Genomic DNA, 60948 nt, shown 5'->3' on the forward strand with positions numbered 1-60948 from the left:
TATCACTATGTATCTGTCAGGAGGTAGAGAGGACAGAGCAATGTTCTGCAGATCTCCAGAGAGGTCAGTGGTGTAATAATCTGCAGAATATAGAATATATCACTATGTATCTGTCAGGAGGTAGAGGAGCAATGTTCTGCAGATCTCCAGAGAGGTCAGTGGTGTAATAATCTGCAGAATATATCACTATGTATCTGTCAGGAGGTAGAGGAGCAATGTTCTGCAGATCTCCAGAGAGGTCAGTGGTGTAATATTCTGCAGATTACATCACTATGTATCTGGCAGGAGGTAGAGAGGAGAGAGGAATGTTCTGCAGATCTTTAGAGAGGTCAGTGGTGTAATAATCTGCAGAATATATCACTATTTATCTGTCAGGAGGTAGAGAGGACAGAGCAATGTTCTGCAGATCTCCAGAGAGGTCAGTGGTGTAATAATCTGCAGAATATATCACTATATATCTGTCAGGAGGTAGAGAGGACAGAGCAATGTTCTGCAGATCTCCAGAGAGGTCAGTGGTGTAATATTCTGCAGAATACATAACTATGTATCTGTCAGGAGGTAGAGGAGCAATGTTCTGCAGATCTCCAGAGAAGTCAGTGGTGTAATAATCTGCAGAATATATCACTATGTATCTGGGAGGAGGTAGAGAGGAGAGAGGAATGTTCTGCAGATCTTTAGAGAGATCAGTGGTGTAATAATCTGCAGAATATATCACTATATATCTGGAAGGAGGTAGAGAGGAGAGAGGAATGTTCTGCAGATTTCTAGAGAAGTCAGTGGTGTAATAATCTGCAGAATATATCACTATGTATCTGTCAGGAGCTAGAGGAGCAATGTTCTGCAGATCTCCGGAGGGGTCAGTGGTGTAATAATCTGCAGAATATATCAATATGTATCTGTCAGGAGGTAGAGGAACAATGTTCTGCAGATCTCTAGAGAGGTCGGTGGTGTAATAATCTGCAGAATATATCACTATGTATCTGTCAACAGGTAGAGAGGACAGCGCAATGTTCTGCAGATGTCTAGGGAGGTCAGTGGTGTAATAATCTGCAGAATATATCACTATGTATCTATCAACAGGTAGAGAGGACAGAGCAATATTCTGCAGATCTCTAGAGAGGTCAGTGGTGTAATAATCCGCAGAATATATCACTATGTATCTGTCAGGAGGTAGAGGAGCAATGTTCTGCAGATCTCCAGAGAGGTCAGTGGTGTAATAATCTGCAGAATATAGCACTATGTATCTGTCAACAGGAGGTAGAGGAGCAATGTTCTGCAGATCTCTAGAGAGGTCAGTGGTGTCATATTCTGCAGAATATATCACTGTGTATCTGTCAGTAGGTAGAGAGGACAGAGCAAAGTTCTGCAGATCTTCAGAGAGGTCTGTGGTGTAATAATCTGCAGAATATATCACTATGTATCTGTCAGGTTGTAGAGGAGCAATGTTCTGCAGATCTCCAGAGATGTCAGTGGTTTAATAATCTGCAGAATATATCACTATGTATCTGTCAGGAGGTAGAGGAGCAATGTTCTGCAGATCTCTAGAGATGTCAGTGGTGTAATAATCTGCAGAATATATCACTATGTATCTGTCAGGAGGTAGAGAGGACAGAGCAATGTTCTGCAGATCTCCAGAGAGGTCAGTGGTGTAATAATCTGCAGAATATAGAATATATCACTATGTATCTGTCAGGAGGTAGAGGAGCAATGTTCTGCAGATCTCCAGAGAGGTCAGTGGTGTAATAATCTGCAGAATATATCACTATGTATCTGTCAGGAGGTAGAGGAGCAATGTTCTGCAGATCTCCAGAGAGGTCAGTGGTGTAATATTCTGCAGATTACATCACTATGTATCTGGCAGGAGGTAGAGAGGAGAGAGGAATGTTCTGCAGATCTTTAGAGAGGTCAGTGGTGTAATAATCTGCAGAATATATCACTATTTATCTGTCAGGAGGTAGAGAGGACAGAGCAATGTTCTGCAGATCTCCAGAGAGGTCAGTGGTGTAATAATCTGCAGAATATATCACTATATATCTGTCAGGAGGTAGAGAGGACAGAGCAATGTTCTGCAGATCTCCAGAGAGGTCAGTGGTGTAATATTCTGCAGAATACATAACTATGTATCTGTCAGGAGGTAGAGAGGAGAGAGGAATGTTCTGCAGATCTTTAGAGAGATCAGTGGTGTAATAATCTGCAGAATATATCACTATATATCTGGAAGGAGGTAGAGAGGAGAGAGGAATGTTCTGCAGATTTCTAGAGAAGTCAGTGGTGTAATAATCTGCAGAATATATCACTATGTATCTGTCAGGAGCTAGAGGAGCAATGTTCTGCAGATCTCCGGAGGGGTCAGTGGTGTAATAATCTGCAGAATATATCAATATGTATCTGTCAGGAGGTAGAGGAACAATGTTCTGCAGATCTCTAGAGAGGTCGGTGGTGTAATAATCTGCAGAATATATCACTATGTATCTGTCAACAGGTAGAGAGGACAGCGCAATGTTCTGCAGATGTCTAGGGAGGTCAGTGGTGTAATAATCTGCAGAATATATCACTATGTATCTATCAACAGGTAGAGAGGACAGAGCAATATTCTGCAGATCTCTAGAGAGGTCAGTGGTGTAATAATCCGCAGAATATATCACTATGTATCTGTCAGGAGGTAGAGGAGCAATGTTCTGCAGATCTCCAGAGAGGTCAGTGGTGTAATAATCTGCAGAATATAGCACTATGTATCTGTCAACAGGAGGTAGAGGAGCAATGCTCTGCAGATCTCTAGATAGGTCAGTGGTGTAATAATCTACAGAATATATCACTATGTATCTGTTAGGAGGTAGAGGAGCAATGTTCTGCAGATCTCCAGAGAGGTCAGTGGTGTAATAATCTGCAGAATATATCACCATATATCTGTCAGGAGGTAGAGGAGCAATGTTCTGCAGATCTCTAGAGAGGTCAGTGGTGTAATAATCTGCAGCATATATCACTATGTATCTGTCAGGAGGTAGAGAGAGCAATGTTCTTCAGATCTCTAGAGAGGTCATTGGTGTAATAATCTGCAGAATATATCACTATGTATCTGTCAGGAGGTAGAGAGGAGAGAGCAATGTTCTTCAGATCTCTAGAGAGGTCAGTGGTGTAATAATCTGCAGAATATATCACTATGTATCTATCAACAGGTAGAGAGGACAGAGCAATGTTCTGCAGATCTCCAGAGAGGTCAGTGGTGTAATCTGCAGAATATATCACTATGTATCTGTCAGGAGGTAGAGGAGCAATGTTCTGCAGATCTCCAGAGAGGTCAGTGGTGTAAAAATCTTCAGAATATAGCACTATGTATCTGTCAGGAGGTAGAGGAGCAATGTTCTGCAGATCTCTAGAGAGGTTGGTGGTGTAATAATCTGCAGAATATATCACTATGTATCTATCAACAGGTAGAGAGGACAGAGCAATGTTCTGCTGATCTCCAGAGAGGTCAGTGGTGTAATAATCTGCAGAATATATCACTATGTATCTGTCAGGAGGTAGAGAGGACAGAGCAATGTTCTGCAGATCTCTAGAGAGGTCAGTGGTGTAATAATCTGCAGAATATATCACTATGTATCGATCAACAGGTAGAGAGGACAGAGCAATGTTCTGCAGATCTCTAGAGAGGTCACTGGTGTAATAATCTTCAGAATATATCACTATGTATCTATCAACAGGTAGAGAGGACAAAGCAATGTTCTGCAGATTTTTTAGAGAGGTCAGTGGTGTAATAATCTGCAGAATATATCACTATGTATCTGTCAGGAGGTAGAGGAACAATGTTCTGCAGATCTCTAGAGAGGTTATTGGTGTAATAATCTGCAGAATACATAACTATGTATCTGTCAGGAGGTCGAGAGGACAGAGCAATGTTCTGCAGCTCTCCAGAGAGGTCAGTGGTGTAATAATCTGCAGAATACATCACTATGTGTGGTAACGCGGGCGCCGAGTCGCGGTGGGCGGGGCTCTCTGAGCTGAAGTTGGTATTCACGCCCTTTGGTCACGGTGGCGCACTTTCTCTCTCCTGCTCCTCGGGCCGCAGAACCAGTGAAATAAGTGGTGCTTGTGGGATACACTGTTCTCTGTCCCCTGGGATGTTATGTGGTGTACCCCGAAATAAGGATGTTCCAAGAGACAGGGTTCAATAAACTTTCACAGTAGTTTTACTGGGCACAATATGCTTGGTGGTTACTTTTGTTACAGAGGCAATGTCTTTAAGTAGTATAAACATATCACAGGGTATTGCAAATGGTGGTACCTGCTTCACCTCCCTGACTCTGTCTGTAATTCCTCCAAGTGTGCTCTGAGTTCTGCTCCTCTTTCTAACCTATACTGTGCTGGAAGGTGCGCTGCTGACTGTCCCAATCCAGTTGCACTATCACAGAGGACTGGTGTCCCTTGGGGATTCTAGGCTGTGTGCAAGCTCCTTGCTTTGCTCTAGGCACTCTCAGTAGTGTCCAAGCTCCTTGTCTGGCTTCTGTACCACATGCAACACACACTGACCTGCACTCCTTTCACTTCCACATGGCTGCTGCTGATCCTCTCACAGAATTCCTCTCAGTTCCACATGGCTGCTGCAGCATCTCACTGAATACAACTTCAGACACTGACTTGTCTGCTCTCCTCTGCCTGCACGCTGCTGCACACTTCTCCTCAATTCTGCACTCCTCTGCTCCACACTGCTGCACTCCTCTGCTCCACACTGCTGCGCTCGGTGAAGTTCGTTCCTCTGTCTCAGCTAGCTACACCCCTCCCCTCTCTCTGGAGAATACATCTTAAGGTGAAACAGCCCATTTATGTTTCTGCTGAGTCATATAGGGAAGTAAATTCAGTACCAACCATGATTACAGAATAAAGCATATTAAAACCTGCATACTAAAGCAACAGTACAATGACAGTAAATAAACAGCAATTTTCCTGGGTATCACATACGTCCCCGGTAAAATCTGGGTCGTCCCCGACACTGTCTCTCCTGCAACGAAAATGGGACAAAAATATGCAATATAACATATTCACATATCAAAGGTAAACTGTGCATCATAACGGCAAATGTCCGTAGTGCATTCCTGAAAGGCAAAAATATTAAGGCAATACTGTAAAACGAGTGTCTCTCAATATATCCGGCAACAACGTCCATATGGCAAGACATCTTCTGCCGCCATTTGCAAGGCGCATGGTACAGCCGACAATCCTTGCGCTGCACTTCAATAGACTCAATAGAGATGTGGCGCAACGTGCGCAACTTGGGTTTCAAAATAAAGTCCAGGACAGTCTCTGGGTCTCAAAAATTAAATCAAGGTTGCATCAGCCAACCGGGGGGTCAAATGTAACTATAGGGCTCCATAGAAATAGTCTGTAGCATAGACATGTCTATTCAATCACAGTATCGTACAGGCATTTTACCTTTGGTGGCTCTCTCCGACCTTCTAGGAGGATCACAAGTAGTAGGGGGCTGAGAGTCAATTAGTTCACAGCAGCTCGGAACAACTTCTGGGTGGGACTCAATCAGCACACTTTGGCTAGGGACAACTTGTGGGACACCTAGTTGCATCCAAGGACCGAAAAGCCAGCCAAACGGGAACAAGTTACCTGCATTTTCCATGGGGGACTCCAGTCTTCCCTCAGAGAGTGTCTCATCTGGAATGGTTTCCTCTCTAGAATCCTTCAACAGGCAAAGTTTCAGCTGATTACGGTGTACCACCTTGGTACTCTCTACGTTTTCTTTTCCAATCTCGTAGATTTCTATTTCTGGATGAGGAATTGCTTTCACAGTGTACGGCCTTGGTTCCCAATAGTCATCTAGCTTGCTGGTTCTGTGGTTCTTCTTTAACCAGACTCGATCCCCAACTTTCAAAGGTTCGGCGTTGGCATTGCAATTATAGTCCTCCTCTTGTCTCTGACGTACGACTTTCATCCGGTTCTCAACCATTTCAATGGCTTCATTCAGGCGACGCTGATGGTCTGCTACCCAGTCTGTTTGTGGTAGTGGATTGATGGTATCGCTGACTTGAACTTCCATAGCTATATCAGACGGTAGTTTGCCTTGACGACCAAACATCAGGCAGTATGGAGTGTATCCGGTGGAACAATGGACAGTTTTGTTGTACAAATAAGTTAGCTCTGGAATCAGAATGGGCCAATCCGCTCTTCGATGAGTAGGCACAGTTTTCAGCATTCCTATCAGTGACTTGTTCATTCTTTCGCAGAGTCCATTGCATTGTGGATGGTACGCAGTTGTTCTTAACTTCTTACAGCCATAGAGGCTGCACAACTCTTGAAGTAATTGTGACTCAAACGCAGACCCTTGGTCCGTCAAAATCTGTTTAGGATATCCACAATGTAGAGCAAAGGTTTTCCAGAAGACTTCAGCTGTGGTATTGGCTGTCAAATCCCTCACGGGCATTGCTACAACAAACTTTGTGTAATGGTCAATGATGGTCAGAGCATGGGTGAACCCAGTTCTGCTTGGCTCCAGCTTCACATGGTCAAGTGCAACTAATTCCAGCGGCTTATGACTCACAATAGGATGTAGTGGCGCTTTCTGGCCAGATTGCTCTCGTCAGCTCACTGCACAAGAAGTACATTCTCGACAGCATTTTTCAATGTCCTCTCTCATTCCAATCCAGAAGAACCGTCTTCTTATAGTGGCTTCAGTCTTTTGACACCCAAAATGACCAGACTGGTCGTGGTAAGCTTCGAGGACTATGCTGGCGTCCTGCCGGGGCACCACAATCTGATTCACACGATCATAAGTGATTGGATCTAGAGTGCGTCTGTATAGCTGACCCTTCCCTATGAATAGCCGTTTTCTCTGCCTTAACAGCTTGACCAACTCTGGATCGGCATTGATACGCTGACTCCTGCTGAGTTTTCTGCCAGATTCAAGAAGGGTTTTTAAACTTTCCAAGACTCTGCTTTCTTTCTGGACCTGAGCCCAATGTACTTTCTCTGTTTGCAGATTAGGAGGCACTTGTTTAGATGGGGGCTGGGTTCCTCTCCTTGTTGTCATGGCATTTTGGTTGGCAAATTGTGCATAGAAAGTAGGCATTTCCACCTCTTCCCAATTCTTCTCATCTCTGTCCACTTCTTCTACTGTAGGCAGCCGGGACAGTGCATCTGCATTCACATTCGATTTTCCTGTTCTGTATTTGATGGTGAATTTGAAGTTGGCTAGTCGGGATGCCCATCTTTGCTCCAAAGCTCCCAGCCGAGCTGTGTTTAAATGAGCCAGGGGGTTGTTGTCGGTAAAGACTACAAATGAAGTGGCAGTTAGGCCCACACGAGTGCAAGGAATTCCAACTTAAACGAGCTGTAGTTATCATCGTTTCTTTCTGTACTTCTAAGGGCTTGACTTCCATAAGCTATCACCCTTTCTTTCTCATCCTGTACTTGGGAAAGCACAGCACCCAATCCTTTCTTGCTGGCATCTGTGTACAAATGGAAAGGACGGCTGTAGTCTGGGTAAGCCAACACGGGGGTTTCAATTAGCATCTGTTTGAGTTTAATAAAGGAGACCTCTTGAGCTTCAGACCAGAGTATAGGCACATTCTTCTGTAGCTTATGATTGGGTTGGCCTCGTAACAACTTCTGTAAGGGTGCTGCAATTTGGGCAAAGTACTTTATAAAGCGGTGGTAGTACCCCACAAATCCAAGGAAACTTCTTACCTCCTGAATGGTAGTAGGGGTCGGCCAATCTTTCACTGCAGCCACTTTGTCTGGATCTGGGATGACTCCTTCAGCGCTGACAACATGTCCCAGGTAATGCACCTTTGGCTTCAGCAAATGGCACTTTGACGGCTTGACTTTTAAACCGTACTTGATGAGGACATCCAACACTTCTCCCAGGTGCTTCAAATGCTCTTCATATGTCTTAGAGTAAACAATGACGTCATCTAGATAGAACAGGACCGTTTCAAAATTCTTATGGCCTAAACAGTACTCCATCAGTCCTTGAAATGTTCCTGGGACATTGCCCAGCCCAAAATGGCATACTGTTGAATTCGAACAAGCCCATTGATGTGGTAAAAGCTATCTTTTCTCGATCTTCAGGGGCCATTGGTACTTGCCAGTATCCACTTGTCAGGTCCAATGTGGAAAAGAATGCGGCTGACCCTAGCGCTGTCAGTGACTCTTCGATTCTTGGTAAAGGGTAGGCATCCTTGTGGGTGATATTATTTAGCTTCCTATAATCAACACAGAAGCGAACGTTGCCGTCTTTCTTTCTAACCAACACCAGGGACTGTGACTATCCCGTATGACATTTGAATCTTTCTTGAATCAACTTCTTCACTGGTTGGTATAGAGACGGAGGTACTGGACGGTATCTTTCCCTTATTGGTGGGTGTGAACTAGTTGGGATGGTATGCTAGATGACATCCACTCTTCCAAAGTCTATAGGGTGCTTGCTAAATGCTTGGTGATGTTCTTTGGCAATTTTCATGGCTCCATCTTTCCATTCATCTGAAGTGTCTTTGTCGCCAATATGTATTTCTTCCCACCATGGAGTATCAGGGATTTTATCAGGACAGACTTCTGTTTGGGTGGTATGTTGCGTGGTGGTGACCTCTAGGTTCAAGACGTCTTGAAAGGTAATTCTTGATAGCTTGGGGGAGATTCACATTTAAATGCTGACATTCTCGCTCAATGTGACCACTTCTCCTACACTGCCTGCAAATGGGTCTTCCTTGGGAATCAAACTGGTAAGTGGGCCTTCTCCCAAAATTTCTATAACTGTCCCCACCGGGGCTGTAATGTTGCCTACCTCTCGGAGACCAGCGATCTGCATCTTGTCGGCGTTGCTGTTTAAGTTCTCTCAGCTCTCGGCACATTTCTGTCAGACCTTTAGCCAGTTCTGCAACCTGCACTTGCAACTCCTTTGCCACATCCCGCACCTGTGTCTGAGCACACTGCGTGACAATTTCCTTGACGCCAGACATTGGCGCTGCACCGCTGGGGTACTGTTCAGGGCGGGTTTGGACTTGGTTGGACTCTGATTCGGTCCCTAGGACTCTGATGGCCATCTCTTTAAAGTCTAGGAACGAGCTATCAGGGTTCTGCAGTGCCAAGGTTCTCAATTGCTTCTTTGTAGCTTCTTTCCTTGCTCCTTTAACGAATTGATCCCTCAGGGTTCTGTCTGTATACAGCACTTCATGTGGATCCACTTGTTTAATAGCATGCAATGCTTCCTGCAAACTGACGGCAAAATTACGTAACGACTCACCAGGCTTTTTGCTTCGTGCCAAAGAACCGCAACTTTAGTTCAGAGATAGTCCGGGTATCAAAGGTAGTGCTCAGCCTCTCAAAAATCCATTCCACCGTCCGTTTTTCGGTGTGAGGCCAGGACTTCACCTCCCTCAAGGCTGCTCCTCCTAACTGACCGATCAGCATTTCCACTTTTTGCTCTGCGGTAACCGGGTACAGCCGGAACATGGCTTGCATCTTCTCCTTGAAGTCTCTCAGGCTGTTTGCATCTCCATTATAGTTGGGGAGCCAGGGCGCTCCAAAATAATACGGCATCGTTATCGGCGTTGCGTGCGCTGTGCTGGGGGTCCCACTGCTGCCAGGCAGTTCACGATCTCCCTCCATTGACATCTTATCAGAGACCTTCCGGTCGTGCTGTCTTTACTTAACAACAGTGTGTCCCTGCAGATAATACGCAGCAAGAAAACAGTGCAGTCATCCACTTACTGTCACACACACAGAGCGATCTCACAGTCCTGCACTCTCCAAGCGAATCGCGGCTTACTTTACAAGATGGCTGCCGCAGGACCTCCTGTTTAAGGCCCACACCTCTTGGTACATCCTGTTCGTGACGCCAATTTGTGGTAACGCGGGCGCCGAGTCACGGTGGGCGGGGCTCTCTGAGCTGAAGTTGGTATTCACGCCCTTTGGTCACGGTGGCGCACTTTCTCTCTCCTGCTCCTCGGGCCGCAGAACCAGTGAAATAAGTGGTGCTTGTGGGATACACTGTTCTCTGTCCCCTGGGATGTTATGTGGTGTACCCCAAAATAAGGATGTTCCAAGAGACAGGGTTCAATAAACTTTCACAGTAGTTTTACTGGGCACAATATGCTTGGTGGTTACTTTTGTTACAGAGTCAATGTCTTTAAGTAGTATAAACATATCACAGGGTATTGCAAATGGTGGTACCTGCTTCACCTCCCTGACTCTGTCTGTAATTCCTCCAAGTTTGCTCTGAGTTCTGCTCCACTTTCTTCTCTATACTGTGCTGGAAGTTGCGCTGCTGACTGTCCCAATCCAGTTGCACTATCACAGAGGAATGGTGTCCCTTCGGGATTCTAGGCTGTGTGCAAGCTCCTTGCTTTGCTCTAGGAATGCTCAGTAGTGTCCAAGCTCCTTGTCTGGCTTCTGTACCACATGCAACACACACTGACCTGCACTCCTTTCACTTCCACATGGCTGCTGCTGATCCTCTCACAGAATTCCTCTCAGTTCCACATGGCTGCTGCAGCATCTCACTGAATGCAACTTCAGACACCGACTTGTCTGCTCTCCTCTGCCTGCACGCTGCTACACACTTCTCCACACTTCTGCACAACTCTGCTCCACACTGCTGCACTCCTCTGCTCCACACTGCTGCACTCCTCTGCTCCACACTGCTGCACTCCTCTGCTCCACACTGCTGCACTCCTCTGCTCCACACTGCTGCACTCCTCTGCTCCACACGGCTGCACTCCTCTGCTCCACACTGCTGCACTCCTCTGCTCCACACGGCTGCACTCCTCTGCTCCACATGGCTGCACTCCTCTGCTCCACACTGCTGCAGTCCTCTGCTCCACACTGCTGCACTCCTCTGCTGCACACTGCTGCAATCAGTGAGGTTCGTTCCTGTGTCCCAGCTAGCTACACCCCTCCCCTCTTTCTGGAGAATGCATCTTAAGGTGAAACAGCCCATTTATGTTTCTGCTGAGTCATATAGGGAAGTGAATTCAGTACCAACCATGATTACAGAAGAAAGCACATTAAAACCTGCATACTAAAGCAACAGTAGAATGACCGTAAATAAACAGCAATTTTCCTGGGTATCACAATAGCTCCAAGGACTTCTCCTAGTCTATGTGTTAATATTTGTTTGTCAGTGGTGTCTGACGTGTTTGGGTTATAATTTATGGTTCGTGCATTATTGATTTATTATTGTTTTTGTTAATAAATAATATGGATATTATTTCATTATGGTTAATTGAGTTAACTAACTTTTATATTTATTTCTTAATAAAATGGCTGCTGTGGCCACTTTATCCAAACCCTCGGAGTCGAGTCTTCTTGAGAGAAAGGTGTGGGTTATGAATGGGGAACAGATATATAGGTAAGTGTAATTTGCATACACATACATCACTCGACTTACCCCAAGTCATGAAAAATAAAGACACAAAACATTATAATTGGGTGTTAAATGGTCAAAACTTTTATTATATTATATGACCAAACCCAAAATGGCAAACCTTCGACTCACGAAGAGTCACCCTCCAGCACGCAGGAAAGGAAAAACCCCCTGTGGGGGGAAACCTCTAGGGAAACCATGGCTGGAGGATTGCCCTTCCTCTGGGCTTAGAAGGTGCCAAAATAGAATTTGTAACAGAATTTGTACATTTTCTCAGATTTTCAAGGAAAGACATTACAATGAACGAACGAACGAACGAACGAACGAACGAACGAACGAACGAACGAACGAACGAACGAACGAACGAACGACATAAAACACATAAATCGGCTGATCTGGTTGGCTAGGCGGTTGTCTGTCTTCCTGGGCACCCATTAAAATGAATGGGTGATGCTCGGTTGAGACGGGTCCTCCAGAGGGGTCCTCCAGATGCCTCCTTGTAGCACCTGTCTCCGCTCTGGCTAATAGGGGGGGATCTCCTGCTGGAAAACCCCCTCTATTACAGACAACCCGTATGAAGAGGATGGCATCACTGTGATGAAGAAGTGGTCTGGGGTGAAGGGTTTCCCTGCTAGAACCTACAAATTACATCAGGTCGGCATTGGTGGGGAAGTCAAGCTCAAGGTCCTCAGTCCCATCCAATATGGCGCTGAATGTGGCAGTAAAACCTTCTAATGTGGAATCTTCTTTATGTCATAAACATTTGTGTTTATGACATCAGCACATTCATCATCATTACTACAGGAGTTTCCTACCACTGCCGCCTCGTTCATTGTGACGTCACCCACAGTGGTCTGAAGTGTTAACCCTTTAATGACTGGCAGTGTACTTACCACAGAGGCCATAAAGCTGAATAGAACATATCAATGGCCATAAAGGAAAAGGGATAATGCAGGGAGCATCTCCGCACAAGAACAATCCATGACAAAGAGTACTCCAGGATAAGATAACTTGCCTGCTTTCTCCAAAAACCAGCACCACTCCTGTCCATAGGTTGTGTGTGGTATTACATCTCATTACCATTCACTTCAATGGAGCAAACCTGTAATACCAAATACAACCTGTGGATAGGTGTGGTGCTATTTTTGGAAGAAAGCAGCCATATTTTTCTAATCCTGCACAGCCCCTGTTAGAAATAGTAAAAAAAAAGGGGGAGAGAAGAAATTAAAAAAAGGGAAAAAGAGGAACTCTGAGGTAAAATAAATCAAACTAGACTGAAAGGAGTCTGCTGGAGGTGCCAGATGGAAAGACATATTTCTGCCATGGGGACCAGATTAGTTGAAAAACTATGCAGTTCATCTTCGAATGCAGCGTCACAAAAACAAATTATTTTGTAAAAAAATTAACCCCTTAAGGACGCAGCCTAGTTTGGGCCTTAAGGCTCAGAGCCCATTTTTCAAATCTGACATATTTCACTTTATGTGGTAATAACGTCGGAATGCTTAAAGCTACCCAAGCGATTCTGAGATTGTTTTCTCGTGACACATTGGGCTTCATGTTCGTGGTAAAATTTGGTCGATATATTCAGTGTTTATTGGTGAAAAATTGCAAAATGTAGAGAAAATTTTGAAAAAATTGCATTTTTCTAAATTTAAATGCATCTGCTTGTAAAACAGACGGTTATACCACCCAAAATAGTTACTAGTTCACATTTCCCATATGTCTACTTTAGATTGGCATCGTTTTTTGAACATTATTTTATTTTTCTTGGACGTTACAAGGCTTAGAACATAAACAGCAATTTCTCATATTTTCAAGAAAATTTCAAAAGCCTTTTTTTTAAGGTACCTCTTGAGTTCTGAAGTGGCTTTGTGGGGCCTATGTATTAGAAACCCTGATAAAACACCCCATTTTAAAAACTAGACCCCTCAAAGTATTCAAAACAGCATTTAGAAAGTTTTTTAACCCTTCAGGCATTTCACAGGAATTAAAGCAAAGTGGAGGTGAAATTTGCAAATTTCATTTTTCTTGCTGAATTTCAATTTTATTCATTTTTTTTCTGTAACACAGAAGGTTTTACTAGAGAAACACTACTAAATATGTATTGTCCAGATTCTGCAGTTTTTAGAAATGTCCCACATGTGGCCCTACTGCGCTCGTGGACTAAAACACAAGCCCTAGAAGCAAAGAAGCACCTAGTGCATTTTGAGTCCTCTTTTTTATTAGAATATATTTTAGGCAGCATGCCAGGTTTGAAGAGGTGTTGAGATGTCAAAACAGTAGGAATCCCCCAATAGTGACCCCATTTTGGAAACTACACCCCTCAAGGAATTCATTTAGGGTTGTTGTTACCATTTTGACCGCACAGTTTTTTCACAGCACGTATTTGAATTGGGCTCTGAAATGAAAAAAAATTCATTTTTTCCAATAAAATGTCATTTGTGATCAAAATTTCTTATTTTCACAGGGAACAAAATACCCCATTTTGTTGCCCAATTTGTCCTTAGTGTGGCAATACCCAATTTGTGGTGATAAACTGCCGTTTGGGCCCATGGGAGGGCTCAGAAGGAAAGGAGCGCTATATGTTTGTTGGAGTCCAGATTTTGTTGGATTGGTTTTCGGGTGCCATGTCGCATTTGCAGAGCCTCAGAGGTATCAAAGTAATGGAAACCCACCAAAAGTGACCCCATTTTGGAAACTACACCCCTCAAGGAATTCATTTATGGTTGTTGTTAGCATTTTGACCACACAGTTTTTTCACAGCACCTATTTCAATTGGGCTGTGACATTAAAAAAATGAAATTTTTTCCAATAAGATGTAATTTTTTACCAAAATTTCTTATTTTCACAGGGAACAAAATACTCAATTTTGTTGCCCAATTTCTCCTGAGTGCATCAATACCCCATTTGTGGCAATAAACTGCCGTTTGGGCCCATGGGAGGCCTCAGAAGGGAAGGAGCGCTGTGTGTTCTTTGGAGTACAGATTTTGCTGGTTTGGTTTTCGGGTGCCATGTCGCATTTGCAGAGCCCCAGAGGTATCAAAGCAATGGAAACCCACCAGAAGTGACCCCATTTTGGAAACTACACCCCTCAAGGAATTCATTTATGGGTAATGTGACCATTTAGACTCCATAGTTTCTTCACAGAACTTATTTGAATTGGGCTGGGAATTAAAAAAATATATATTTTTTCCAATAATATGTCATTTTAGCTCAAAAAATCTTATTTTGACAAGAAATAAAATACTCCATTTTGTTGCCCAATTTGTCCTGAGTGCGGCAATACCCCATTTGTGGTGATAAACTGCCGTTTGGGCCCATGGGAGGGCTCAGAAGGAAAGGACCACCATTTGGCCTACTGGGGATTTTCTAGTGCGAAGTCATGTATGCAGAAGCCCCTGAGGTACCAGTACAGTTGAAACCCGCAAGAAGTGACCCCGTTTTAAAAACTACACCCTTAAGGCATTCATCTAGAGGTGTAGTGAGCATTTTGACCGGAGACCTACACCCCATAAACTGTAATGTGGGTTCTCCCGGGTATGGCAATACCCTACATGTGGCTGTTATCAGCTGCCTGGACACACAGCAGGGCCCAGAGGGGAAAGACGAGGGGGGATAAGCTGTGCGGAGTGCATCAGGGTAAGTAAAATTGGGGTAAATTATAAACCAAGGGATGTATGATAAATTTTAAAACACTTTCATACAGAGCTCTGGTTATTCGGGACACGTGTCACATTGATATATTGTGTCATCAATTATCGCCCTCTTATAGCAGACTTTGCACCTCTTTTGACTTTTTCCCTTCTTGCCAGTTTGGGGAACTTCCCCTGGAAAGTGTTGCCGTCCTGATACGATGCGTGTGGCCCCGCTTCCAGAAGTACTGGGTGCCCCCCCCTTCTTGGTCCCTAAAGATTAGGTTCTTGATAATCACCTCTTGAAATTCCAGGAAAGTTCCCGTCTGGCCTGCACATCGACGTAGCACGTACACATTGTACAAAGCCATCTGTATGATGTGCACGGCCAGCTTCTTATACCACACCGCATGGCGCTGTAGGGCTTCAGGGCTTGATCTTACAAGTCCATCCCTCCCATGTACCTATTGTAGTCCAGGATGCAGTCTGGTTTGGGGGTGGCCTTTCCTTCATATATCCTAAACCTGTAGGTATACCCTGAAGCACTCTCACAGCTTATACATCTTCACGCCATACCTTGCCCTCTTACCCGGCAGGTACTCGCGGAATTGAACCCTCCCTTTAAAATGTACCAGGGACTCATCAATAGAAATACACTTCTCGGGGGTGTATGCTTGGAACGGTCTAATAGGGGTCTCCGTTTATACAAACGGTCAAAACTGGGGTAATCTCGGGGTGGGCACGGCTCATTATCAGTATAATGTAAGAAGCTAAGTATTGCCTCATTTATTTATTTTTTTAGGTTCCAGTTCAGTTCTGAAGTTGCTTTGAGGGGCCCATATATTAGAAACCCCTATCAAATACCCCATTTTAGAAACTAGACCCCTCAAAGTATTCACAACAGCATTTAGAAAGTTTATGAACCCTTAGGTGTTTCACAAAAATTTAGAGCAAAGTAGAGGTGAAATTTACATTTTTTTTTTGTCAGAAAATCCTCTTTATACCATTTTTTTTATAACACAATTGGATTTATCAGTGAAACGCAACTTAATACGTATTGCCCAGATTCTGCAGTTTTGAGAAATATCCCACATGTGGCCCTAGTGCGGTAATGGACTGAAGCACCGGCCTCCGAAGCAAAGGAGCAACTAGTGGATTTTGAAGCCTCTTTTTTATTAGGCACCATGTCCGGTTTGAAGAGGTCTTGTGGTGCCAAAACATTGGGAACCCCCAAAAGTGACCCCAATTTGGAAACTAGACCCCTTGAGGAATCCATTGTAGTTTTCTTGGGGTGCATGCAGCTTTTTGATCAGTTTTTATTCTATTTTTAGGTGGCGTGGTGACTAATAAACAGCAATTGTACTATTGTTTTTTTTTTCGTTTTTTTTTACAGCGTTCACCGTGCGCTATAAATGACATATTCACTTTATTCTGCGGGGCGATACGATTACGGCGATACCAGATGTTTATAGGTTTTTTTATGTCTTATGGCGTTTGCACAATAAAATACGTTTTGTAAACAATCATTCACTTTTTGTGTTACCTTATTCTAAGAGCCAGAACGTTTTTATTTTTCAATCAATAAAGCCGTGCGAGGACTTATTTTTTGCGTAACGAACTGTAGTTTCGATCAGGACCATTTTTAGGTACATGCGACTTTTTGATCTCTTTTTATTCCATTTTTTGGGAGGTGAAGTGACCAAAGAATTGTGATTGTGGTACGGTTTATTATTATTTTATTTTCCGGCGTTCACCGTGCGGGATAAATAATGAAATCGTTTTGTAGTTCAGGCCGTTACGGACGCGGCGATACCAATTATGTATAGTTTATTTATTTTTTTATATATTTTTATTAATAATAAAGGACTGATAAGGGAAAAAGGGGGATTTTTACTTTTAATACTTTTAAATCTTTTATTTTCTTATTTTTACACATCTTTTTTTAACTTTTTTTTTACTTTATTACTTTGTCCCACTAGGGGACATGAGGGCAGGAGGCCCTGATCGCTATTCTAATACACTGCACTACATGCGTAGTGCAGTGTATTAGAACTGTCAGCTACTCACTGACAGCAAGCATAGTGGGTCCTGACGTTGTCAGGACCCACTAGGGTTCCGTCTATGGCATAGCCGGACGCCATTGTTTGGTGTCCGGTTGCCATAGTCACCATCGCCGGCCGCTATCGCGTAGCAGGCCGGCGATGGCAGCTTAACCCCTAAAAAGCCGCGATCTCTATAGAACGCGGCTTTTAAGGGGTTAATCAGCGGGGACACAGCGATCGGTCCCCGCTGCAGGAGCTGTGACAGCTGCTGAACAAGACAGCAGCTGTCACAGCTCCTGTATGTGTCGGGAGGACGGCCGAAACGGCCGTTACTCCCGAGACGTACTATTACGGCATGGAGCGCGAACGATACAGCTGCCATGACGTAATAGTACGTCAAGGAGCGGGAAGGGGTTAAAGTGTTTTTATTGTGCAAAACTAGAAAAACTTTTACATACATGTTGGTTCAGGAGTCCTGGGGGTCCTCCATGGGCTTTACCCATGGAGTGTTTGGAGACATGTTGGAGCTGTGGGGGAATGGTAGGTACGCTTACTGACATCTGATGGGATTGTTGGCACATCGCACCATTTTGGTTGGCAATAAATTCTCTCTTCGAACATGCCCTCTCCGCTCTATTCTCTCCAGATCTATTTCTTTCCAGAAGAAGGTTCTCCTCCATTTATTCAGACTAGGTTGTGCCTAGACATTGGAAGTCTACAATTCCCCGGTACAAATCTAAATGTTTGGCCACATTCACTGATATTCAGAATCCAGCAACTCTGCCGATTGTTGAAGTAAAATCTCAGGCATTTTCTGAGTAGTTGACCGCTAACTCCCTCCACTCTGCTACCTCGCTGTAGTGCCCGACCATTCAAATTGTTTTCTTCTCTCTCTGTAATTGTCGTCTGTCTATTGCTTGTTGTTTTAACCTTTCTCATTGATAAAAGTACAGATTTGGTAAAGACGACGCTTACATTGTTTCCTAATTGTCTTTTGGTGAGCTGCATTTTTTTACATTTTGTACTGCTTTATGGTTTTAATAAAGATTGAGCAGAGTTACTGCAGTTAAGCGGTGATAAATATTCTTCTACGTTGTCACGGCGCAAGATGTGGACCCACAGGGCCGTACCGCGTAGTGGGGTAGCAGCTGGCCAACAAGGTACAAAACCATGTCTATAGTTCTGAACGGGTACCTGAGGCAATGTAGATAGTGGCAGGGACACGACTTGACTTTCACAGCAGGTGACGTCGCGGATGCAGCGGGAAGACATGACTTGACTTTCACAGCAGGTGACGATAGCACGGGATACAGGGTACAAGCAGGAGGAACGGGTAACACTGGGAACTGGAAAACACTGGGAGACCTTTAGCAAGACAAACTAGGGTATACAACAGCGCTCAGGCAAAGAACCAGTGGGCAGTCCATTTTAAGTCCCATCATCAACAATCCCCAAAGGGTTTACTCTTTATGAGGATATACCAGCTACATGAAGACTGGAGGGGTGGAGATAGAAATAAACTATTACTCCAAAAAGAAACCATGTGGATATACACCCTGGGGACTTTATCCCCTAGGGGGCTAAATAATGAGATCAAATGTAACATGTTCCTCTGAAATGATTGGGCTTATGTATCTGTTATGGATTCTTCTTTCTCCCCCCTTTCTCTGAGGTTCTTTTTCTTTCTTGGATCCCTGCTCAGGACGGTGGGGACTCGGTCGATGGTCATTTTTTGGCCCTTGACCTACTCCCTGCCGACCTGCCCGGTCCCCTTTTGCGATCATTACGTAGTATACTGTATCTCTTTCTTGGTTCTTTCCTGGACTTTGTATGGGTGGGTTCGATATCCGCTCGGTGGGCTGTTTACCAGCATCTGAGTGGTCTTGTACTCACTCATCCTTAGGGCAGATTCACACGAACGTTGCGTTTTTGCGCGCGCAAACAACGCAGCGTTTTGCGAGCGCAAAAACCATTTGACAGCTGCGTGTGTCATGCGTGTCTGATGCGCGGCTGCGTGATTTTCGCGCAGCCGGCATCATAGAGATGAGGCTTGTCAACGCCCGTCACTGTCCAAGGTGCTGAAAGAGCTAAATCTTTCAGCACCCTCGACAGTGAATGCCGAACACAACAGCGAAAAACCTGTTAAAAAGAAAAGATAAAGTTCCTACTTACCGAGAACTTCCCGGCCGTTGCCTTGGTGACGCGTCCTTGGTGACGCGTCCTTGGTGACGCGCCTCTCTTGACATCGGGCCCCACCTCCCTGGATGACGCGGCAGTCCAAGTGACCGCTGCAGCCTGTGATTGGCTGCAGCCTGTGCTTGGCCTGTGATTGGCTGGAGCTGTCACTTGAACTGAAGTGTCATCCCGGGAGGTCGGACTGCAGGAAGGAGACAGGAGTAATCGGTAAGTTAGAACTTCGGTTTTTTTTACAGGTTCATGTATTTTGGGATCGCAAGTCACTGTCCATGGTGCTGAAACAGTTTAACTCTTTCAGCACCATGGACAGTGACTATCTCCTGACGTCGCGTACCGATAATTTTTTTGCCGGGATCGGCCAAAACGAGTTTGGCCGAACCCGGTGAAGTTCGGTACGCTTGTCCGGCTTCGCTCATCGCAAAGACACTCCGTTTGGATGTTCGGAAACAGAAAAGCACGTGGTGCTTTTCGGTTTTCATTCATCCTTTTCACTGCTGTTGCGCGAATCACGCTCGTCCCACGGAAGTGCTTCCGTGTGGTGCGCGTGATTTTCACGCACCCATTGACTTCAATGGGTGCGTGATGCGCGAAATACGCAGAGTTATTGAACCTGTCGCGCTTTTTGCGCAGCAGACAAACGCTGCGCAAAAAGCACGGACTGTCTGTACTGCCCCATAGACTTGTATTGGTCCATGCGTGCTGCGTGAAAACCACGCGGCCCGCACGGACCGAATACACGCTGTGTGAATCCCCCCTTATCCATACTATAGAAATAACCTTATTTCTATTCTGAAACTGTAAAGATGGAGATACACTCTTTACCTCCTCAGTTCTTCCCTATATTGAACTAATGACCTTATTCATACATTGAAATGGAGGGAATAAAAATGTTCACTCTTGAGCATATTCAATTGATGGATTTATACATATATGGAAATGGAGAGAAAAGAGATCCTCTTCCCTATAGCCGGCTCATAATGTGTATCTGCCCCCTTCTTTTCTCAGATGTATTAACCATCTCAGGACACATCTCCATCTCTCACTTACAATATTATTCTTTGGATCTAGTTGATGTCTGACCAATTTGTGACACTCTGTTTAATATATATCTCTGTGAGCTATAAAGGAAACAGAATATCGCTACTCGCAATATGTTTGGGATTTTTTTGTTTCTTTCTTTATTGCCTCTTTCTCATATTTTTTCTTTCCCTCCCTTTTTTTTCTTGTTTTCTTTTTCTTATTTTTTCTTTTTCTTGTTTCTTTATTTCTTTATTTATCTTTTTATTATTTTTCAGGGCGAGCGATGCCTCTCTCTCCAGGATAATGACATTAGCATCTTAATTAAAGTCATTAATGAGGACCTAATTTTTGGTCGTATCTGCTTTTGGCAATCCTGGTAATATTTTCTAATGAAATTATTCTTTATTATGATTACCTTTCTAAAAATGGTTTAAGATGTATTGTACATTTGTTTAATCTGTTCTTGCAGTTTATTCCCAATATTCTACTGCATGTAAACGATCGAGTTATTGAAATTGACAATGTATCTTTAAATGCCTGTGCTATATAAGCAGGTACTATCGTGAACATGATTTCCTGTCTCTGATGAAGTCCCAGCTGGGATGAAACGCGTAAGACGTATGCACGGTGGTGAAAGACGTCATCACACCGTTTTCCTCAGGCGTGGTTACCTGTAAACTCCATGCCTCAAACTACGCTTGGTTTGTTACCTACTACCTTGGCTGCAGGGGCGTAACTAGGAAAGACTGGGCCCCATAGCAACTTTTGACTGGGGCCCCCCCTCCCCTGGGTGTCACACAACCCCCCCCCTTGTAGATAGTGCCTTTTTTACAGTCCCCTTGTAGATAATGCCATACAGCCCCCCCTGTGGATAACGCCATACAGCCCCCCCTGTAGATAACGCCATACAGCGCCCCCTGTAGATAACGCCATACAGCCCCCCTGTAGATAACGCCATACAGCGCCCCCCTGTAGATAACGCCATACAGCCCCCCTGTAGATAATGCCATACAGCCCCCTGTAGATAATGCATACAGCGCCCCCCTGTAGATAACGCCATACAGCCCCCCCTGTAGATAACGCCATGCAGCCCCCCCTGTAGACTGTATGGTGTTATCTACAGGGGGGACTGTATGGCGTTATCTACAGAGGGGGCTGTATGGCGTTATCTAGAGGGGGGGCTGTATGGCGTTATCTACAGGGGGGACTGTGTGGCGTTATCTACAGGGGGGTCTGTATGGCGTTATCTACAGGGGGGACTGTGTGGCGTTATCTACAGGGGGGACTGTGTGGCGTTATCTACAGGGGGGACTGTGTGGCATTATCTACAGGGGGGACTGTGGCGTTATCTACAGGGGGGACTGTGTGGCATTATCTACAGGGGGGACTGTGGCGTTATCTACAGGGGGGACTGTGGCGTTATCTACAGGGGGGACAGTGTGGCGTTATCTACAGGGGGGACTGTGTGGCGTTATCTACAGGGGGGACTGTGTGGCGTTATCTACAGGGGGGACTGTGTGGCATTATCTACAGGGGGGACTGTGGTGTTATCTACAGGGGGGACTGTGGCGTTATCTACAGGGGGGACTGTGTGGTGTTATCTACAGGGGGGACTGTGGCGTTATCTACAGGGGGGACTGTGTGGCGTTATCTACAGGGGGGACTGTGTGGCGTTATCTACAGGGGGGACTGTGTGGCGTTATCTACAGGGGGACTGTATGGCGTTATTTACAGAGGGGGCTGTATGGCGCTAACGCCATACAGCCCCCACTGTAGAGAACGCCATACAGTCCCCCTGTAGAGAACGCCATACAGCGCCCCCCCTGCAGGGAACACCATACAGCCCCCCCCTGCAGGGAACGCCATACAGCCCCCCCTGCAGGGAACGCCATAAAGCGCCCCCCCTGCAGGGAACGCCATACAGCCCCCCCTGCAGGGAACGCCATAAAGCCCCCCCCCCTGCAGGGAACGCCATACAGCGCCCCCCCTGCAGAGAACGCCATACAGCGCCCCCTGCAGGGAACGCCATACAGCGCCCCCCCCCCCAAAAAAAATACGACCTATAGTGTGTCCTACAAATAACATGCATCCCCTATCCACAGGATAAGGGATACATGTGTGATCGCTGGCATTGATAGGGAGAACGGGGGACTGAAAGTCCCCCAAGTTCTCCATGACTAACCTCTGACTTCCGGCGTCTGTGTCGGCAGCTCAATAAAAATGAATGGAGCGCTGGTCACGCATGCGCACAAGCGCGACCGGCGCTCCATTCATTTCTACAGAGCTGCCAACACAGACCCCGGAAGTCCGAGGTTTGTGATGGAGAACTTCAGGGGACTTTCAGTCCCCCGTTCTCCCTATCGCTGCCAGCGATCACACATGTATCCCCTATCCTGTGGATAGGGGATACATGTCTTTTGTTTAAAGGCAGAGCGGGGAGATACCTCCCTGCTCTGCCGTAGTGTTCAGTGGCGTCCCGCTGTAGCAGCCATAGCGGCTGCTAGCGGAGCCTGCGGCCATGGTGGGGGTCCGTGCCGGCGGGCGACACGGGCCCCCTCATGCCGCGGGCCCCGTAGCAGTCGCTACGGCTGCTACGGCGGTAGTTACGCCACTGCTTGGCGTCCTTATTGGGTCCCTGGACTTGAGATTCTTAACCTCTACTACTTATGAGGTATGGGACATAACATCTAGAGGATATCAATTGGCTGTTTCAAACTTGAAGCAAGAACTTTGCATGCACGCTACAACAGCCCTTAAATTCACCTGTACCCGGGAATTAACCCATCCTGTTACGGACAAGGAAGCAAGGGAGAAATCCACTCTGTGTATAATCAGGAATCCGCCTGCTTCAAGGAATCGAAGTGACCAAGAATACGATTCTAAGGTCAGATACATGTGGCTGTTAAGTTGCACTGAAACTTCAAGAATGATAAAGACCATCTATGGACTGATGTGCACACAATAGATGAGTATGCGGAGAATCATTGTGGATCATTTATATTCTCTTTGCTCGCTCTACTTTACCGTACTTATATTGGTTCCTGGATGTGCTTAACAATTTTGCCGTTCTGACAGGTTTGAATTGACTGTCCCTCCTAGGCTGTAACTTGTTATATGTACCTTGCCGATATATCTTTTTGTATCTCATTTAGCATATTTATGCTTATTTCGATATATACCCATAATTATCCCTGGCCAGGTAGTTTTTAAATTGTATTCTATTATTGTATATGAATTTTGTGGGAATTTGTTTGCTACTTTTCCCTTTTTTCTATGAATTAAACTAATTTTATATCAGAATATCTATAGATATATTTATTTTTTATATATCAATATCTGAATTCTCTTACCCAGATGAGTGCTTGTTTTGTCCTGGATAGTTTTTTGGTTCATTGTTTTTGCTTTAGTTACTAGGACGGCACCGTGTGGCCCCCCAACCACAATATTCTGGGATTCTGGATATTCTCTTCTATTTTGTGTCCCCTTATTATAGTCCAGCAGCCATTTGGGCTGATAATTGATGTAAGGCAGCTTGACGCATACTGGCCCTTTAAGGCCGTGCACGCGTGGGCGCCCTGCGGTACACAGTCCGAGGACCCGGAAGAGAGTGCCGGCGTCTCCCTGGAGGGAGTACACGCCGAGAAGAGAAGCGTCCATGGCTGCGATCGTCAAGAGGTAAGTCAGAACGACGACCCCCGGCCATGGACGTAACATACGTCCTGCTCCTGAGGTGACCTCAGGGAGGACAGAAAAATCCCATGGAACAGAAGAGACTGGGGTGGTGGACATTGTTAGGTAAAGGTTAAATTATAGACTTATATATTTAGATAGGTATTACCCTCTTACAATTTTATATATAATATGTTGGAGTAATTCACACTAGGTGTACACCACCAATTATCGATATATGAACAAAGGAACGGGGAGTGGGAAAAGTAGTGTGTTACATCAATGTTAAAAATAAAAAATACTTTATTGAATAATTATTAAAAACAATGTTAGATGAAAAAATTTTTTTTTGACGTTGTGCCAAAGTCCCCTAGATTGGCACACTGAGACAATATTATGTCTAAATTAATTGCTTCGTTTTATTAAAGATATATGTGTCTAGCCTCCCCCTGTGTATATGCGAGGAGGCTCTGCAATAGTCCCTGATCCAGAGATTAAAGTGTTAATTATTAGCAAATGGCTGTCCCCCTCAGTATCAATGACGAGACAGTCAACCTGCATATGACACTAAAGGTTCCTCCAACGGGCTGTAATTAAAGCCCTGCGGTGGAGAAATCCTTGCATCAATACAACCATATGGGTTGTATGTGCATGTGTCCCATGCAAGTAGACACGGCACAGCAGAGTTGAGACTGTTGCGTGCTAGCTAGTCCTCTATGTATGAGCTTGACATAGCAGAGCTGTAACTGCTCCGTGAGGACAACTCTGCAGGAGGAGTAACTGATCAGATAGTGTGCTCACACAGTGATCTCCAGTCCCACGTAACCATTAGTATTCTGCCTGTCAGGCAGTTGTATCACTAAATCGAGGTGTGTTTACTTTGTGCAGATAAGGCTGCCGAGGTCAGTCACATACACATGGGAAGGGTTGAGAGAAGGTGAGCCGCGATCAGCTGTTTGAGTGTATTCACAGCTCAAACATAGCTCGGCATAGCAGAGTTGTGACTGCTACGTGAGGACAATTCTACAGGAAAGAGTGTGTTCTCTTTGTGCAGACTATGCTGCCAGAGTCAGTCACATACACATGAGAAGGGTAGAGAGTAAGTGAGCCGCGATCAGCTGTTTGAGTGTATTCACAGCTCAAACATAGCTCGGCATAGCAGAGCTGTAACTTGCTATGTGAGAACAACTACAGGGAGGAATAACTGACGGGCAGGCGGCCACACAGGTAGTGTGCCTCAGCAATGATCTCCAATCCCACGTAACTGTAAGTGTTCTGCCTGTCAGGCAGTTATATTACTAGATCGAAGTTTGTTTTCTTTGTGCAGATCAGACTGCCGAAGTCAGTCACATACACATGGGAAGGGCTGAGAGGAGGTGAGCCGCGGTCAGCTGTTTGAGTGTGCTCGCAACTCAAGCATAGCTCAGCTCCGTCCCTCCATGTATTGTGACCGAGTCCGCAGCCCAACATGCGGTATTGACGTGCTTAAGTCCCTGACCAGGGCAGATATTCTGCCAGATAAATGATTCAATCAAATTGTTATTTGAACAGTACGGAGCAATGTGTGACCATCTAACATTGTGATGATTTTAAAAGACACCCGACGCGCGTTTCGCCGGTACTTCCGGCTTCTTCCAGGGGTGGCGACCGCCAGAATCAGAGGCCAGATATGCTAAAAAGATCCCTGATTGACAGGGATGGTAACCAATCCAAACAGTTAAAGACTAGAAACAAAATAATGGTGCAATGTGATACTTCCGGCTCGTTCCAGGAATGTATCCATGTTAAGATAACACTGCCAAGGCTCAGGATGCATCAATTTATAACAAAAAGTTCAAATTGCAGTCATGTCAGGACATTGTGCTGCACATTTAAGTGCACATATAGCACTGTCCTGCAGAAACAAAAATATATAAATGTGAGTATAATAGTCATAGAGAAGGGAGGGGGAGGGGTAAATGTCCGTTCTAGAATAATGCCACTACACAGTCTGTGAGTACAGTCCATCAATAATTACACTGATGGATAGTAACTTGATGGAAATTAAATTAATGTCTCATCACAAAAATATGAGACAAGAAGATATAATTTAATATATTTGGTTGTATATGAAAACAGCTGTCAATGGGTACATTCACATAGAAAAAAGAACAAGTTCGTAGATACAATATGCTGTGTAGGCATTGATTACTCTATCAGTGTGCCAGAAGTAGAGATTTTAAATATCTAGCACGGTGAGCTGATAATCTAAGATCTTAATTAATATCATTCATCGTTAATAACAGGTTCAAAGAAAACATCCAAAATTAAAACTCTCGTTTATCCCAAACGGTTTCACGGAATTCATACGGAATATCCACTCACTTTCTCTCCTCAGAAGGGCCTCATCGAGGTTGCCCCCTCTAATACCCATATTGAGTTTACAAATGGCCCAACCTTTCAGAGTCTGCCATTCCAGATTGTGTCTCTCTTTAAAATGTTTGGCAATTGGAGTAGGCGTAAATATTTTCTTTTGGAGTGTACAGTCCCTCTCGGTTTTATCAAAGTTTATGATTGACCTGATATGTTCTCCAATACGGATTTTGAGTGCTCTGATCGTCTTGCCCACGTATCTCAAACCGCAGGGGCACTCCAGACAATACACAACTCCTTGGGAATTACAATTCATATGTTCTGTGATCTTATACAGTGCCCCAAATCCATCAGTAAATTGCTTAGTTGTGGTCAGTATTCTACATGCCCTACATAGCTTGCAGGGAAAAAACCCTGTATTCTGGACCCTCTGGGTACCGTCACCCCGCGTGAAATGGCTTGCCACCAAAATATTTGAAATAGTGGTTCCCTTGCGATATCCTGAAAGGGCCCTCTCTCCCAAAATCATATTTAAACTGGGATCCGATTTCAGTACGTGCCAGTGTTTGTTTAAAATCTGCATCATGCTATCCCAGTCTGCATGATAGTCAGTAATAAATCTTGGCTGTATAGGGATTTCAGAGGTTTTGGTAATTACATTGGTTCGTGTCTTTTTGGAAACGAGCAGTTCCTCGCGGTTAGTTCTAAGCGCTATGTTGTAGGCCTCTTTGATATTACGGTTAGAGTAGTGTCTCGCCTGCAGCCTAGCCCTCAATTCAACTGCTCGTTTCTTAAAATTAATAAAAGTTGAGCAATTGCGTCTCAATCTCAAGAACTCCCCTTTTGGTATTGCCCTAATTGTGTTTTTCGAGTGTGCACTTTCAGCAGCCAACAGGCTGTTGGTGGCAGTCACTTTCCTATAGAGATCCGTGTGGAGATTCCTCTCTGGATCTGTGTAGATGAGGACATCCAGAAATGGAATCGACTGTGAATTATAGTCAAGGGTCAATTTCAGATTGAAATCATTGTCATTCAATTTTCCAATGAGATTCTCCAAATCAGAGATAGGGCCCCCCCAAATGACGAATATATCGTCAATGAAACGCCTCCAGAGGCAGATGTTATCTGTCAAAATTTTAAACTCATCACAAAAAACAATTACCTCTTCCCACCAGCCAAGATATATGTTGGCAAATGTGGGGGCCACAGCTGCTCCCATCGCCGTGCCCCTAATTTGCAGGTAAAACCGCCCATCAAATAAGAAATAGTTCCGTGTAAGGATGAATCTCAGTGCTTTAAGAATAAAGTCCTTCCTCACGGGGTTCAGATTCTGATCTCTAGATAGAAAATAGTCTACCGCTGAACAACCTCTAGAGTGGTTGATGCTGGTATAAAGACTTTCCACGTCACAGGTTACCAAAATTTCATCTTGGTTAAGACTGATTCCATCCAACTCTTTCAATATTTGCATAGTGTCTCTGGTGTGGGAAGGTAAATTCGACACTATGTCACGGAGTTCGTTGTCGAGCCACTTGTTACACTTCTCCGTGAGATTTCCCACACCAGAGACAATAGGCCTGCCCGGAGGGTTCACAAGATTTTTGTGAACCTTTGGGAGCATGTAAAAGGTGGAAACCCTAGGGTCCTTGACGGATAGAAAACTTTTTTCATTGGGTGTGATCGCTCCCAATAATAGAGCTTCTGAAATCATTACATTATATTCATTCAAGAATTGGACTGTCGGATCTCCCCATAACGGTTTGTAGCACTGTTTGTCAAGTAGCTGTCTCTTCGCTTCACGTATATATTGATCCTTGGGCCAGATAACGATGTTACCCCCCTTATCCGATTGTTTAAAGACAACGTCCTGCCACAATCGGAGTTCTTGTAATGCATGACGTTCCACTTCAGTGATGTTATTCTCTATTCTATGATATGAGAGTGACATAATATCCTGACCCACCAGGTCTAGAAAAACTTTGACCGCTGGGCAGGTGTCAAGAGGAGGCATAGTGGTTGATTTTGCTTTGAGATGTTTCCTACTCTGCGGTTCCAGTGTGTATGTATCTCCATCAGTCATGTTATCTAATAAGAGTGCTTCAAGATCTCCCAGAGTTGCTGCTTCCTGACTCGTAAGGTCCAGCAAATCTGGAAAGTATGTTGTCAGTTCTTCTACAGGTCTACTAGGTTGAGTGTCTCTTTGTGAAAATATCTTCTTAAATATCAGTTTCCTACCGAAAAGGTGCAGGTCTTTAATCACTGTGAATTTGTTGAGTCGTGTCGTAAGACAAAAATTAAGGCCCCTCTGCAAGACCTGTGATTGTGTGTCAGTAAGAGAATGCTGCGATAAATTGATCACTCTCATAGAATCTCCCAGAGAATCGGTCATTTGTGGGGTCATCTTCTCTGTTGGTCTTTTCTCTTCCCTTTCCCTCTCTGAGACCCTCTGAAGCCCCATCTCCCTCTGTCCCGTAAAAAAGGGACTTCCGGGATGGTGTTATAATCACTCCTTAAGGTCAGATGTCTCCTCGGGGAGTTACCCTGACCCTTGTCCTGATCATAATTTCTGGTCTCTGTATCAGACCCAGAGGCTTCAGTTAGGTCAGTGTCGGTGTCTGAAAAGTCGTGAGTTCTCTTGGTCTTAGCTTTTGAGTGTACATTTTGGGTGTCTAACCGGTTCGATTTCATCTTACCCCAGTTATAGACCTCACCCTTTGTATAATCAAGCTTATCTCTTATATATTTCTTTTTTTTCCTATTTTTGACCTTAGATTCTACTGTGTCTATGTGTTCTAACGTTTTCGAAAAGGCCTCTTCAAAGCCATACGATGTCTCTAGGGCTGTCAGTTTGGGTGTCAGGACTTCCAATTCCCTTTCAACGTTTTCTAAGATGTGTGCTTCATCATCAATAAGGACAGCCATAAGTGCCCTAGAACAGTCTGTCAGGATCGTTTCCCATCTGTCTTTGAGACCTGGTTTTGACAATTCATAGGATGGGAAAAGGGGTACCCGAAGGCCCCTAGAAATAAGACCCTGATCCAAGTACTGCTCTAAGGTTGATTTTGTCCAAGTCGATTGTATCTGTCTAATTTGAAGATCTTTAAAGCGTCTAAGGAGGTCCCCCACATCCTCTATCCCATTATAATCTGGAGATTCCATCTCTTTTGTGATTGAGAACACGTTTGAGAGTTCTTGTTTTTGCTTTAAATTCCTTGACTGCAATTTATCTGTTATCTTAGATTGAGCCATCTGAGAGGCTTATGCACCAAAAGATGAGGGTAAAGACCCAGAGTTGTCCAAGCAGGACAAAAAGTAAAGTGATATATTTAGATAGGTATTACCCTCTTACAATTTTATATATAATATGTTGGAGTAATTCACACTAGGTGTACACCACCAATTATCGATATATGAACAAAGGAACGGGGAGTGGGAAAAGTAGTGTGTTACATCAATGTTAAAAATAAAAAATACTTTATTGAATAATTATTAAAAACAATGTTAGATGAAAAAATTTTTTTTTTTGACGTTGTGCCAAAGTCCCCTAGATTGGCACACTGAGACAATATTATGTCTAAATTAATTGCTTCGTTTTATTAAAGATATATGTGTCTAGCCTCCCCCTGTGTATATGCGAGGAGGCTCTGCAATAGTCCCTGATCCAGAGATTAAAGTGTTAATTATTAGCAAATGGCTGTCCCCCTCAGTATCAATGACGAGACAGTCAACCTGCATATGACACTAAAGGTTCCTCCAACGGGCTGTAATTAAAGCCCTGCGGTGGAGAAATCCTTGCATCAATACAACCATATGGGTTGTATGTGCATGTGTCCCATGCAAGTAGACACGGCACAGCAGAGTTGAGACTGTTGCGTGCTAGCTAGTCCTCTATGTATGAGCTTGACATAGCAGAGCTGTAACTGCTCCGTGAGGACAACTCTGCAGGAGGAGTAACTGATCAGATAGTGTGCTCACACAGTGATCTCCAGTCCCACGTAACCATTAGTATTCTGCCTGTCAGGCAGTTGTATCACTAAATCGAGGTGTGTTTACTTTGTGCAGATAAGGCTGCCGAGGTCAGTCACATACACATGGGAAGGGTTGAGAGAAGGTGAGCCGCGATCAGCTGTTTGAGTGTATTCACAGCTCAAACATAGCTCGGCATAGCAGAGTTGTGACTGCTACGTGAGGACAATTCTACAGGAAAGAGTGTGTTCTCTTTGTGCAGACTATGCTGCCAGAGTCAGTCACATACACATGAGAAGGGTAGAGAGTAAGTGAGCCGCGATCAGCTGTTTGAGTGTATTCACAGCTCAAACATAGCTCGGCATAGCAGAGCTGTAACTTGCTATGTGAGAACAACTACAGGGAGGAATAACTGACGGGCAGGCGGCCACACAGGTAGTGTGCCTCAGCAATGATCTCCAATCCCACGTAACTGTAAGTGTTCTGCCTGTCAGGCAGTTATATTACTAGATCGAAGTTTGTTTTCTTTGTGCAGATCAGACTGCCGAAGTCAGTCACATACACATGGGAAGGGCTGAGAGGAGGTGAGCCGCGGTCAGCTGTTTGAGTGTGCTCGCAACTCAAGCATAGCTCAGCTCCGTCCCTCCATGTATTGTGACCGAGTCCGCAGCCCAACATGCGGTATTGACGTGCTTAAGTCCCTGACCAGGGCAGATATTCTGCCAGATAAATGATTCAATCAAATTGTTATTTGAACAGTACGGAGCAATGTGTGACCATCTAACATTGTGATGATTTTAAAAGACACCCGACGCGCGTTTCGCCGGTACTTCCGGCTTCTTCCAGGGGTGGCGACCGCCAGAATCAGAGGCCAGATATGCTAAAAAGATCCCTGATTGACAGGGATGGTAACCAATCCAAACAGTTAAAGACTAGAAACAAAATAATGGTGCAATGTGATACTTCCGGCTCGTTCCAGGAATGTATCCATGTTAAGATAACACTGCCAAGGCTCAGGATGCATCAATTTATAACAAAAAGTTCAAATTGCAGTCATGTCAGGACATTGTGCTGCACATTTAAGTGCACATATAGCACTGTCCTGCAGAAACAAAAATATATAAATATATATAAATATATATATATATAAAATATATAAATTGTTTTTAATAATTATTCAATAAAGTATTTTTTATTTTTAACATTGATGTAACACACTACTTTTCCCACTCCCCGTTCCTTTGTTCATAAATTATAGACTTACCATCAGGGGTGCTCAGGGATATGCCGCTAATCCCCAAGTCAAGACTAGCTAGGAGGTCAAGGCTTCCTGAGCCCTGCTCACACCATAGTCAGGAGCCCCCAGCTTGACAGTGTCTGATTTGGGACAGGTAGTGGCTCAATTACTGGCTGGTGTTAGAGAGGCTTTGGTGCAGCGTGAGGTCCCACCACCTGTGGTCCCCGTTGCTCCTTCTCCTGTGGCGGCGTGGTACGGTTCGGTATCTGGGGCTGTTGCGCTAGGTTCTAAAGTCAGTGGAGTTTTGCCATAGCAGTTTCATCTGGGGCCAGTGTGAGGAATGGGGGGAACCACTTTGTCTATTTTGCTGCAGGTGGAGAGAGACTTTTTCTGGGACTTTTTCTGTTATTTGCCCCTTGTCCTGAGCTCAGGTGGTTTTTAATTCAAATGAGACAAGCAGCCGATCAAACTGGGAAACCAGTGAACCAGTCCAAACCAGTGTAGAAGTGTCTGAAAATAATCCTCTCCACTGTCACCTTCAGACTGTCCGACCACAATGGTGAGGATATGCGTAGCAGCCGCAGGTGGGCATGGATTATAAATTGATAGTTGATGTGTTTATGTTTCTTTTGATGTGTTTTTATTTAGAAATTTAGCACCAAGCGCACCGCCTATGTAAACATGTATGCCGCCTATGTAAACATGTATGCCGCCTATGTAAACATGTATGTGTATATCATTTTAGTGCTTTGCTGCCATCTAGTGACCAAACTGCATAGATAGTTTGTGTAGTGCTGTTGTGTTATGTGTGCAGGACCTGTGATCACATGACCAGAGAGGCACATTCTCAAGTTCGTGCAGGTGCTGCACAGCTACTCAAGTAGGGGAGAATCTGAATCTTTCTTTATTTACCAGGAGTTTAGCACCATATTTAAATATGCAATATTTTAAAAACAAATCGCCATCTTAAAGTCGTCAAACTGCATATTATGAGAGGAAAATGACTGTTATGCTATGTCGTTGATATATACATTGTGTATTAAGTGTTATTCCACTTAAGTAAACATATAACAGATCATTCCTCCAATTAAGACCCTTCGGGAATCTTGTATGAAGCTGCAGATCGTAGAACGCCTCCCTATTCAGGAAGTGTCTTCTCCAATATCCACCCGTCTTTGGTTTCTTCAAGGCCATAAAAACATTGGGGGGAATTTATTAAGATGGCATTTCATATGCCAGTCTTAATATAAAGAAAGTTGGAGTAAGATGCAATACATTTATTAAATGTGTCACATCTTTCGGCCGTTCGTGCGCCACAATCGTTATGCAGCGACCGCGACCATGCTCCATCTATTCCCCCTACCCATCGGACATAATGTAAAATAAAAAATAAGTATAATCTTTTCTCCGCTTCTCTTCTTCCCCCTTGATCCCCTAAGGCTCCCTGCTGCCCATAAAATGCACTGACACCGAGCAGCGTCAGGTCCTTTATATGTGACACAGCACTCAACGTCATCAGTGCATTGTTTGAGCCGCAGGCTGCGGAGAGAACATGAGGGGACCAGAAGAGGAGTGGTGAGGTGAGCATTCATTTTTTATTTAATTGTCCGATAGAGGGGACGGAGAGGAGCCTGGCATGGGCCTCTACCTTGCTACGCTCCACATAGTGACATTTTTGTCAATTATTAGCAGGAGTAGATTTCGACTATAGTTTACGCCAGGTGTAAATTATTATAAATTTGTAGAGCTGCTGTCACCCTGCCCCCTTTTGGGAAGCCCTCTTTTAGAAAACTGGCGTAGAAAGGTTAATACATTTCCCCATAAGCTTTAAAAATTGCCATTATGTGTTTCTAACAAGTGTTTTTCTGCACCGGGAGGCATTAGTGGTTTTTTGTTTTTGTATCTGAAATGTGTTCTACAATGCGCGTTTTGAAGTTTCTAATCGTGCGCCCTACAGATGTAGCCGGCTTTATCTTGACTTTCAACGCATTAAATACACAGTGTCAGTGTTTTTTCAATGACTTTTTAATGACTTTTGTTGTGTGATATCACGCTGCAGCAAGTTATCCGAGTCAAGATAAAGATGGCTACATCCGTACATACACGCGATCACATTGTTTGCATTTAATGGCATAAATTACATGATGCTTAGTACAATTTTTATAAACGCATCGATATCGTAAGTACTTTTTAAAAAATAAAAAAACTTTTTGGGAAAGTCAAGTTTTGTTGTTAGCGACACTGTAGAAAAGACTTGGTGACATCATGTAACCATACCTCCCAACCGTCCCGGATTCAGCGGGACAGTCCCGGACTCCGGGCGTTGTCCCGCTGTCCCGGGCGGCCGGGGGTATGTCCCGCTGTCAAAATAATTCTAAAGCAGGGAACCATCAGCTCCCTGCTTCAGAATTGGTACATAGCGGAGGAGCAGAGGGAGCTCCTCCGCTCGCCGAGGGCTCTCCGGGCACAGTGCTACTTTGCGGGTGGATTGAGTATCCGACTCACCAGCCACAGCTGCGCTTGTAGCTTTCATGTGCTTAATTATCGTGGGAAAGCTACAAGTGGGGCTGTGACAGGTGAGTCTCACAGTCACTCCCAGTGCATGCGGCAGCAATGGCAGCCAGTCTGACTGTGAGTCTCTGACCAGTCACTACCCACACGCAGCAGACAGATAGTGCCTGCAGGATGGACTGACAAAGTGCCTGTCAATATTGAATGAACCTTCAACTACAACTGTTTCGCAGCTATTAAATATGATGGCTTATATAGTGTAGTGGTCAACTTGGCTGCCTTACATTAGGATTGGAAGGTTGTTGGCTCAAAGCTCAGTAGGGATTTTTTTTAAAATATTATTAATATTTTAGTTGTATTAGGCTGATGTGAACAGGCCCTAAGGCTTCTTTCACACTAGCGTTTCTATACGTTTACCTCTCTTCCGTCAGAGGAAGAGAGGATCGATATGTTAAACGGAAAGCAACGGTTCCATTAGAATTACCATTGCTTTCAATGTTAATTCTTTTGTATCAGTTGCTTTCCGTTTGTCTCCGTTCGCTAGGTTTCCGTTCTTTTGAACGGAAATAAAAGTTCGGCAGACTGCACTTTTGTTTCCTTTAAAAAAAACGGAAACTTAGCGAACAGAGACAAACGGAAAGCAACTGATACAAAAGAATTACCATTAAAAGCAATGGTAATTGTAATGGAACAGTTGCTTTCCGTTTAACATATCGATCCTCTCTTCCTCTGACGGAAGAGAGGTAAACGTATAGAAACGCTAGTGTGAAAGAAGCCTTAGGGCCTGTTCACATCAGCTTTGGCTTTCCGTTCCGGGGTTCCGTCAGAGGTTTCCGTCGGGTGAACCCCGCAATGGAAAGTCAAACGGAAACCACAGTTTCCGTCCCCATTGATATCAATGTTGATGGAAACATTGCTAATGGTTTCCGTTCGTCACAATCATGGCAGGTTTCCGTTTTTCCAACAGAATTAATAGCGCAGTCAACTGAAACGTAAGCTGTAATTTCAGTTTGACTTTCCGTTGCGGGGTTCACCCGACGGAAACCTCCGACGGACCCCGGAATGGAAAGCCAATACAGATGTGAACAGGTTGTGCCCGTACTCTTCTTCCTACTATCCCACTCGTGTGATCACTTATAAAAGGTGTTAGTTATGCTCTTTATTATCACTGAGGCCCCATGCACACGACCGTTCCCGTGATTACACCCACGCATGGCTGCGGACAGTCATCCGCATTTGCGGACCATGTTCCCATTATAAAGTATAGGACCGTGGCCCATAAAATAAAAAAAATAGGACATGTCCTATTTTTTACAGAAGGTTTCTATGGCCATAGAAAGGAATGGGTCCGTAATTACGGACTAAATCTACGGTCGTGAGCATGGGGCCTTACTCTTGATTTTGTAATGTGTCCGTAAAACTTTTGGTCTGTTCATAATTTTTAGCTCAGTAGTCCAGAAATTTCTGAAGTGGAGGTTAGCAACGATGCTGGGGAGTCATCGGCGAGCGGAGGAGCTCCCTCCGCTCTCAACTAATTCTGAAGCAGGGAGCTGATAGTTTCCTGCTTCAGAATTAGTGGCTACTCCTTGAGCAGAATCCCCGTTGCCAATGATCAGTTGCCGATTGACATTAGTGGCTCCTCCTGGAGCGGAATCCATGGCCAGAGTCGGCAACGGGGGTTCGCTCAAGGAGTATCCACTGACGTTACTGTCCATATATGGACAGTAACATCAGGGCTTCCCTCTAGGAGCTGAATCCCCGGCCTATGCTCTGGCTGGGGATTCCGCTTCTAGAGGTAGTCGCAATGGCGCTGTCTACAGGGTGGGGAAAGCACTTTCTACAGGGTGGTGACACTATCAACATGGAAACTGTGGCACTATATAGGGGCACTATCTACATGGGCACCGTGGTACTATTGAGAGGGCACTGGCACTTTATATATGGGCACTGGCACTAGGGGCAGCTATGGGGGTATTATACTGTATAAGGGCAGCTAGGGGGGCATTATACTGTATGAAGCAGCTATGGGTCATTATACTGTATGGGGAGGCTATTGAGGCATTATGCTGTAGGGGGGCTTTATGCTGTATTGGGGAAGCTATGTGGCATTATGCTGTATGGAGAAATTTGGGCATTATACTGCATGGGAGCATCTGTATGGGCATTATACTGTATGGTGGCAGGTAGAGGGCATTATACTGTGTAGGGGCAGCTATTTGGTATTATACTGTGTGGGAGGCACTATGGGAGCATGATACTGTGTGAGCTGAATCGGGTGTGTATGGGCGGGGATTGGGTCCTTTGTTTTGATGCCCTTCTTAACCTCTTAACGCCGAAGGACAGATATATCCGTCCTCTGCAGCTGGTAGTTTGCGCAGGAGGACGGATATATCCGTCCTGTGATCGCACGGGTACTGACACTGTACCCACGCGATCAGCGGCAGGAGCACGGCCGTTATACACAGCCTGGCTTCTGCTGCAACTGCCGGAAATGAAGCGTGCTCCGATTCAGGCAGTTTAACCCATTAAATGTCGCTGTCAATAGTGACAGCGACATGTAATGTGTTTGACAGAGGGAGGGAGCTCCCTCTGTCACCCCATCGGCGCCCCCGCAAAGAAATCGCGGGTCGCCGTCGGGTTTCCATGGCAGCCGGGGGCCTAGCAAAGACCCCCAGGTCTGCCTTCAGCAAATGCCTGTTAGGCCATGCCGGATGCATGACCTAATAGATTGCCTGTCAGTTTTACACTGACAGGCAATAATGCTTTGGTATACTAAGTATACCAAAGCATTTTATATATATATATATATATATATATATATATATATGTATATATGTATATATATATGCGATCATTATATATGCGATCAGTTAAATAAAGTTTGTGAAAAAAAAAAATTACAGTCAAAATCAAATAAAACCAAAAAGTGGTTTTATTTAGTAAAAGTGTCAAAACAAATAACACATGCACATATATGTTATCCCCGCGATCGTAACGACTTGAACAATAAAATGAACACATTAATTAAACCACCGGATGAACGGCGTCCAAAAAAAACGCAAAAAAAACAACGGAAAATTTCTCTCTTTTCTCCCATTCCCACCATAAAAAAATTAAATAAAAGTTAATTTATAAGTCTTATGTACTCCAAAATAGTACTAATGAAAACTACACATTGTCTCGCAAAAATCAAGCCCACATACGGCCACATTGAAGGAAAAAATAATAATTACGTCTCTTGGAATGCGGTGATGCAAAAACAAGTATTTTTTTCTAAAAGGCTTTTTATTGTGCAAACATAGGGAAACATATAAAACCTTTACATATTTGGTATCCCCGTAATCGTGCCAACCCATAGAATAAAGTTAACATGTTATTTACACTGCATAGTAAACGGCGTACATTTATAACGTGAAAATCAATGCTGGAATAGCTGTTTATTTTCAATTCTCTCCTAAAATAAAGTTCATAAAGGTTAATCAATATATTATAAGCATCTAAAAATGGTACAATTACAAAATACAACTCGTCCCACAAAAAACAAGCCCATATACGGCTATGTCGACGGAATAAAAAAAAAGTTACGACTCTTGTAATGCAACCGTGAAAAAACAAGAAATAATCCTTGGTCATTAACGTGCAAAATGGCCTGGTCATTAAGGGGTTAACATCAATTGTTAATATCCTGTAAAATGTAATCCACGGTCAATATTTATACATTGGTTGTGAAATGTCTTGTCATTTGAGCAGGCTATCCTAGATCTTATAAATTCCCTTGTAGGTATTGCCTAGATGGTGTGAGCTGGGTGACTGTAGTGCCCGAAGAGGGTTCACAAAATGTTTCCTTTTCTGTATTACAATTCCCCTGCAACGTAATCTCGAAGAAGGTAACAGAATACATGGATGCCGAGCCTGTAACATTGTAAATTAAATGTATTGGTTTTATTGTATTCCATAAATGGTGGTACAGACGCCACATCACGACCCCTAAACAAAAAAAAGATCGTCGATGTATCGTCCATCCCACACAATCCACTTGTAAAAGGGATTATTGGCTGAAAAAATGTTGTTCTCCCACCATGTCATAAACAAATTGTCCATGGAGCGGGAGAATTTTAACCCCATCAGGGCGTCTTCTGTCTGCAATAAAATAAAACTATCAAGGCAGAAAAAATTATGTGAGCGCAGATACTCCACTGACATTAAAATAAATTCTTGTAGACATTTGGAATACCTGGTGTATTTCCTCAAATGGAATTCCACTGCCTTGATTGCCGGAATATGTGGTATGCAGGTAGGGCCACCATCAGAAATTTCTGGGCCTCATACAGTCAGTGGAATTCCATTTGAGGAAATACATCTGGGTCCCCCATTATTAGGGGATTTGCAGAGGTGGCAATGGAAAGTTGTGGGAGGGGAGCAGGATGCAAAGTGTCAGGGACTCTGTGAGCGGGCGGAGGAGTAGGCTAAGAGAACGGGAGGTGGCCGAGGCGGGAGTTGGGCCAGAGTGGATATGACGCTTGACCGGCATCTGAGGAGGGGAAGGGGAGGGAGACCGGAGGGAAGGTGGGAGAGAAGGGGCAACATAAAAAAAATAATTAAACTGAATCTACTGCTTTAAAACAGAGTCACTCACCAAGTTGCAGAGCAGGCCGCTGCTTCTGGCCCCTGCATGGGTCCCATTCCTTTCTACAAACCAATTACCTCTGATCATAACCTTGATGAGCGGCGGCTGCCCAGTTTATTTTACTTTTGTGGCCAGGCCCCTGACAGTAGTACCAGCAGGCCGGTTTGCAGGGGTACTAGCCAACTACGTCACAGATAACCCAAGACCATGCAAAGTTATGGATTTTTGGCATCCCATGGAATATGGGAACAATAGGGAATTCTATCAGTAAGTATTCTGCCTGTTTCTTGGCTAATACTCCTAATCCAATTCCTTCTTCTAGCAGATTTTTTAAAGATCTTGTTTCACCACAAGTTTGTGATATGTACTGTAGATTCATTGTCTAAAATGGTATGAACGTATCTGGAATATAAACAGGAATCTACAGGGTGGGCCATTTATATAGATACACCTAAATAAAATGGGAATGGTTGGTGATATTAACTTCCTGCTTGTGGCACATTAGTATATGGGAGGGGGGAAACTTTTCAAGCTGGGTATTGACCATTGCGGCCATTTTGAAGTCGGCCATTTTGTATCCAACTTTAGTTTTTTCAATGGGAAGAGGGTCATGTGACACATCAAACTTATCGAGAATTTCACAAGAAAAACAATGGTGTGCTTGGTTTTAACGTTACTTTATTCTGCAGGCAGTTATAACACACAAAATTGTTGCTAACATCCCCCATATGTCTACTTTAGATTGGCATCGTTTTTTGAACATTCTTTTATGGCAGGAAATCCTAGCGTCGTACATAACTATGATGCTAGGAGCCCGGTCCCTGCAGTGTGTTCAGTCCGGGATTTGCGGCCGAAATACGTTCCGTCCTTTACGGACCGAACATGTTCGTGTGAATCCAGCCTTAGGCCGGATTCACACGAGCGTGTGCGTTTTGGGCGCGCAAAAGGTCCATAAAAGCTCCATGTGTGAGCAGCATACGATGCGCGGCTGCGTGATTTTCTCTGTTTTTATGTTTGTAAACAGAAAAGCACGTGGTACTTTTCTGTTTTAGTTCATAGTTTTGACTACTGTAGCGCGCATCACGAGCGGCACATGGAAGTGCGTCCGTGTGCTGTGCGCGGTTTTCACACACCCATTGACTTCAATGGTTGCGTGATGCGCTAAAAACGGGCAAATATAGGACTTGTCGTGAGTTTTACGCAGCGGACATACTCTGCGTGAAAATCACTGACAATCTGAACGGCCCCATAGACTAACATAGGTCCGTGCGACGCGCGTGAAAATCACGCGCGTTGCACGGACGTATTATTATACGTTCGTCTGAATAAGCCCTTAGAGATCATGGAGCTGTGCAGTAAAATGTTGAGACCTCGATCACTGTCCTGATCTTCACCACACAGCGTTATTGAACATCCGAGGAATAATTAGAACTCAGCGATGGAAATTCCCTCAAGAAATCCCCCAGCCTGAGACATACTGTACTCCGTGTCAGAAGAACAAGAAGCTACAAAAAGAGAGACAACTGCATCCAGTTGATGTTCTTATCAACCAAGAGGTTCACAAGGTGAGAAGACAAGTTTACATTTTTTTTCAAGGTATTACTCTAGGCAGCGCTCCTGTTAACATCTTTTTCTCACACTGTATTTTCCTAAGGTACTGTATACATTTCACTCATTAATGCCGACCTAGCCAAGTGAGCACACAACAAAGTAAGCCTGCGCACCCAAATAGAGTACCAACCATCTACACATCATTCCAATAAAGGAGTTTTGCCTTTGCACAGTGCTCCAAGGGGAGCACAATACAACTTCAATGCTGCAAATACCTAACCTGAACGTCACATCTGCACCTTCCTCTTCTCTTTTGAAGATGTTAGTGTACAGAGTAGTAGGGGAATTGACCAGACATGATGTGCTGCCTTGTGGACTGTCCTATATTTCCAGAGCGAAGGAAAGATAGGTGGTCTGGCCAGTTGTAGACTTCATCCCTAACATCTGACACAGACCAAAATAAGTATTCGGCACTCAAAGCTAACGTTTTAAGAAATCTCAAGTGCGCCAACTACAGCGGTCAGCCGTCATTCGGAACTAAGCGCCAACTACTGGATGTACCAGCAATCAGAACGGCACAGTGCCTGATGAAGGTCATGTAATGACCGAAGCGTCGCACTAAGCCTCTGGCATCTACAACCACTTGAAAAAAAATCAAGATTTCTTCTTTAAACTTCAGCTTTGTGTGCCAAATACTTATTTTGACTACGATTGGGTTGGGACCCTATTCGTGCACCTACATCGTCTAGTGCGTTCTGAACCACTACTTATCTGACACAGACCATCCTGGAGCTGAATGTCTCTGAGGCTTCTCTTTTAAAGTTGCTAATGTAGCTCATCTGGGCTCCATAGACCCAACCTTTATATATGACTCCTAGAGAAATGGGTTAGTGAAAGAAAAAGGTATAATTCAGATCCTGGAGACCATTGAGGATGTCAACCTTTGGACCTTGATTGGCAGCTACGCCATATTTTCAGAGTAATCCATCAGATGTCTCAAGAAGAACATTTTATGAGAAAAGGACAATGTTGATGAGATTGCAGGTCCTCCTGTTTCTAACTCACATAATTATTACCCAGCATCCAGGTAAATAGTGCATACAAAGTCCAGAAAAATAACCAGACGACTGTCCAGATAAACATTGGATACAGCGCCCAGAAATGGTGCATTGTGCCCCGATAAATATTTCCTTAAAAGGATTGTCCGAGAAATTAAACTAGTTGCATGGAATGTTTTGAAATGAAAAAAACAGCCATTACTCTCCTGTTAAATCTCCTGCACCCATGATCTGGTGGTCAACCCGATGGGTTGATTGAAGAGACTACCCTACGTGGATAGACAACCGCTACAAAATTCTCACCCAAAAATTAAGATATGGAATAGGTTACCCCCTTCTATGGCAGATCGAATAGCCGTAATTAAAATGATAGTATTACCCCAGTTGTTGTATCCACTGATTAACAGTCCCATATGGATAGGAGAAAAGACGTTTAAATGCATAAAAAGTTTAACCCCTTCCCGACATTTGTCGTAAGTATACGACATGGAAAGCCAGTGCTTCCCGCAAAATGTCATATACTTACGCCAAATGTTTGGCACCGGCTCAGAATCTCAGTCGGTGCCATCATCGCCGGATCTCAGCTGTATCTGACAGCTGACATCCGGCTGTAATGGCGGGAACAAAAATTAGCTTCGATCCCCCCCATTAACCCCTTCAATGCAGCATTCAAACATGATCGCTACATTTAAGCTGTTTGCAGCTCATCGGAACCACAGCAAGGAAATTGCCGGGGTTCCGGTGGCTGCAATAGAAAACGGAGGCCTAATACTGGCCTCCCAGTCTGCCTAGCATGGAAGCCGGTTAAGATCTGCCCGGCGGCGGAGCCTGATCGGCTTCCGTAGCCGCCGGCAAGATGGCGCCAAGTCAGGAGCTGATCCGGCGTCATCAGCGGTGGAGGTCACCTGTATATTACAGCTGACATCCACATGAAATGGCAGGAACCGGAGCTAGCTCCGATCCCTGCCATTAACCCCTTTGATGCAGCAATTGAAAGCGATTGCTGCATCTTAGCGGTTGCTAGCAGATCGCCAGCCCTGACAGGCAATCAGGACTTGCGACTGCTGCTATGGCAACAGGAGACACAATGGCCTCCTGCTCTGCCATTACGGAAGCCGATTAGGCCCCGCCGGGAGGCGAAGCCTAATCGGCTTGCTGTCAGTGAATAACTGACAGATCTAGTACATTGCACTACGTAGGTAGTGCAATGTATTAGAAAAAAACTAAAGCTGACAGTTGGACCGTCAAGTCCCCTAGTGGGACATGAGAAAAAGTGTAAAAAAAAAGTGAAAAACAATTAAAGTTTGAAAACAATAAAAGTTTCAAGTAATAAAATAAAACACAATCGCCCTTTTTCACTTATCAAGTCCTATATTATTGAAAAATAATAATAAACCATACGTATTTGGTATCGCCGGGACTGTAACGACCTCAGGTATCAAAATAATATATATTGCACACGGTGAACAACGTAAAAAAAAAAACGTAAAAAACTTTACCAGAGTTTCTGTTTTTTGGTCACTTTGACCTACATAAATTGGAATAAAAAGTGATAAAAAAGTTGCACGTATCCAAAAATGGTACCTAGAAAAACCATAGCTCGTCTCGCAAAAAACAAGCCCTCATACACCTCCGTCGACAAAAAAGTAAAAAAGTTATGGTTCTCACAACTTGGCGACAGAAAAAATACATTCTTTTTACAAAAGTGATTTTATTGTGCAAAAAGTTGTAAAACATAAAAAAGTTCTATAAATTAGGTATCGCCAGAATCGTACGGACCCGCAGAATAAAGTTAACATGTAATTTATAATGCTTGGTGAACGCTGTATAAAAAAAACTAAAAAAACTATGCCAGAATTTTATTTTTTTGGTCACCTTGCCTCCCAAAAAATTGAATAAAAGGTGATCAAAAAGTCACATGTACCTCAAAATGGTACCAATAATCGCTACAGCTCGTCCAGCAAAGAAACAGCCCTCATACCACTACGTCTATGAAAAAATAAAATTAGTTATGGCTCCAATAAATCAGGAAAGAAAAAATATGCAGTTGTGCCCGAGGGGAACATATCTTCTGTTTCAAGAGGCGATTTACCAAGGACCTAAAATTAGGGAACCAGGAAGGGGAGGGCCCAAACATATCTGCTGGAAGCGAGGGTGCCCGTATTATACCAGGACAACACTTTCCCAGCAAAATTCCCCAAACTGCAAAGGTGCGGAGTGTGGACCAAAAGGGGGATAAGAAAGGACGCCATTTATCAGTGCGACACCGGCCTGTGCAGAAAGGATTGCTTCACAGCGTAACACACATCTATGGATCATTGTATTGTTTTTTTACCCCATTATTATGCCACCTGACTATGCCACTGATGTACTCTGCCCAGCTTACATGTACCCCCACATTATAAATGGAAACACCAGCAATAATCAAACAAATCTACTACCAAGCAAAATCCGCTCTCAAAAAGCCAAATGGCGCTCCCTCCGCCCTGAACCCTACAATGTGCCCAAACAGCAGTTTACTTCCACATATATGGCATCTTCATACCCGGGAGACCCTTTTAACAATTTTTGGGGTGTGTGTCTCCAGTGGCATAAGCTGGGCATGACATATTTGTCACTGAAATGGCATATCTAGGGAAAAATATAAATTTTTAATTTGCACCATCCGCAGCGCAATCATTTATGGAAAAGACCTGTGGGGTGAAAATGCTCACTACACCCCTTAATAAATGCCTTGAGGGGTGTCGTTTCCAAATGGGGTCACTTCTCAGGGGTTTCTTTTTATTATTCCACATCTGAGCCTCTGCAGTTGTGAACCAATACTTTGTAAATCGACAAATTAGGCCTCAATTTTACATGGTACGCTTTCACTCCTGAGCCTGGTCGAATGTCCAGGCAAAAGATTAGGGCCCCATGTAGGGTGATTCTAAAATCAGGAAACACAGCATAATAATTAGAGAGCTGTCTTGTTATGGTGGCACAAGCTTGGCACCACATACTGGCATATCTATGGAAAAAATCCCATTTTCACTCTGCAACATCGAGTGCACACTAAATTCAACAAAACACCTGCAGGGTTAAAATGCTTACTACACCCCTAGGTAAATGCAGTTTCTGACCACATATGGGGTATTGCCGTACTCGGGAGAAATTTCATTACAAATGTTGTGTTCTTAAATTCCTTTATTTGTTGGGAAAATGAAAAATGTTGCGCTAAAGCTACGTCTTATTGAAGAAAAAGGATTGTTTTTATTTTCACTGCCCAATTCTAACAAATTCTATGAAACATCTGTGGGGTCAAAATGCTTACTACACCCCTAGATGAATTCCTCAAGAGGTGTAGTTTCCTAAATGAAGTCACTTTTTGCGCGTTTTCATTGTTTTGTCCCCTCAGGAGCTTTGCAAATGTGACATTGCCTCTGCAAACCATTCCTGCTAAATGTGATCTCCAAAAGCCAAATAGCGCTCTTTCCCTTCTAAGCCCTACCGTGTGTCCAAACAGCCGGTTATTACACATGTGGGGTATTTTTTTACTCGGGAGAAATTGCCTTACAAATTTTGTGGTGCTTTTTCTCCTTCAGTCCTTGTGGAAATGAGAAAATATTTGCTAAACCTAAATTTTTTTTAAAAAAAATGTCGATTTTTATTTTCAGGGCATACTTCCAATAATTTCTGCAAAAAAAAACTGTGTGGTCAAAATGCTCACTATACCCCTAGATCATTTCCTCAATGGGTGTAGTTTCCAAAATGGGGTCACTTGTGGGGGGTTTCCACTGTTTTGTCCCCACAGGGGCTTTGTAAATGTGACATGGCCTCTGCAAACTATTCCTGCTAAATTTGAGCTCCAAAAGCCAAATGGCGCTCCATCCCTTCTAAGCCCTGCCGTGTGTCCAAACAGCCAATTATTACCACATGTGGGGTATTGTTTTATTCGGGAGAAATTGCTTTACAATTTTTGCAGTGCTTTTTCTCCTTTAGGCTGGGTTCACACGACCTATTTTCAGACGTAAACGAGGCGTATTATGCCTCGTTTTACGTCTGAAAATAGGGCTACTATACGTCGGCAAACATCTGCCCATAATAATCATTTGAATGGGTTTGCCGACGTACTGTGCAGACGACCTGTCATTTACGTGTCGTCGTTTGACAGCTGTCAAACGACGACGTGTAAAAATACAGCCTCGTCAAAAGAAGTGCAGGACACTTCTTTGGACGTTTTTGGAGCTGTTTTCTCATAGACTCCGATGAAAACAGCTCCAAAAATGGACGTAAAAAACGCCGCGAATACGGCGCGAAAAACGCTGCGAAAAAAGCAAGTTGCTCAAAAAACGTCTGAAAATCAGGGGCTGTTTTCCCTTGAAAACAGCTCTGTATTTTCAGACGTTTTTGGTCACTACGTGTGCACATACCCTTAGTCCTTGTGGAAACCTACATTTTCTTTGAAAAAATGTAGATTTTAATTTTCACGCCCTATTTCCAATAATTTCTGTAAAAAACCTGTGCAGTCTAAATGCTTACTATACCCCTAGATAATTTCCTTGAGGTGTGTAGTTTCCCAAATGGGGTCACTTTTGGGGGATTTCCACTGTTTTGGCACCTCAAGAGCCCTTCAAACCTGACATGGTGCCTAAAATATATTCTAATAAAAATAAGGCCCCAAAATCCTCTAGGTGGTCCTTTGCTTCTGAGGCCAGTGCTTCATTCCAGTAGCACGCTACGGCCACATGTGGGATATTTACAAAAACTGTAGAACCTGGGCAATAAATATTGAGTTGCTTTTCTCTGGTAAAACCTTCTGTGTTATAAAGAAAATTGATTAAATATGAATTTCTGCAAAAAAATATGAAATTTGTAAATTTCACCTCTACTTTACTTTAATTCCTGTGAAATGTCTAAAGGGTTAAGACATTTTCTAAATGCTGTTTTGAATACTTTGAGGGGTGAAGTTTTTAAAATGGGGTGACTTTTTGGGGGTTTCTAATATATAAGGCTCTCAAAGCCACTTCACAACTTAAAGAGGCTCTGTCACCAAATTATCAAATCCCTATCTCCTATTGAATGTGATGGGCGCTGCAATGTAGATAACAGTAACGGTGTTTTTTTTTTTTTTAAATGATCATTTTTGCCCAAGTTATGAGCAATTGTATATTTATGCAAATGAGCATTTCAATGGACAACTGGGCGTGTTTTCTCGTATTTCCAACTGGGCGTGTTTACTTGTTTCACCAACTGGGCGTTGTGAATAGAAGTGTATGACGCTGTCAAATCAGCATCATACACTTCTCATTGTTCCAACTTAGCTTCTTTCACTGCAGAAATACAGCGTGACGTCACCCACAGGTCCTTCAACCTTGTCGTCGGACAAAGAAGATACATCGGCTCCAGGCGTCCAAATATGCTCGTCTCTAGGGAGTTTGCTATGCTTACCTGCACATACCCTGCACTGTACTCCCTGATGCCTGGTGCTGATGTGTTTTCTCTCTTCCGACGCCAAGGTTGAAGGACCTGTGGGTGACGTCATCATTCCCAGCCAGCTTTCCTTCACTGCAGACACAGCGTGACGTCACCCACAGGTCCTTCAACCTTGGCGTCGGAAGAGAGAAGACACATCCGCTCCAGGCGTCAGAGTACAGTTGAATTTGTAGCAGCATCACCATGTGCAGGTAAGCATAGCAAACTCCCTAGAGACAAGCATATTAACCTTTTGGACGCCTGGAGCCGATGTATCTTCTTTGTCCGACGACAAGGTTGAAGGATCTGTGGGTGACGTCACGCTGTATTTCTGCAGTGAACGAAGCTGAGTGGGAACGATGAGTAGTATATGATGCTGATTTGTCAGCGTCATACACGTCTATTCACAATGCCCAGTTGGTAAAAACACAATACACGCACAGTTGGTAAAAACACAATACACGCCCAGTTGGAAATACGAGAAAACACCCCCAGTTGTCCATTGAAAAGCTCATTTGCATAAATATAAAATTGCTCATAACTTGGGCAAAAATTATCGTTTAAAAAAAATTAAAAAAAAAGGTTACTGTTTTCTACATTGCAGCGCCCATCACATGCAATAGGAGATAGATTTGATAATCTGGTGACAGAGCCTCTTTAACTGGCCCCTGTAAAAATATCCTTTTGAAATTTTCCTGAAAATGTGAGAAATTGCTGCTAAAGTTCAAAGCCTTGTAACGTCCTAGAAAAATAAAAGGATGTTCAAAAAACGATGCCAATCTAAAGTAGACATATGGGGGATGTTAATTAGGAACAATTTTGTGTGTTATAACTGCCTGCCTTACAAGCAGATACATTTAAATTGAGAAAAATGCTAATTTTTGCAATTTTTGCTAATTATTGCAATGAAGTTAAAATACTTGATGGATAGAGGAGAAGAGGGTGGACTGGCAGTACCTGACTTGAGAATATATTTTTTGTCAGGACAGTGGAGAAATATTTTGAGTCGGAAACAATCTCCGTTTATACAAAATATTAGTAAGTCTAGTAGGGGCCATCTTCAGAATATACTTGAGGTAATGGAGTCCGGGCAATTGAGAAATTGTAAGGAGTATCCAACAATATAAACAGAAACTGTGGGAGGGATCCTCCAGCTCACCTTTGATGCAGGTTTTCTGCGCTCTGCACCTGGATCTCCGTGACGGCTCACGGTGTTGAAGACAGGGAAAACAAAAGAATAGAGGATCCAGCGCAATTAGTTAAAATAGAACATTGTTCCAATTTTATTTTGGGTATTTAAAACAAGATCAGTCCCGAGTGTAATGCTTAGCGATAGATAGATAGATAGATAGATAGATAGATAGATAGATAGATAGATAGATAGATAGATAGATAGATAGATAGATAGATAGATAGATAGATAGATAGATAGATGATAGATAGATAGATAGATAGATAGATAGATAGATAGATAGATAGATAGGTGCCTACGCGTTTCAGACGCACACCAGGTCCTTCCTCATGGCTTTTTGTTAAATGACAAACTATCAGGGGGAGGTTTATATCCGGTTACCTACAGGTGGTAATTAAAACTAGTAGCTGAAACTAGTTCAGCAAAGTAATGCTGTTGGTTCAGCAAAGTGATGCTGTCCAGCATATTGGTTTTTAAACACAAGAGGGCGCACAACTGGCTTGAGCAATTTATGAATGGGAGCTATGTATCGTAATGGAGCTGTCCAGCAGAATGGTGCTGAACTGAAACGCCGGTAAAGTGTTATGTTGTTATTCTATAGTAGTTATCATGTTTATCATATTATTGACACTGAAAATGTCCAAAATGATGGGGATACCAAATGTTCTAGTTGTAGCTTAATGAAATGGTATTTCATTTGTAAGGCTGACGGATATAAACCTCTTTTATGCTCACATCGAGAAATTAAAAATATGTATTATAGGCTAAAAAATACAGTATTTCAAACAATTTAAAATAAGTTCTGAACTGAAAAGATTACTATAATTAAGTATTTGGGGCAGATATCAGTATTATTTTCTTACTCATGGATACTATGACAGGTGGAAATAAAGTACATCGTACAGAATAGTATGACCCGACAAATACATGAAGCCAATCAGATGGCACTATAGTTACAGTATTGCTTTATTAGCCAAGCTTTTGATATTTCTAGTTTGGTATTAATTATTCTATATTATTTTTGTTCATTATTTTTGTTCATTACTCACAATTAGGAAATTATACACATTATGAAGAATAATATATCCCGACAAACGCATATGGTCGTTTAGATAGCGTTGTAATATTACTTTGTTGACCAATGTTTTAAAGTTCCTAAATTTGTGTTACTGGGTCTATATTATTTTTATTCATTAGAAATGGAACATAAGTTCTTTTCTGAAGTTTAATCCATCGGGGATCCTCGTTTTTAGAGTGAATATCCAGTAGGCTTCTCGTGATAAGATTTTGTGTTTTATGTTCCCCCCTCTAGTTGGTATTTTTACTTTCTCTATGGCATAACATTGAAGGCTTGTAGTAGATCTATTATGTTGGGTTATAAAATGTCTTGCAACATTGGAAATATTTGCAATGTTTGGATTTTTAATATAACCAGATGTTCCAATATTCTCACTTTAAATTTACGGCTGGTACATCCTATGTACATGAGATTGCATGTGTTGCACTCTATAATGTAAATTAGTGCTTCACTATTACAATTGATGTGATTTTGGATTGTGAAATTCTTTACATTATCTGAATCTCTGAAAGTTTTTGTTGGTCTAGCATATGAGCAAACGTTACAGGGATGTGAGCCGCATCTAAAGAAACCAGCAGAATGAAGCCAAGTAGGTTTTAAAGTATTTAGCGGAAGAACAGAGGGAGAAAGAACATCACCTAAAGAGGGAGCTTTTCTGGGTACTACTTGACAACCGTCCTTCAGAATATCTGACAAGATGTCGTCATCCATAAGGATAACTAAATTTCTTTGGACAATTTTCTTAATAGCATTGAACTGAGTACTGTACTGTAACACCAGGGTGGGTATATTTCGAATGGTATTTTTATTGCATTTTGGTTCAAGAAGTCGATTTCTAGGTTTATTCTCTACAATGGAGAATGCTCTTTTTAAGGTCCATTCTGGGTACCCTCTCTTTTGTAGTCTCCTTTCTATTTGTTGTTGTTCCACTTGGTAATTGCTATCGTCACTACAATTTATTTTCGCCCGGTACATCTCACCCACAGGAATTGATGATATGGTCTGTTTGGGATGACTGCTTGTTGCATGCAGGATGGTGTCTCCTGAGATGGGTTTGCGATAGGTTTTAGTGTTAATTATTTCTCCTGATTGGCCTGTGAGTTCTAGATCTAAGAACTGAATAGTGTTTTTTTGGACCAAATGAGTAAATTTTAAGTTAAATTGGTTGTCATTCAGATAGAATATAAAGTTAGCGATGTCTGATATATTACCCTCCCATATAAATAGCAGGTCATCAATGTATCTTGAATACCAATTGATGAATCTGCCAAAGGGATTAACAGTAGAAAAAAGAAACAGTTCTTCCCACCAGGCCATCACAAGATTTGCCACGGAGGGGGAGAACTTGGCTCCCATTGATACTCCTTTCAGTTGTAAATAGAATGTACCATCGCATTTAAAAAAATTGTGTGTCATAAGAAAAGTAAGTGCCTCAAGTATGAAAGATTGTAATTCATAGCTATAGGCACTGTGTCTGAATAGATGATGTTCTAATGCCCTCTGAGCTATATGCAGTGCCGCATCTGCCATGAGGCCAGGTGAGCCGACGGCCTCAGGCGGCACCACCTACCCATAGGGGGGGAGCGGCATTTTCAGCCCGGGACGGACTGGACCGGGGGGAGGGGCCATGCAGACGAACATAGCAGACGTGCCGAACGTCTGTAACACTCCTCCTCCTCTCTGACGCTGCACACAGCACATGCAGCCAGAGAGGAGCAAGTCTGCAGGAGGAGCACGAGCAGCACGAGGTAAGTTCCTGCCTTGCTGGAACCGGGACCCGTGACGTGACTATACTGCAAGGGGGGGTCTGGGCATTTTACCGACAGCAGAGGGCTCTATGGGGCTAGAATAATCCACCCCATAGAGCCCTCACATCACTATAATGGAAGGATTAGTGTAGGTGGGGGAGGGTCTGAGCGTCTAACTGCAGAGAGCTCTATAGGGGGGGATTCTGATTCAGATGCTCAGACCCCCCTAACATTTCAGTATAGTAACTAGTCAGGGCTCTATGGTGGGGGGATAATTCCCCCCTATAGAGCCCTCTGCTGTCAGTAAAACGCCCCCCCCCTCTTGCAGTATACTCCTGGCTTTGTAGCTTTCCTGTGCTCAATTAGCGTGGGAAAGCTACAATCAGAGCTGTGACTGGTGAGTCTCACAGTCACTCACAGTGCACACTGCATGCGGCAGCCAGTCTGACTGTGAGTCTCTGACCAGTCACCACCCACACACAGCAGAGAGGAGAGACTAATAGTAAACCCTCAACTACTACAGTTTCACAGGCATTGATTATGACAGCTTCTATAGAGTAGTGATTAGCTCAGGGGTGGGCAAACTTTTTGACTCGCGGGCCACAATGGGTTCTAAAATTTGACAGAGGGGCCGGGCCAGGAGCATTTGGAGGGAGTGTTTGGGCCGGATATACTAAAGCATTAAATGTAGTGTGTGCAAACCTCATAGCACAGTAAGAACACTACAACCCAATTTATTAACTGTCTTTCAAATGTGAAAAATAGCCCTTATCAGTTAATAAATTTGTCTCAAGGAATATGCAAGATATGGCATTTACATACTATTTTGCAGATACTGGGAGGAGGAAATGTAAATAGATTAAAATAACATACGCACTGTGATTTATCAAGAAAAAAGTTCTGTTGACTCTGTAAATTAGCTGCCAACCTCTGAGCAGTAGCCGCCCGTTCTTGTGTTGACTGCTTGCTAGCATAGTTTGCATGCTTCGTGGCAAAGTGACGGCTGATATTGTACTCTTTGAAAACCGAAGGGCTTAATGGTGACGTGAAACTAAGTGAAAATTAAAGTGAAATAAAGAGAAATACGCGCCACATTAACAACGGTCAGTAACAGTATGGAGGTATTATTTAGTAACAGTATGGGGGTATTATTAAGTAACAGTATGGGGGTATTATTCAGTAACTGTATGGAGGTATTATTCAGTAACAGTATGGAGGTATTATTCAGTAACAGTATGGGGGTATTATTCAGTAACTGTATGGGGATATTATTCAGTAACTGTATGGGGATATTATTCAGTAACAGTATGGAGGTATTATTCAGTAACAGTATGGAGGTATTATTCAGTAACAGTATGGGGTAAGATTCAGTAACAGTATGGGGGTATTATTCTGTAACTGTATGGAGGTATTATTCAGTAACAGTATGGAAGTATTATTCAGTAACTGTATGGGGATATTATTCAGTAACAGTATGGAAGTATTATTCAGTAACAGTATGGAAGTATTATTCAGTAACAGTATGGGGGTATTATTCAGTAACAGTATGGGGGTATTATTCAGTAACAGTACGGAGGTGTTATTCCGTAACAGTATGGGAGTATTATTCAGTAACAGTATGGAGGTATTATTCAGTAACATTATGGAAGTATTATTCAGTAACGGTATGGAGGTATTATTCAGTAACCGTATGGAGGTATTATTCAGTAACGGTATGGGGGTATTATTCAGTAACAGTATATGGGTATTATTCAGTAACAGTATGGAGGTATTATTCAGTAACAGTATGGAGGTATTATTCAGTAACAGTATGGGGGTATTATTCAGTAACAGTATGGAGGTATTATTCAGTAACAGTATGGGGGTATTATTCAGTAACAGTATGGAGGTATTATTCAGTAACAGTATGGAGGTATTATTCAGTAACAGTATGGGGCTATTATTCAGTAACAGTATGGGGCTATTATTCAGTAACAGTATGGAGGTTTTATTCAGTAACAGTATGGAGGTATTATTTAGTAACAGTATGGGGGTATTATTCAGTAACAGTATGGGGGTATTATTCAGTAACTGTATGGAGGTATTATTTAGTAACAGTATGGAGGTATTATTCAGTAACAGTATGGGGGTATTATTCAGTAACTGTATGGGGATATTATTCAGTAACTGTATGGGGATATTATTCAGTAACAGTATGGAGGTATTATTCAGTAACAGTATGGAGGTATTATTCAGTAACAGTATGGGGTAAGATTCAGTAACAGTATGGGGGTATTATTCTGTAACTGTATGGAGGTATTATTCAGTAACAGTATGGAGGTATTATTCAGTAACAGTATGGGGGTGTTATTCAGTAACAGTATGGGGGTATTATTCAGTAACTGTATGGAGGTATTATTCAGTTACAGTATGGAAGTATTATTCAGTAACAGTATGGGGGTATTATTCAGTAACAATATGGGGGTATTATTCAGTAACAGTATGGAAGTATTATTCAGTAACTGTATGGAGGTATTATTCAGTAACAGTATGGAAGTATTATTCAGAAACCGTATGCAGGTATTATTCAGTAACAGTATGGAGGTATTATTCAGTAACTGTATGGAGGTATTATTCAGTAACAGTATGGAAGTATTATTCAGTAACTGTATGGGGATATTATTCAGTAACAGTATGGAAGTATTATTCAGTAACAGTATGGAAGTATTATTCAGTAACAGTATAGGGGTATTATTCAGTAACAGTATGGGGGTATTATTCAGTAACAGTATGGAGGTATCATTCAGTAACAGTATGGGAGTATTATTCAGTAACAGTATGGAGGTATTATTCAGTAACATTATGGAAGTATTATTCAGTAACGGTATGGAGGTATTATTCAGTAACGGTATGGAGGTATCATTCAGTAACAGTATGGGAGTATTATTCAGTAACAGTATGGAGGTATTATTCAGTAACATTATGGAAGTATTATTCAGTAACGGTATGGAGGTATTATTCAGTAACGGTATGGAGGTTTTATTCAGTAACGGTATGGGGGTATTATTCAGTAACGGTATGGAGGTATTATTCAGTAACTGTATGGAGGTATTATTCAGTAACAGTATGGAGGTATTATTCAGTAACAGTATGGGGGTATTATTCAGTAACAGTATGGAGGTATTATTCAGTAACAGTATGGAGGTATTATTCAGTAACAGTATGGGGGTATTATTCAGTAACAGTATGGGGGTATTATTCAGTAACAGTATGGGGGTATTATTCAGTAACAGTATGGGGGTATTATTCAGTAACAGTATGGGGGTATTATTCAGTAACTGTATGGGGGTATTATTCAGTAACTGTTTGGGGGTATTATTCAGTAACAGTATGGGGTATTATTCAGTATCAGAATGGGGGTATTATTCAGTAACAGTATGGAGGTATTATTCAGTAACAGTATGGAGGTATTATTCAGTAACAGTATGGGGATATTATTCAGTAACAGTATGGGGGTATTATTCAGTAACAGTATGGAGGTATTATTCAGTAACAGTATGGAGGTATTATTCAGTAATAGTATGGGGGTATTATTCAGTAACAGTATGGAGGTATTATTCAGTAACTGTATGGGGGTATTATTCAGTAACAGTATGGGGATAGTATTCAGTAACAGTATGGGGGTATTATTCAGTAACAGTATGGAGGTATTATTCAGTAACAGTATGGAGGTATTATTCAGTAACAGTATGGGGGTATTATTCAGTAACAGTATGGGATATTATTTAGTAAGAGTATGGGGGTATTATTCAGTAGCAGTATGGGGTATTATTGGTAATGTAGGTCTTACAATCTATGTACATTACTGTGGTGGGGGCTGTGGGGAAATGTGAGTGGCAGCAGATGATCAGGCTAAGAGACAGTCTGCAGAGTGGCATGTGATGTACTTTGACATGTAGGTGATACTTACGTGTAGGTTGTGGGCACATAACTTGTGTACAGCCCAGGGCCTAAGATGATATTAATCCACCACTGGCATCGAGCCAGCACAGGCAGACCACAACAATACAGCAGGTAGAGAAAAGAAACCGGCCCAGGATGTGCCACTTCAAAACAGCACTAAGCGCGATCCGTCCTGGACTGGTCTGAATGTAATTGCAGAGAGTGACGGCACAAATGAGACTGGCTGCCGAGGAAAGATATGGGGCAGTGCAGGGCAGACTGTACTATTTGCACTGCACTGATTGGCAGTAAGAATAATTCTTTAAATATTTTCCATACTTCAAACAGCACTTTAACCCCTTAATGACCGGGCATGTTTGTACCTTAATGACCAAGCCAGATTTGTCAAATCTGGTATGTCTGACTTTATCAGAGAATAACTCTGTGAAAGTTTTGAATATCCAAGTAATTCTGACATTGTTTTTTCGTCACATGTTGTACTTTATTTTAGTGGTAAAAGTAGACTGATACAATTTGCGGAAATTAATTAAAAAATAAAAAATACTGTACAATACTGTACAATTTTTTTAATTAAATATATATTTCTATCTCTTTACTCCATTTTGGCAGCACTTTTGAAAAAATAAAATAAATTTTCAGCAATTTACAGGACTTACAAATTGAATAATAATTTTATAAATTTTGAAGTACATTTTGTTTTCCTGCACCAAGCCAGGTTTTCAGAGGCTCATAGGTTTCAGAATGGTGGAAACCCCCACAAATGACCCCATTTAGAAAACTAGACCCCTTAAGGTATTTACCTAAGGGTATAGTAAGTATTTTGACTCCACAGTTTTTTGCTAAATTTAATACATAGCAGGTGAAAAAAAAAAAAATTCACTTTTTTTCATAAAAGTATCAGTTTGAAGACAAATTTCTTTGTAAAGCGACCATGAGAATGAAGAAACACACCACAAAATCTATCACCCTGTTTCGCCTGTTTTCAAAAATACCCATATTGTGGCCCTAATGCGCTGCCTGGACACACGGCAGGACCCAAAAGGAAGGGAGCACCCGGAGGCTTTCAGGACTCATATTTTGCTTGAAAATGTTTTAGGCTCCACTGTACATTTGGAGAGTCTTTGAGCTGCCAGAACGATAGAAACTCCCCATAAACGACCCCATTTATAAAACTAGACCCCATAACGTAATTATTTAGGTGTATAGTAAGTGTTTTGAGCCCACAGTTCTTTGCTAAATTTAATGCATATCAGGTGAAAAAAAAAATAATTTCACTTTTTTCATAAAAGTATTAGTTTGAAGACCGATTTCTTTGTAAAGCGAACATGAAAATGAAGAAACACACCCCAAAATCTATCACCCTCTTTCTCCTGTTTTCAAAAATACCAACATTGTGGCCCTAATGCGCTGCCTGGACACACGGCAGGACCCAAAAGGAAGGGAGCACCCGGAGGCTTTCAGGACTCATATTTTGCTTGAAAATGTTTTAGGCCCCACTGTACATTTGGAGAGGCTTTGAGCTGCCAGAACGATAGAAACTCCCCATAAACGACCCCATTTAGAAAACTAGACCCCATAAGGTATTTATTTAGGGGTATAGTAATTATTTTGACACCACAATTCTTTGCTAAATTTAATGCATATCAGGTGAAAAAAATAATAATTTCACTTTTTTCATAAAAGTATTTGTTTGAAGACCGATTTCTTTGTAAAGCGACCATGAAAATGAAGAAACACACCTCAAAATCTATCACCCTCTTTCTCCTGTTTTCAAAAATACCCACATTGTGGCCCTAATGCGTTGTTTGGACACACGGCAGGGCCCCAAAGGAAGGGAACACCCGGAGGCCCCAATGTACATTTGGAGAAGCTTTGAGCTGCCAGAATGATAGAAACTCCCCATAAACAACCCCATTTCGAAAACTAGACCCCTTAAGGTATTTATCTAGGGGTATAGTTAGCATTTTGACCACACAGGTTTTTCGCTAAATATATTGAAATTAGTCTGTAAGAATTAAAATGTACTTTTTTTCTGAAACAACATAGAAATTTTTATTATTTACAAGGAATAACGAAGAAAATGCACCCCAACATTTTGCTGGAATGGTTTTCGGTGCCATGTCGCATTTGCAATGCACTGGAGGGACCAAAACAGTGGAAACATACCAAAAGTGACCCCATTTTGGAAAAACCTTCAAGTAATTTTTCTAAGGGTATAGTGAGCATTTACACCCCACGGGTCTTTTGCAGAGTTTATTAGAATTAGGGCGCGAAAATTAATATCAAAATTTTTTCCACTAAAATGTTGCATTTTCTCATTTTCACAAGGGATAAAGGAGGAAAAAAAACAACCATTATTTTATAAAGCAATTTCTCCCGAGTACGGAAATACCCAACATGTTGTCATACGTTTTTTCATTAGAAATGAATTAACCCTTTCAGGACTGATCCATTTTTTTTTCATATTTTAGATTTTCACTCCCCGCTTTCCAAGAGCCATAACTTTTTTATTTTTCCATCAATAGAGTGGTGTGAAGGCTTATTTGTTGCGGGACAATCTGTAGTTTTCATTGGTACCATTTTGGGGTACATGCAATTTTTTTTGATCACTTTTTATTAAATTTTTTTGCAATCCTGAGTAAAAAACAGGAATTCTGACACCGTTTTTTAGGTTTTCTTTTTGTGGCGCTCACCGTACGCTATAAATGACATTTTTACTTTATTCTGCGGGTTGGTACGGTTACGGCGATACCATATGTATATAGGTTTGGTCCTTTTTTTTAGCGTTTGCGCAATAAAATGACTTATTTATAAAAAAAAAAAATTCTGTGTCACCATATTCTGAGAGCCGTAATTTTTTAATTTTTTAGTCAAAAAAGCTGTGTAAGGGCTTGTTTTTTTGCGGGACGGATAGAAGTTTTTATTGGTACTATTTTCGGGTACATGCGACTTTTTGATCACTTTTTATTCTTTATTTAGGGAGCGGTGGTGACCCAAAAAATTGCGATTCTGTCGTAGTTTTTTATTGATTTTTTTTGGGGTGTTTATCGTGCGGGAAAAATAACATTATAGTTTTATAGTTGGGTTCGTTACGAACGCGGTGATACCAGATATGTGTACTTTTTTAACGTGTTCATTTTTTTTCTATAATAAAAGTCTTATTATAGGAAAAAAAGCATTTAGTGTTTATAGAACTTATAACTTTTATTTTTACACTTTTTTTAAAACATTTTTATTACTTTTTTGTTACTTTTTTAACTTGTCCCACTAGGGGACACTTAGTCTTGCAGCTTTGATCGCTGCTAGAGTACATTACACTACACACGTAGTGTGATGTACTCTAACTGTCATTGTGACGTGACTGTCACACTGACAGGAAGCAGAGGAGGAACGGCCGGAGGCTGTTCCTCCGAGGCTTCCGTGCATGGCAACCCGGAGGTCATTATCTGACCTCCGATTGCCGTGACAAGCATCGGTAGCCCCCACGATCACTTCGTGGGGGCTGCCGATGTGCTTCAAACCACTTAAATGCGGCGACGGCAATCCGTCGCCGCACTTAAGGGGTTAACTTCCGAAATCAGCGGCGATGGTCCGCTGTCCAGCAAGACTGATGTCTCAGATGTCTAGGACAGCTGTCAGCGCGGGTCTGTCACTCTGTGTTTACACAGAATGACAGTTTGAAATGCGGACGAAAATGAACGTCATGGTGCGGGAACTAGCAGCCGACAATGACGTTCATTTTCGTCCTTGGTCGTTAAGGGGTTAAGAGGCAAAGATACGGCTTCTACCACTTAATTTATGTTTCCTCAGTTTAAAAAAAAATAAATGAAAAATTAAACAAACAAGCATGTATCCGGTGCTCCCAAGTGCCTGCTATAGATACTAATATACACCATATACATTTGTTTGTGGTATATAAGGGGCATGTATTTGGTGGAGTTGTTTTTATATATGCCATATCTACCAATTTGGCGGGGGTGCATTAGCTTGTATTTCTTATGATCATTTTGGTTGAGATTCCTACTTGGGATAGGGGGATTTTATGAGCGTAATATATTATATATGTGTATATATATCCATTCCTAAAAACACAAATTTGTCAGTTTTATTTACATAAGGTGGTTCCTGTCTCTTTAGGGTACTTGCTGTGCCTAGTCCCCCTTCACCAGTCACTCCGGAACTTTTGTCCCTGGAGGACATAGGGGTAAGGTTCCAGTATTGTATCGCAGCTGTGGAAGACTTGGAAAGGGAACGAAATGAGCTCATACGAGAGCTGGCCATACTTCAGGAGCCCTCATTGGAAGCTGTACAACAGGCACATGAGGAACTAGTGCAGGCATATGGACAGAAGGCTCAGACAGAACTGGAGAGGGACACTTTGCAGGAAGAGATACGAGGAATACGTCGCAGATTGTTCCGAGTGACTAAAGAATGTGTAGCTTGCCAATACCAGCTTGAAAATCGGCGTCAGGAATTAGCTCAGAAAACAGCAGAACACAAGGAACTAGAGACTGTTGCAGCTCGGTTGACAGAGGAGATTTCCCAACTGCGGAATACCTTTACTCAACAGAGACAGGGGGAAGAGCAGCGAGTTAGAGCTCCACAACGCAGGCGAATCTCACGTGAACTGCAGGAAAGAAGACGGCTCTCTGCAGACCTGCAAAGCCTGACTGAGGAACAACACAGTACCCTCCAAGACCATTATGAGCCCAAACTTCTTCAACGCTTGGAGTGTGCTGAAAGAGGGACACAAGCCCTAAGAAAGGCGCAGGAAGAGTTGCGAAAACTAAGAGGGGAAATAAGGCCACTCCAAGGAGAAGCCTGCCAACTGCAGGCTCAGAAATGCAGTCTACAAGAGCAAATTAATCTCATGAAGAAGAAGAGGGAAGAAGAAGTGCTGCTATACAGGGTATGGATGGAGTCAAGGACAGATTTCATAAATGTCCATCTTGTAAAAGAGCTACTAATATAATTCATATATGTAAGCCTCTGTTCACATTTGCTTTGTAGGCTCTGAACCTCCATCCAAATGTCCATCAGATTTAACAGGAAAAATTCCGCTGCATGCAGCACTATTCTTCCCGTCAAAACGATGGACATCCTGACCAAACTCATTGTAAGTCAATTGGGTCCATCATACGACGGATCCGTCACAGCGGCTTGATTTTCATTATGTACAAAAGCCAAAATGCAAGTGTGAACATAGTGTAAATGTTTTTGTGGGTTCTGAGAACTGCAGATATGTGAGATAAAGTAGTGATCATTGGGGTGGACATTTTTCTGAAGTGCTGCAAACTCAGTAAAAAACACTACAGCCTCTACCCATCCCGAACTAGCAATTGACACACAACAGATTGTATTCAACTATACAGCAGTAAATAAATGCATACTGATGGCAATGTATATCTGCAATCTCTGCCATTGTATAAAAAAGAACTACTAAACAAGCAGCTGCATATACAAATACATCATTCTATATAATTAAACGTTTTTTTTTTTTTATTAACGGTCTTTGCACACAACTTAGCCTACTTTGATTAGTAGCCAGTTGTAAAATGCCTATAGCCAATTGTATACAGAGTTATATGATAACGTTTTCTGACTTTAAAAAGTAGCAAATTATGGCATATGCCATATTTGTGCAACAATTTGCGACTTTTTATTGGTTTCCGCCACCCACTGCACTTTTTAAAAAGTGGGCAGAGCTTAGCAGAAGAGTACGCGCCACCGCAAGCCACACACAATAATTTACGCAAGAAAATAGAGTAAATCTTAGCGCAAATTATGTCACTGTGTAGTTTTCCCCTTCTGGTGCACAGAAAGCAGAAGATGCGAAAAATTTATTAAGAGGTGCGCGCCTCTTAATAAATTAGCCGCATCTTACTCCTGCGGGCTTCAGTCTAACATTGGCGTTTAAAGCGCCAATCATAGTAAAATGTGCCCCATGGTGTTGTAAAGTGTAGCTCCAGCTCAAAGTTTAAATGTGCCACCGAGAGTGCATGGTATCCTGTATCATAGGTATCTATGATTCCAGAAGCTTCCATCTCCTATAAATAATAGGATCTTTGAAGGAGAGGAGTCCGGCGTCATACTTTTGCCTAGGATACAGAAGCGCCTGCTTTTCCTACAGCAAGATATTCAAATTTCAGATGGGAGCACCGAAGTTGTATGTTGTAACTGAAGCTAAACTAAAGTTTGGTTTATGTCTTGCCCCGTTTTTGAACTTACTTGAGCATTTCTTACAATGGATAACTTCAAATATGACTTGCAACGTGGTTAAATGTCTTTCACACCTGATATTGATACTAACC

General features: G+C 42.8%; 1 pseudogene; it reads left to right on the plus strand.

Annotated features, from left to right (window-relative positions):
* The first annotated feature begins 30918 nt into the window (after positions 1-30918).
* Positions 30919-59609, plus strand: LOC142733357 (syncoilin pseudogene; annotated as a pseudogene).
* Positions 59610-60948: the final 1339 nt, after the last annotated feature.

This window comes from Rhinoderma darwinii, unplaced genomic scaffold (assembly GCF_050947455.1).
Source record: "Rhinoderma darwinii isolate aRhiDar2 unplaced genomic scaffold, aRhiDar2.hap1 Scaffold_94, whole genome shotgun sequence".
NCBI lineage: Eukaryota > Metazoa > Chordata > Amphibia > Anura > Rhinodermatidae > Rhinoderma > Rhinoderma darwinii.